At 47.0% G+C, this 72,089-nt stretch overlaps 1 long non-coding RNA gene across 1 annotated transcript; it reads left to right on the plus strand.

Annotated features, from left to right (window-relative positions):
• The first annotated feature begins 14,606 nt into the window (after nucleotides 1–14,606).
• Nucleotides 14,607–16,714, plus strand: LOC129133655 (uncharacterized). The gene is made up of 2 exons (XR_008536035.1): nucleotides 14,607–15,304; nucleotides 16,099–16,714. It is a non-coding gene; the product is annotated as an uncharacterized LOC129133655 (long non-coding RNA).
• Nucleotides 16,715–72,089: the final 55,375 nt, after the last annotated feature.

Consider the following 72,089-nt stretch of genomic DNA (forward strand, 5'->3'; position numbering starts at 1 on the left):
CCCTCTTTCCACCTGTAATGAACAATTTTGCCTTTCTTTACCGGCTTCTCTTTACTTATAGAAGTTTGCATAGGGTAATCCAATCTTGTCATAAACATTCTCATATAGTAGAAAGAAGTAGAAGGTACATCTAGATGGATAAAACCAACCTAGAAAAATAGAGGGTTTTTTTACAGACTTCTGTGAGAACATTAGGACACACTATATCTTTGAATTGACATATGCTGAATTGATTTAAATTTTAGCCCAGTCATTACTATTATTACAAGTGTATGGCCTTTAGTACAGAGCCGTTGAAATCATCAAGCCAAATATTTTGGCTAATTTTGTTTTATTTCTTGCTGCTGAGTGGGTGAGTGGCTGATTATTAGGAGGTGAGTGGATTGCCATTGTGAGTGAGTGAGGAGGTAGGGGTGGAGCTTCCTGTGTTGCCGCTTAGTGGCTGATTATAAGCAGATGAGTGGATTCCCTTTGTGGGTCAGTGAGGAGCTAAGGGTGTAGCTTCCTGTTGCTGCAGATTGGCTGATTATAGGAAGGTGAGTGAATTGCCATTCTGAGTCAGTGGGGAGCTAAGGGTGGAGCTTCTTGTGTTGCTGCTGAGTGGCTGATTATAGGATTGTGAGCTGGTGAGTGGATTTCCACTGTGAGGCAGAGAGAAGCTGGGGTGGAGATTTTGGTGTGTTTTCTTAGTGGCTGATCATAAGCAGGTAAGTGGATGGCCATTGTGAGCCAGTGAGGAACTAAGGGTGGAGCTTCCTGTGTTGCTGCTGAGTGTTTGATTATAAGCAGGTTTGTTTTTTGCCATTGTGCTTAAGTGGGGGGGTAGGGGTGGAGCTTCCTGTTTTGCTGCTGAGTGGCTGTTTATAAGAATTTGAGCAGGTGAGTGCATTGCCATTGTGAGTCAGTAAGGAGTTTGGGGTGGAGCTTCCTGTGTTGCTGCTGAGTGGCTGATTCGAAGCAGGTGAGTGAATTCCCATTGTGAGTCAGTGAGGAGCTGGGGGTGGAGCTTCCTGTGTTGCTGCTTAGTGGCTGATTATAAGCAGGTGAGTGATTTGCCATTATGAGTCAGTGAGGAGCTAGGGGTCCAGCTTCCTATGTTCCTGCTAAGGGGATTATCATAAGCAGGTGAGTGGATATCCATTGTTAGTCAGTGAGGAGGTAAGGGTGGAGCTTCCTGTGTTGCTGCTGTTGGGCTGATTATAAAACTGTCAGCTGGTCAGTGGATTGCCACTGTGAGGCAGAGAGGAGTGAGGTGTGGAGCTTCCTGTGTTTCTTTTTAGTGGCTGATCATAAGCAGGTGGGTGGATTGCCATTGTGGGTCTGTGTCGAGCTAGGGGTGGAGCTTCCTGTGTCTGCTGACTGGCTGATTATAAGATGTTGAGTGGCATGCCATTGTTAGTGAGGAGCTATGAGTGGAGCTTCCTGTGTTGCTGCTGAGTTGCTGATTATAAGATTGTGAGCAGGTGAGTGGATTGTCTTTGTGAGGTAGTGGGGAGCTGGGGGTGGAGCTTCCTGTGTTGCTGCTTAGTGGCTGGTTATAAGCAGGTGAGTGATTTGCCATTGTGTGTATGTGTCGAGCTAGGGATGGAGCATCCTGTGGTGCTGCTGAGTGGCTAATTATAAGCAGGTGAGTGGATTGCCATTTTGAGTCAGTGAGGAGCTAGGGATGGAGCATCCTGTGGTGCTGCTGAGTGGCTGATTATAAGCAGGTGAGTGATTTGCCATTGTGGGTAATTTAGTAGCTAGCGGTGGAGCTGCCTTTGTTCCTGCTGAGTGGCTGATTATAAGATTGTGAGCAGGTGAGCCGATTGCCATTGTGAGTCAGTGAGGAGCTAGGGGTGGAGCTTCCTGTGTCTGCTGACTGGCTGATCACAAGACGTTGAGTGGCTTGCCATTGTTAGTCAGTGAGGACCTAGGAGTGGAGCTTCCTGTATTGCTGCTGAGTGGCTGATGATAAGTAAGTGAGTGATTTACCATTGTGAGTCTGAGAGGAGCTTCCTGTTTCTGCTGAGTGGCTGATTATAAGCAAGTGAGTGGCTTCCCATTGTGAGTCAGTGAGGATCGAGGGGTGGAGCTTCCTCTGTTCCTGCTGAGTGGCTGATTATAAGATTGTGAGCAGGTGAGCCGATTGCCATTGTGAGTCAGTGAGGAGCTAGGGATGCAGCTTCCTGTGTCTGCTGACTGGCTGATCACAAGACGTTGAGTGGCTTGCCATTGTTAGTCAGTGAGGACCTAGGAGTGGAGCTTCCTGTATTGCTGCTGAGTGGCTGATTTTAAGCAGGTGAGTGATTTGCCATTTTGAGGCAGTGAGGAGCTAGGGGTGGAGCTTCCTGTGGTACTGCTGAGTGGTTGTTTATAAGATTGTGAGCAGGTAAGTGGATTTCCATTGGGAGGCAGAGAGGAGCTAGGGGTGGAGCTTCCTTTTTTGCTGTTTAGTTGCTGATCATAGGTAGGTGAGTGGATTGCCCTTGTGAGTCAGTGAGGAGCTCAGTGTAGAGCTTCCTGTGTTGCTGCTGAGTGGCTGATCATAAGGAGGTGAGTGATTTGCCATTGTGGGTACGGGAGGAGCTACAGGTGGAGCTACCTTTTTTCCGGATGAGTGGCTGATTATAAGATTATTTTCAGGTGAGTGGATTGCCATTGTGAGCCAGTGAGGAGCTAATGGTGGAACTTCCTGTGTTACTGCTTAGTGGCTGATTATAAGATTTTGAGTCAGTGAGGAACTAGGGGTAGAGCTTCCTGTGTTGCTGCTGAGTGGCTGATTATAAGATTTTGAGTCAGTGAGGAGCTAGGGGTGGAGCTTCCTGTGGTGCTGCTGTGTGGCTGATTATAAGATTATAAGCAGGTGAGCTGATTGCCATTGTGAGTCCTTGAGGAGCTATGGAATATAAATCCCAATATTTCCGGGTGGGATGTGCCTGGCCTCGTCTGACCCTTGCTGTTGGACCAAAGGTGCCAGCTGTGGTGTTTTACCTCAGAGACACATTTGGCCAGCTGGATTTTCAGCTAGCCACTCGGAACAAATCCAGGCATAGTAGAAACTCTATTTTCCTCTGGTGGAAAAGGTTTGGGTGACGGTGAAGCGAAACAGGATAGGATTCTATCGTAGAGTTTTAATCCAGAGTTTTATTCCAGGATGATAGATCTCTGAATTTTGTAACAGCTCCAAACAGAATTCTGACCGCCTTGTCCCGTCTCCTTTTAACCCTGGGGACAGGGGAGGGGAAAGCAGAGGTTGGCACACCTTGGTGTTTGGGATAGGTAAAACAGGAAATGGCATCACCCTGCAACATCTCCCCCTAGTTCTTTTTAAAAAGAGGACCACTGTGTTTGTGGTGCAGAATGCTTGCCAAACCATGGTTGGTAAATAGGTTCCTCCTCTACAGGAGGTTCAGTGCTTTCCACTGAGGCTTCCATGTCATTAATTGGAGCACCATGGGTTTCCAAATGGTGAACTTGCGGAAGGGGAGATGAGCTTTGAATGGCAGGTCAGGCCGACATCAGTCGGCCTGTCTTGTGGACATTGCAATCTGAACCTTTTCTAGAGCTTTCCGTGCCTCTGGGGTAATAGACCTAGGAGCACCTGGGTCTTCTCCCCCTTTCAATAAATTGAAAAGAGTGGCAAGGTCTTTGTTAGTCATACCAAGCCATTGCCTTTCCCAATTCAAAGACCCACACAACTTGTGGACATCGCAAGGGTCTTGATCTTTGGATTGATTTCTAGTTTTTGAGGAACAATGGTCCTATTTCCAATCTCTAAGCCCAAATATTTCCAAGGTGGCATCTTTTGAATTTTCTTGTGCTGGAGCTCGAACCCTGCAACCATCAATGCAACAATCGTTAGGTCAAGTGCATGTGTGAGTAAATTATCATTGGGGGCAACATGAGCATATCATCCATATAATGATAGATGATGGCCTTTTCTGCAGCTGCATGCACTGGGGAAAGCAGGGAAGAGACATACCACTGGCAGATTGCTGGCGAGACCTTAAGGCCCTGAGGAAGAACTGTCCAATGGTACCTTTTCATAGGGGCTTCCATGTTGATGGTGGGGACCAAGAATGTGAAACACGGTGCATCATCAGGGAGTAGGGGAATTTGGAAAAAACAATCTTTTATATCAATAACAGCTAATTTCCAGTCCTGGGGAAGCATTGTTGGGGATGGCATACCAGGTTGGGGAGAGCCCATATATTCAATGACATTATTAATTTGTCGGAGGTCGTGGAGGAGCCGCCATCTCTTTTTGTCAGCTTTCTGAATGACAAACACTGGAGAGTTCCACGGGGATGTGGTCTCCACAATGTGACCCTTTTTCAGTTGCTCTTCTACTAGCTCCTCAAGCGCCTTTATTTTTTGTTTACTGAGTGGCCACTGTTTCACCTCAACTGGTTTGTCTGTTTTCCACTTCAGTTTTTGGGTGTGGCGCTGTTGTTCAATGACCGCTGTACAAAAATCCTGTGGGGAGTCTGGAATATCAATTGTGACACCCCACTGGGCCAATAAATCTCTCCCTAACAAAGGTTCCGAATAATCTAACACAAATGGACGGACATTTGCCAATTGTCCGTTTGGTCCCTCGATTTGGATGATGCTTTTGGATTGTCTTGCCAATTGCAGGCCTCCTACAGCTTGAACGTGACCAGTAACGTTTTGCAAAGGCCAATGTGCTGGCCAGTCTTGTACTGGGATCACTGTGCAGTCTGTACCTGTGTCTACAAGCATCTCAATGCGTTTTGACTCCCCACCCCCACTGACATTACACCATAATTTGGGTTTGTCTTTCCCAATAACTTGGACCCGGGCGACTGTGGTCCCTTGTTTTTGGTGCCTTCAGGCAAAAACAGCACAGGGATAGCTTGTGCAACAATTTGACCTTTGGGAAGAAAGAGGGGCGGGTGGAAACAGTGTAGCCCGAGAACGAATTGCTCAGGTCTGATGTTGTCATTCCTGGAGCAATTTTGATCTCATGTGGTGTGTGTTTGGTGTCCCTAATGACAATGTACTTACAACAGATTCGGTGCCAAGTGCCCTTCTGTTCTGGATTGACAGAGACAAAATGCCAGTCAGTGTCTTTCAGGTGGAGTGATTCTGTCAGCTGCAACCTGTAAGGCTCATTGACAGAAGACGTGGTTAACATAGGTTCACCTAAATCTTAACAAAGATTATTTTGTTTCACTTTCAACAGTCAACCAGCAGATGTGGTCTTTGAAGCATCTGCTTCACTTACAGAAATAGTAATGTTACTGCGTGCTTGGTTTGTTTTGCTTCCCTTATTCCCTTGGCCTGCTCTTTTTATGTCTGCATGCCTGGCAGGCCGGCACTCCTCTTTCAGTTTTTTTGTTGTTGTTGACCCCCTGGGAGTGCTTGTAATTCTCCTCCTGTGCCATTTCTAAATTCATCAAATTGCTTTTTCAGGGGGTACTGGCTACTCCAATGTCCAAGGTTATTGCAAAGCAGGCATGGCTTTGTGGGGTCAACCATTGCTGGTCTTCGCTGCTGCCCAGTGTGCTGCTGTGCTGAGGGGATGGGCGCAGGGCCGGCAACGGCGACACGCTGTGGTGGTCTTGGTAGCAGCCTTGGTCTGGTGTCTTGAGCAACACTCATCAGAGGCACTTTGCTGTTACAGACTAGAAGCATATCTTTTAGTGTAGGCGGAGGTTCTAGAGGGAGACTCAAAATTGCTGCTCGACACTGTTCATTTGCATTTGTAAATGCCAGTTCTTCTAAAACCTCTTCCCTTGCATTCTCTTTTTTAACTTGTATTTCAATGGCTCTAGTTAACCTTTCTACAAATTTCAGAAAAGGCTCGAATGGTAGCTGCTTAATCTTACTGTAGGGCTCAAAAGGCCCCTCAGGCTGGAGGGAAAAGAATGCTTTTTCAGCTGCTTCCTTTACTTTCTCGAGTGTTTCTACAGGAATTGTGGTAGCTTGGATTGAGGGTGAAGACCACTGGCCTACACCGGAGAGATGTTCAATGGCAATTGGCATGCCATTAGCATCTTTTGCTGTGTTTGGATCAGCATGCAAGCCTGGGAGAGCCTCCTTTAACAGGTGTTTCCATGCTAATTCCCATAATTTGAATTCTGTAGAGGTCATGAGGCATGAGAAAAGCTGTTTTAAATCATGTGGGACTGTCGTGAACGGCGGACGAATTGCAGCACACAATATGCGTGGATGGCAAATCCCAAAGTTTATTGAAAACTCACACATATTTATATTGGTGTTAATGAAGCTTATACATATTGCAAAAGCTGAGCTCATTATTGGTTAAAGCACACTTAGATCAAACACACCTACTTCTATGCTCTAATGATTATTTTGTTTCTATGTTTGCATTCTTCTAGCTTCTCTACCTAGGATATCTACATTTTCTGGCAAGCGATTTTCTCCCCCGTCTTCCCGTTTCAGCGAAGGTCACTATGACCTTTGTCAGTGATTGGGCACTGGTTTCACAATCCCCAGCTTGTTTCCCGTATCCTTATCCAACGGTATCACATCGAAATGTCCTTTCTCAGCTAACCAATTATCCAAAAAGCTCTCTATATGGGACTACTACAGTCCTACTCAATTCAGAATTTAAAAGGCCATGGAAATATGGACTGTGTGGGCCATACTCCCAGTGAGATTTACTGACCTCTTTAAACAATTGTCGTCCAAAAGAGCTCCATTTAGCAGTTGGGGCTGCTCCTCCTTGTGCTGCAGGCTGATATGAAACAGGAGCAAATGACAAAGTGGGACCCTGTATTGGATCTGCAGCTTCCTGCCCTGTATCCTTTGAATTGGAAGCATTGAGATAACAGATACAGGTTTGGGGATGTGCAGTGGGCGTGCCCCGACCGTGGGAACCCGGGGAGGGGGCGGGGACGCAATGGGAACAGGGGGCAGGAACAGGGGGCTGGCAAGGGGCGGGGATACCATGGGAACAGGGGCCGGGTCACCTGGTGACGTCACATCAGCAGATGCCCCCTGGGAGGAGTAGAGGGGCGGAGCTGAGGGTACTGCAGGAAAGGGAGGGGGAGGGAAGGTGTCACGAGGAACAGGAGGAGAGGGGGATGGGGAAGGAATTTTGGGATGCTTAAGGGGATCTTGGGAAGAAGACGACCAGGTTTGGGACGGTGCCACGTGGCATCGTCCATCTTGTGTACCCCCTAGGGACTGGGGGCCATTTTGGGCGTCACTGCTCTCTGGAAAACTAACACGTGCTCTGGGTTTCAGAGCGGGGGACACAGGGTTTTGGGGAGTATTCCACGTGACCTGGCCAGGTCCTTGTGGACAAGGGAACTCAGGCATTTTAACGTACTCAAGGAGTCGACTTCCCAGCACATGAGCAGGATTTGGTCTCTTTAAAATACCAAGTTTTGGGGTAAGAGGTTTAGGGCTGGAAGGGGGAGAAACAGGGAGAGCAGAGGTACATGGCTTGATATTTGGCTTTTTCTCCAATTCCCTTTGTTTGAGCAAGGCTGTTCGAATTTGTAAACTCCAGAACACAAATTTAGCTGAAGATGTATTCCCAGACTGTCCCAAGGTTATCAATTCATGCCCTACTTTATCCCAAAATTGAATATTGTGGACTTCCTCAGGAGAAGTTTGTGGGAAGTGTAGAAAAAGCCACCTTATAAACTGTTTCAATTTTCCTTTAGAGAACTTTACATTTGCACTAACTAAAATTCCAACAATATGATAATACACTCCTTTTTGTGCTGTGCTTAACTTCTAGCCCATTTTAGATGTAAATGGCACAGAACAAAGTCCCGCCGACCAAATGCAAAGCCAAAATCAGCTACCAATTTCCAAAAAGACCACGGTTAAAAAGCGATAACGATCAGACGAAAGCTTTTACAATGCAGCTGTATATGCTGCTTTTAAAACTGCCGGGGCAGCAGCAGCAGGGAATCAGGACCCGCCCCGCCACGTGGAGAGACAAAGCCTCCCCCGCCCGAGAATGCAGCCTCCCCGCACCGAGAGAGCTGAGCATGCTGTGCTGCCGAGCCAGGGGGAGGGACAGGCAGAGCTGTCCCTCTCGTCCGAGCCGGTGCCGCCAATTCTAAAAACGGCAAAAAACACGCCGCAGAGTTAAAGCTTTACAGGGTATCGCTTTTGCTCCGCAGGGCTGTGCAGCCTAAATGCAAGAGCAAAAAAGAACAAGTCTCACGGCAGAGATGGAATTTGAGCTTCTACTCCCCCAAGGAGCAGAAATACTCACCGAAATCGAAGCTGTTGCTGGCAAAGTCAGGCAGGCTGGTCTCTTCACGTTAATAGGACCCCTTGGGCAGGAGGGGCTCCCCTATTCTCCCCTGGAAAATTCGCTCACCAGAAAGGAGCTGCACTTTCCAGAGGCGCCGAGCATTCCACAAAACTTCTTGTGGGATCAGTCCCAAAGTTTCTCTGGAGAGCTATGCATCCACAGCTCTACCAGTGGACGCTAAGCTGCCTTAAAGCTTTTCCAAGGTTCTGAGATTCCTTCTGGGGCTGCAGGTTCGTGCAGCCTCACGTTGGGCCCCAATATGGAATATAAATCCCAATATTTCTGGGTGGGACGTGCCTGGCCTCGTCTGACCCTTGCTGCTGGACCAAAGGCGGCGGCTGTGGTGTTTCACCTCAGAGACACCTTTGGCCAGCTGGATCCTGCAGCTAGGCACTCGGAACAAATCCAGGCATAGTAGGAACTCAGTTTACCTCTGGTGGAAAAGGTTCGGGCGACGGTGAAGAGAAACAGGAGAGGGTTCTATCGTAGAGTTTTAATCCAGAGTTTTATTCCAGGATGATGGACCTCTGACTCTTGTAACAGCTCCCAACAGAATCCCTACCGCATGGTCCCGTCCCCTTTTAAGCCCGGGGAGAGGGGGAGGGGAAAGCAGAGGTTGGCACACCTGGGGGGTTGGGATAGGTGAAACAGGAAATGGCATCACACTGCAACAAGGAGCTAAGGGTGGAGCTTCCTGTGTTGCTGCTTAGTGGCTGATTATAAGAAGCCTCTGGGGAGCGTGGCGCCCCGGAGCGCGGCGAACAGGAGCGGGCAAACAGGGTTGTGGTGAGTCTCTGGGGCGTATACAAGGCAGTTTGTGCAGCAGTTTGCGCAGGCAGGGGAAGCAGGCAGGGGAACCAGCTCTCTTTCTAGTAAGGAGTCCTCTGTGTTTTTTGAGGTCTTTCTGCTCCCTGGTTGTGTTTGAGGTGTCTGTTAGTAATGGTTTCTTCATGGTCAAAAACTGTGGCTGATACAAGTGTAAGTGACCAAGTCGAGCCCTCCAAAAAAGATGTTTCTGTTCAGACCCATCCGTGCCCAGAGTGTTTGAGGTTATCGGTGGCTTCAGGGAGTGTTGTGGAGGAGACCTGCCTGCGGTGTGAACAAGTGAATGACCTCCTTTCACTGGTGACTGAGCTTAGGGAGGAAGTTGAAAGGTTAAGGAGTATCAGGGAAAGTGAAAGGGAAATAGACTGGTGGAGCTCAGCCCTTCCATCTTTAAGGGAGGCCTCTGACCGAGAGACTGAGGACTTATATGCCTCCCGCTCTCAGGCAATAGAAGGGCACCCAGTTGATGAAGAGGAGTGGAAATGGGTCCCTATTTGGGGAGATAATAACAAAAACTCCTCCCCATCTCTATCATTCACCCAGGTACCACTTCAGAATAGGTATGAGGTCCTGGATCTAGAGACCCAACTAGATGATTTAGGAGAAAATTGTCTGCCCCGAGAACCCCCCCAATTATGATTCGTCTGTAAGATGGGTCACTACCTCTAACATCAAGAAGAAAAGAAGGGTAATCGTAGTAGGTGATTCCCTTCTGAAGGGAACTGAGGGCCCCATATGTCGACCAGACCCATCCTACAGGGAGGTCTGCTGCCTCCCTGGGGCCCGGGTACAAAATATCACTGAGAGACTTCCTGGGCTGATTCAGCCCTCTGATTATTACCCACTGCTGATACTCCAGGCTGGCAGTGATGAGATTGAAAAGAGGAGTGTCAAGGCAATTAGAAAGGACTTCAGGGTACTGGGTCAGGTAGTTGATAGAGCAGGAGCACAGGTAGTGTTCTGCTCAGACCCTTTGGTGGCGGAGGAAAATGAAGAAAGAAACAGGAGAATCCGCATCATCAAGTGGCTTAAGGGTTGGTGTCATCAGCAAAATTTTGGATTCTTTGATCATGGGGAAACTTGTACAGCATCTGCTCTGCTAGAACCAGATGGGGTACATCTCTCTGTTAAGGGCAAAAGCTTTTTAGCTCATGAACTGGCAGACCTCATTGAGAGGGCTTAAAACTAGGTTTGAAGGGGGAAGGGGAAGCAGCTGAGCTATCTGGAAGCAGGCCCAAGGGTTGCAAGGAGAAGTCAGGGGCGAAGTCAGTAGCCCAGCTGAGGTGCATGTATACCAGTGCACACAGCTTGGGCAACAAACAAGAAGAGCTGGAGGCCATGGTGCAACTGCAGAGCTATGATGTATTTTCCATCATGGAAACATGGTGGGATTGATAGTGGAGCCCTGGAAAATGTTAAAAATAGTCTTTGAAAATATTAGGCCATGTGTTTTCTCAGATCACTGCACCTGCATAAGCAGTATGATAAATGATATAATTGTTAGATGTGATGATTGTTTAGTAATTAAATATAATTATTATATAACCATAAGAAGAATCGTGAGAAACTATGCTGGAAATTTAAAGGGGGCTATGTTTAGCTGAAATCTGTGTATACAATAGAACAATATACGTTTAATAATTAACATGAAAGTTATATAACGATAGAGTATAAAACACGTTCACCTCGAATGTATGGTCGGAATCAGATTTGGGTGGAAATCACCCCGATTCCCAGACCTCTTCAATAAAAAGCACCGCATGTAATCGCTTAGGTGATTATGTGTTTTTGAACGCTAACATTTTGGCGACCCCAAATGGGACCCTGCGGGTGCTGCTGAAATGAGTTTCGCAACTCGACGACGCTCCAGCCGGCACCGAGAGATTCTTTGGGAGCTCGATCGGCCGCGACCGCTTCTGCCACTTGCAACGTCCCCAGGAGAAAGGTAAGGTGCTTTTTACTTTGGTTTGGGTGCCTTCCAACAAGACGCAGCGAAAGCTACGCTTGGTTGGGCTAAAGGAATTTCTGTTGGTACAAGCCTAGGCGCTGTTCCATAAGACAATCGCGAAAGTGTTGCGGGTTCGGCAATTTGTGGTATATTTGGAATGGAGAAACTAAAAGGGATTTTGGGTGGCAACACCTCTATCCCTCAAAGTTCTCCTTTGGGCTGCTTATTAGCACATTGGAAACAGGGTAATTTTGGGGAAGAATTATGTAAAGCTAAGTTGATTGATTATTGTAATACATGGTGGCCAGAATGTGCCTTGGAGAATGGTGAAAAATGGCCAAAATACGGTACTCTGCAATATAACACTATTTCGCAGTTAATGTCGTTTTGTAAACAAGAAGGAAAATGGGATGAGGTTCTGTATGTTGATTTGTTTTTCTATTTACGGGGAAAGCCAGAATGGCAGAATGAATGTGGATTAATGATGGTTAATACATCTGCAAGCAATAAGTGTGGGGTTTGTGAGGAACGTTGTTTAGAACACTTGGCATTAAAAGAAACTCTGAGCAGGGAAAATTATACAGATATTGATTTACAGGTAGCTCCAATAGGAACAAGAGAACCTAACCCTATCCCACCTGTTCCATCTGTCCCTATCCCACTGCCTGCTCCTACCCCACCTAGTCCTGAACCTGTCTCATCTAGTACACCTTTTCCTCTTTATCCTCCTCTTCCATCGTCACCTGATCTCTCTTCCTCGGAAGATGAGCATAACCTAACTGTGGCAGGAAGGAGAGAGAGAGAATCAACGACCGCGGTAGCCCACAGAACCAGGAGTCGGTCTAACCTTGCCCCAGTTATGGATAGAAAAGACATAGGCAGACAAAAACGGACTGTAATCGCCCCCTTACGGCAAGGTGTAGGAGTGGAAGGGCCAGTATTTGTAAAAGTGCCTTTTTCTCCTGCAGATTTAGTTATTTGGAAACAATCAGCCGGAACTTATAGAGAAAATCCTGATAAAATGGCACGAGTAGTAAAAATGGCTATAAAAACTCAAAATCCTGACTGGGATGACATACAAGTAATATTAGATACTTTGATGGATTCTACTGCGAAAGAGATGGTACTTAAGGCAGCCAAAGAGAGGGCAAGAGAAGATATCAGAAATGGGCTAGTAACAGGGAATTTAGATGTGAATTTCCCAACTGAGGATCCAAATTGGGACCCTAATTTATTAACTGATATAAGGAGACTACGGAAATGTCAAGAGTGGATCCAAATAGGAGTTTAGAATGCTGTGCCCAAAACTATAAATTGGTCTAAACTATATGAAGTTCGGCAGGAAAAGAAGGAATCTCCCGCTGCGATTTTGGAGAGGCTTAAGGAGGTAGCAAGAAAATATACAGATCTCCAAATGGACACAGAACAAGCAAAGGTTCAGTTTGCTCTCATATTTTTGGGCCAATCACAGGATGACATTCGTAGAAAATTGCAAAAATTAGAAGGGGAAGAACTAAGGAATTTGGATAAGCTACTTGAAGTTGCTTGGAAGGTATAAAACAATCGTGAAAGAGAAACTAGTAAAAGGCAGCAGCAGAATCTGTTGGCAGTAATACAAGGAAAATGGAACCCAAATTTCAGGGGTCGTAACAGGAATAATCAAAATAGGAGACCAGACACGCAAAGGTTAAGCCTAAATCAATGTGCATATTGCAAGCGGGAGGGGCACTGGAAGCGAGATTGTCCAAGCTTGAATAACCAGTTTCACCAGGACAATCAGTTCCAGCAGGTAACCAAGGAGATGGTCCTGGGGGAGTATACCAGCTGACTAGACATAGAACCAGTAGAACAAGTTAAGGAACCTATTATAAATATACAATTAGAACATAAAGAGGTCATATTTCTAATAGATACAGGAGCTACTTACTCAGTATTGAATGATTTGCAAGCACAAATTGGGGACAAGGAAACAACAGTAGTTGGCGCTACAGGGAAAGAGGAAAAACGGACATTCTTGCAACCCCTAGATTTGTGTTTTGGGAACAAAGTTATAACACACGAATTCCTATACGTACCTGAGTGTCCAATTCTGCTTTTAGGGAGAGATTTGCTAGCGAAACTTGATGTGGTAATAACCTTTGAAAATGGAGAGCTTATAATGAAAATACCTGAATCAAAGACGGGACAGATATTAATGATCAAAGAAAAACCTGTTCCCTCTATCCCTAGGGAGGTAGAAGATGCAGTGATTCCCTCTGTATGGGAGACAGATATACCAGGAAAATCTAAATTGGCACAACCAGTGCATGTAGAATTAAAGGAAGGGGCGCAGGCTGTACAAGTCAAACAGTATCCTATAAAACCAGAAGCATGGCAAGGAATAGTAAAGATTATTGAGAAATTCTTGAAATACCGAATTTTAGAAGAATGTGAATCAGAATTTAATACACCAATATTTCCAGTAAAGAAGCCAAATGGTGAGTATAGATTAGTGCAGGATTTGAGAGCAATAAATAAAAAAACAAAGGACATTTATCCAGTGGTAACAAATCCCTACACATTGCTAACATCCGTAAAAGAGATATACAAGTGGTTTACTGTAATTGATTTAAAAGATGCCTTTTTCTGCATCCCCCTTGACAAAGAAAGTAGGAAACTGTTTGCCTGTGAGTGGGAAAACCCAGGGAATGGGAGAAAGACCCAGCTCACCTGGACACAACTTCCACAAGGCTAAAAGAACTCCCCCACCCTATTCGGAAACCAACTGGCAAAGGAGCTGGAGATTTGGACCGAAAATGGGCAAGTACCAAGAGACCAATACCTGTTGTTGCAATATGTTGATGATATACTAATAGCTACAGAAGAAAAAGCAACCTGTATAAAGGTAACCATTGAGATTTTAAATTCACTGGGAATGGGAGGTTATAAAGTATCCAGAGGAAAGGCACAAATTGCCCAACAGACTGTGATTTACCTGGGATGTGAAATTTCACAAGGGCAATGAAAACTAGGTACTAACCGTATCCAAGCTATTTGTGCTATTCCAGAGCCCCAGAATTTACATGAGCTGCGAGTCTTCCTCAGGATGGCGGCGCCTGTGGATCATGGACTATGGACTGATTGCGAAACCCCTGTATGAAGCTCAGAAGACGCAGCCATTCACCTGGGGCAAACCGCAGAAAGAAGCCTTCCTAAATTAAAGGAAGTACTGACAACTGCTCCAGCATTAGGGTTACCTGATCTGTCTGAAGATTTTCAGCTGTTTGTACATGAAAGGCTGCGCCTAGCACTAGGAGTCCTGACCCAACGTCTGGGAAGCTGGAAAAGGCCGGTGGGCTACTTTTCCAAACAACTCGACAACATAAGTGCCGGGTGGCCTTCATGTCTGTGAGCAATTGGAGCCACTGTGATGCTGATACAAGAAGCCAGGAAGCTTACTATGGGAAGACACACAGATGTCTATGTACCACACATGGTAACCACTGTCTTAGAGCAGAAGGGGGGCCATTGGCTATCCCCAAGCAGGATGATGAATCTCCAGATAGTCCTGACAGAGCAGGATGATGTCACATTAAAAACAACTAACCTTTTGAATCCAGCTTTGTTCCTAGGTACCGCAACTGAAGAAGGCTATTAGAGCATGACTGTGTGGAGGTAATAGAATACACCTATTCAGCAAGAGAAGACTTGAAAGATGTCCCACTAGAGCAACTGGAGTGGGAGCTGTTTACAGATGGGAGCAGCTTCATGGAAAATGGAACCAGATGCGCTGGATATGCAGTTACAACAGTCAGTACAGTAGTGGAGGCAAAAGCATTACCACCAAATACATCTGCCCAGAAGGCAGAACTGGTTGCTTTAACCAGGGCACTAGAATTAAGTGAAGGGAAAAAGGTAAATATCTGGACTGACTCAAAATATGCTTTTGGAGTGGTGCATGTACACGGAGCACTGTGGAAAGAAAGAGGATTACTATCTTCTCGAGGTACTCACATTAAACATCAGGATGCAGTCCTGCAATTGATAAAAGCAGTACAAAAACCTGAACAAGTGGCAATTATACACTATAAAGCACACCAATCAGGAAACTCCAAAATCTGTGAGGGAAATCGAAAAGCAGACTGGACAGCCCGACAGGTTGCTCAAGAGGTGCAAACAACAACGGCATTGATACCTTTAAAGCTTAATGTATCCCAATTCAATTTGCCTCCAGAACCAAAATATTCAGTAGAAGATGAGAGACTGGCACGTTTGCTAAATGCACAAAAGAATTCGGAAGGATGGTATGTGACTGCACAAGGACAGATAGTGTTACCCCCCTTGATAATGAGAGAAGTTCTACAAATTAAACATAATGAATGTCACTGGGGAGCAGAGGCATTGGTAAAATTGCTAAAGCAAAGTTTAATTTCAGTACAGATGTTAACAATGGCAAAATCAGTATTGTCAAAATGTGATATCTGCTTAAAAAACAACCCAGTGGCTAGGCGACAAGCACAGCTAGGAAGAATTTGGATAGGAATAGAGCCAGGAGACTATTGTCAGGTAGATTTTGTAGAACTGCCAAGAACTTGAGGATACAAATACCTGTTAGTGGGGGTTGACACATTCTCTGGGTGGCCAGAAGCCCTTCCCTGTTGCAGGAACCAAGCAAAGGAAACAGTTAAGTGGTTTGTACAGGAGATTATTCCCAGGTTCGGGGTGCCCCTAGGGGTATCATCAGATAGGGGGCCCCATTTCATAGCTACAGTAGTAAGAGAGGTAAGTAGATTGCTGGGGATAACCTGGGTCCTCCACACACTGTGGAGACCCCAGTCGAGTGGACAGGTAGAGAGGATGAATCAGACACTAAAAAGGCAAATCAGTAAAATATGCCAAGAAGCCAAATTGCAGTGGCCCCAGGCTTTGCCAATAGCACTGTTGAGGATTCAGATAAAGCCTAGGAGTGGGATGTCAGTCAGTCCTTATGAGATATTGTATGGGAAACCATATGAATCTCCTGAGCCTAACCCTAATGTACACATCTCAGGAAAGCGGGAAGTGTATAATTATGTTCTGTCTCTTGGGAAAACTTTAGCTCGGCTCTGGAGCATCCTTGTGTGGAATAGACCACTGACTCTTGAGAACCCAGTTCATAACATACATCCAGGAGACGAGGTGTACATCAAGAACTGGAACGAAGAACCGCAGAAAGAAAAGTGGAGTGGACCCCATCAGGTACTACTGGCCACCTTTACAGCAGTCAAAGTAGCCGGCGTGGACCCCTGGATTCATTACACCTGTGTGAAGAAAATCCATCCTGAATCACAGACTGTGTAAACTGTGGAACCAACAAGGCTGCAGATAAGATGTGTTTAATCACTTTGAGAATGCTATCAGTAATTGTGCTAACGTTATGGTCATTAATGTCTTTGGGATGTGGAATGCAAAATGATCAACTCACTACTCTGTCACCCTGGGTTTTTAAGATTTTCTAAGCCTTCTGATGTTGACATTCTTGTAGTGAATTTTCTCACACACTTTCTGTAAATAACTCATTGTTTTGCATTCCTTTATGGAGGAGAAGAAAGTTGATGGACTGTTGGTTTAACCAGTGGCATTGGAGAGGTGCCACTGTCACCCTCCAATCCATTGTCACTTTTGGAAAACTATAAATGTTGGAGTCAGAAAATAAACGGCCCTTTTTCTCTCTTTCACCTGGAGAACGGTGTGAGCGTGTGTTCTTTTGTGTCCTATAGCGACATTTGGTGACCCTGACGTGTGTATTGCAGCAGATTGCGGTGAGGTTTCCCCCCCCCCTCTTTGGTGCTTTGCCTGCGGTTCTTGGGGTAATGGCGAGCGCTGTGGGTTTTGAGGAGGATCTCCTCCTTTTGGATCTTTGGAGGGGGGTCCTGGAGTGGAAACAGATTTTTTCCTGGGATGACTTCGAGAGATTGTTTCTGTGGGCCCGGGAGCGAGGGTTTCTTTCGGGTCCTGAGAGGGTGTTCTCCAGGGAGGAGTGGTCTCGTGTGGGGACCCGCCTCATGGAGGCCCTTTTTGACGATTGCACTCTAGATGTGGGACCGCTGCTGGTGCAGTGGAAGAGATGTGTGGAGCTTTGGGAGGGGTCTGGCTCTTGTACCCCTCGGAGTTCCCGGGGAAGCTCTTCTGCCTCGGACGTGGAGGAGGGGGAGTTTGAGTTTTTGTCCGATGTGGAGTCCCCCTCCCCGCCTCTGGACGGTGTGCTGGGGGGCGGAGCCCCGTGGGTTTCTGCGGGCTCTGTGGATTCGGCGGGCCATCCTCGTCCTGCTTCGCCCGGCGTGGGCGGTGGGCTGGGGGACGGGTTGCCTTTTCTTTGTGCCTTTCCGGTTCTTGAGGGCCAGCCTCCGCCTCGGCTTGAGTCTGGTTCGGTGACGACCTGGTGTCCGAATTGCGGTGTTTCCACGAAGTTCCCCCTGGCCACGGCGGGGGCGGGGTCGCCCACCTCCGAGCTGGGCTTATCGGCGGGGGGGGCGACTTCGCCCGTCCCTGGGCCTGCGCAGCCTGCTGGGCATGCGCAGTCGGTGGAAGCACCCGGGGGCGGGGCGTCATCCGCCCCTGGGCCGGCGCAGCCTGCTGAGCGTGCGCAGTCGGTGGACGCAGCCGGGGGCGGGGCGTCGGTCGGCGTTCTGTCCGGCCCTGCTCCGGTGGGCGGGCAGCCCATCCCTCTCTGCTCGGTGGGGGCGGTACCTGCTGGGCAGTCTTGTGGTTTGGGACGGACCCTCATAGGGGGCTTGCCGGGCTCCCTGGTGCCGTCCCGCAGCGACGCAGCTGCGCGGACTGTGTCTCTCTCGGCGTCCCGTCCCTCCCCTGTGTCGGGGGCCCGGGGCCCCGCACTGGTCTCGTCCCCGCCCACGCCGGATTTGCGGGCCGGGACGGTACCTGCGTCCGCCGGGGCGCCCCCTGCTGGAGCTGTAACACGACAGGGCGCTGGGGTGTTTACCTTTAGCGCACCTGTTGACACGGCCAGCGGGAGGCCGGTGGGTGCCTGGGGCCACGGCACTTCCTCGTCGAATTTGTGGACGCTTCCTGCCTGTCAGGTGACCGTGCGTCCCAGGCATCCCGAACGTTTTTGGCGAGAGGCGAAAACCAAGACTGACGAGATGAATGAGCCTGTTTCCTCGCGGCACCTGCAGGGTCGCGGGGCGGGCTCCTTTGGCTCTGCCGGTGCTGCGGGGGGCCCAGGGCCGAGTGGTGTTGGCCTGGCTCCCAGGCGATTTTCGTCTTTTGCCCCTGTTGGGCCTGAGGACCAGGGAGCGTCAGGTGCGGTGGCTTTGCCAGGGGATCCTCAGGTTTTCCCTGTGCTCAGGGGTGTTGCTCATAACACCCATGAACCCCTTTCATATAAGCTGGAGAAGGAGCTCCGTGAGGCAGTTGCTCAGCATGGTTTGGGGTCCGCTGAGGTTATGCGGACTCTCCGGAGGGTTGATTCAGATAGGCTGACGCCTTACGATCTCCGTCGTGTGGCACGTTCTCTTTTTGACCCTGTGCAATATGGTGTCTTTGAAACCAAGTGGGCTCGTTTGGCGGCCCACGCGGTGTTGCGGAATGCTACACTGGGTCCGCAGGACCCCAGGCGTGGGGTTGTCGCTGACATGCTGCTGGGAACAGGGCTTTATGAGAATGTTCAAGGGCAGGTTGGATTTGATCCCCTTGTGCTTGAACAGTGCCACTCGCTGGGCATGGCTGCGATTGTTCAGACCCTGGAAATGGCTGCTCCGAGGCCGCTGTTCCCGACCATTGTCCAGGGGGATGACGAGCCTTTCATGACGTTTGCGGAAAGGCTGATTGCATCCGTGGAGAGGCAGGTGCCTGATCCTGTGGCACGGAGCGTTACGATTACGAACCTTGTCAAGTGCAATTGCAATGCTGCTTGTAGGAAAGTCATAGTGGCTCTGCCTGGTGATCCTACTGTCTCTGAGATGGCGGAGGCCTGTGCGGACATCGTCCCCCTGGATTGGAAGTTGGCTTCCGTGGCTGCCGCTGTGCAGCCGGTTTGGGCGGCGCCGCAGGGCAAGTGGCCGCAGCGGGGGATTGCACAGGCTGGCAAGAAGCAGGGGAAGAAAGCGCAGAAGGTGAAGTTCCCCATGTTCTTGTGTGGTCAGTGTGGTAGGCCGAATCATATGTCTGATGTGTGCAAGGCGACTGTTCATGCTAATGGCCAAGGTTTGCCAGGCTCGGGAAACGGCAAGCGGAGCACGCAGGGGGGACGTGTGCGGACACAAGCTTCTCTCCAGACCCCGGTGCCGATGGAGGTCTCCTTTGCCGGCTTGCAGCCAGCACCCGTGGATCAGCAGGAGTGGATGTCTGCACCGCAGCAACAGTTGTGTTAGAGTCTTCTCAGATATGCAAGGTTCCCCTGGATGCCTTTGGTCCCTTGGGTGGGGGCATGAGTGCTCTCCTTATGGGGAGGTCTAGTGCCACCCTTCAGGGCATCATTGTGCACCTGGGGGCTCATCGATGCGGATTTTACGGGGCAGATTTGTGCCATGGTCTCCACACCCACCCCCCCGTCACGATCCCGAAAGGGACGCGGCTTGCTCAACTTGTGCCTTTCAAGTCCTCTGTTTGCAGGTCAGCTGATCAGTCGCGTGGAGCTGGCGGTTTTGGCTCCACTAGGCTGCCTCAAGTTCACTGGACTGCTGTCCTGACCAAGGACCATCCTGAGATGCTGTGCACCCTGTCTGTTCCTGGTGCAATGCCGCCAGAAGTCCGCGTTCGTGGGCTTCTCGACAGCGGTGCTGACGTCACGGTTCTCTCCCTTGTGACCTGGCCCTCAGAGTGGCCCTTGGATCCGGTGGGGACATCTGTCGCTGGCCTGGGAGGGACGGTGCAATGTTATGTGAGCCAACGGCCCGTGCTGGTCACGAACCCAGAGGGACAGGTGGCCTGGGTTAGGCCTCATGTTACTTCTACTCCTGCCAACCTTTGGGGGAGGGATGTTCTGTCTGCTTGGGGGGTGCGCATTGGGACGGATTTTTGATGGGGGCCACTGCAGTGAAGGGCGCAGAGTGTCCTATGCCTCCTATACGGTGGCTGGTTGACAAACCTGTATGGGAAAAGCAGTGGCCCCTCCCTCAAGAGAAGTTGAATGCCCTTCGGAATCTGGTGCAGGAGCAGTTGGACCAGGGTCATCTGGAGCCTTCCACCAGCCCCTGGAACACCCCTGTCTTCTGCATCAAAAAGAAGTCTGGGAAATGGAGGTTGTTGCAAGACCTCCGAAAGGTTAATGCCGTGATGGAAAGCATGGGAACATTGCAGGCGGGCATGCCATCACCTACCATGCTTCCTGCAGACTGGCCGGTCCTCATTGTGGATCTGAAGGATTGTTTCTTTACAATTCCTTTGCATCCTGATGACAGACCGAAGTTTGCCTTCTCAGTGCCAGCAATTAACGAGGCTGAGCCTGCACAGAGGTATCAATGGAGGACATTGCCTCAGGGCATGCGCAATTCTCCTGCCATATGCCAGTGGTATGTAGCCCGTGCCTTGTCTGGAGTTCGCAAGCAGTTTCCTGATGCACGTCTGTATCATTATATGGATGACATTTTGGTGGCCGCGTCCACCCAGGATGAGCTGCTGAGGATTCAGCCTTGGTTGCTTGATGCTTTGCATGCTCAGGGACTGCAGGTGGCTCCGGAGAAGGTCCAACAGCAACCACCTTGGAAGTATTTGGGGGTCAAAATTTTGGAACGGACGATCTGTCACCAGGAGGTGCAATTTGTGCATCCTGTGAGGACACTGAATGATGTTCAGAAATTGGTGGGTGTCATCACTTGGTTGCGTCCGTATTTGGGAGTAACTGATGCGCAGCTGTCTCCTCTGTATGATTTGTTGAAAGGAGACGCTGATCTAAAATCACCTCGCACACTGACCCCTGAGGCACATAAGGCATTGGAGGTGGTTCAGCGAGCTGTTTCAGCTTGCCAAGTTTATCGCATTGATCCCTCTGTTGATGTCACTGTGTTCATCACCACTCCAGATTCGTATCCCACGGGTATCATTGGCCAGTGGAGTGACAATTGGTCTGATTCATTGCACATTTTGGAATGGGTTTTCCTGCCCCATCAGCCGCAGAAGACGGCAACTGCGTTGTTTGAATTGATTGCTCGCTTGATAATCAAATGCCGGCAACGGTGTTTGCAATTGATGGGTGCGGATCCCGCAAAGATCATACTCCCGGTGCAACGGGAGGATTTTGACTGGAGCTTTGCAAACAGTGTGTCCCTGCAGAGTGCTCTGGAAAATTTTTCAGGGCAGATCACTTATCATCTGCCCAGCCATAGTCTACTGCATATGGCAAAATCCACAAAAATCTCTTTGCGGCCCAAAAATAGCCAGGAACCCGTGCAAGGACCCACTGTCTTCACTGATGGTTCAGGGAGGACTGGGAAGGCCATTGTTACCTGGAGGGACGGATCTGAGTGGCAGGTTCTGGAAGGCCACGAGGATGGGTCAGCCCAGTTGGTTGAACTGAGGGCTGCTGTCATGGCATTTGAAAGATTCTCCCAGGAGCCTTTCAACTTGGTCACAGATTCCGCCTATGTGGCTGATATCGCACAGCGGTTGGGTCATTCGGTCTTGAAGGAGGTCAGTAATCCTGCCTTGTTTCACTTACTGAAGACCTTGTGGTGTGCCATTCAGGCCCGGGTTCATCCATTCTATGTTCTGCATGTGAGGAGTCACACCACTTTGCCAGGCTTTATAGTGGAAGGTAACGTGAGGGCTGACAAGCTGGCTAACCCAGCGTGGGTAGCGCCTCAGCCTGATACACTCGCGCAGGCCAAGGCATCGCATGGGTTTTTCCACCAAAATGCACATACCCTGCAGAAGCAGTTTCAGCTGACGCCAACTGAGGCTCGTGACATTGTTGAGTCATGTGATGACTGCCATGCACTTGCTCCGCCTTTGCCGGCAGGGGTGAACCCCAGAGGCCTTAGGGCCTTGGAGCTTTGGCAGACCGATGTCACCCTGGTTGCCGAGTTTGGCCAGCTCAAGTATGTGCATGTCACTGTGGACACGTTCTCCTCTGCGATGTGGGCTTCGGCTCACACTGGGGAGAAGGCCCGCGATGTCCTTGCCCACCGGAGGCAGGCCTTTGCCGTTTTGGGCATACCTTCTGCGGTGAAAACCGACAATGGTCCTGCTTACGCATCGCAAAAGGTGCGGCAGTTCCTGCAGTTGTGGGGTGTTTCGCACAAGTTCGGGATCCCTCATTCCCCGACTGGTCAAGCTATTGTAGAACGCGCTCATGGTACTCTGAAGCGGGTTCTTCAAAAACAAAAACGGGGAATGCAGGGTGAAACCCCGCACAGTCGGTTGGCAAAAGCTTTGTACACAATCAATGATCTCACTGTGCCACAGAACTCAAATAACCCTGTCGTTTTGAATCACCATCTCTTGTTGCAGGCTGCGGACGAGGCACATCAGCCTCGAGCGAAGGTTCGGGTGCGGAATTTAGTCACCAAACAGTGGGAAGGTCCCTACGACCTTATCGCTTCGGGGCGCTGGTATGCTTGTGTATCCACAGATACTGGGGTACGCTGGGTACCTTCGAAATGTGTTCGCCCTGACCTGCGACCGCAGAGGCAGAATCCAGCCGATGAGCAAGACGGAGACCGTGACCAACCTGAAAGGGATCAAGCGGGCAGATCTTTGAGTGATGACTCAGATGCAGATGACGGGAGTGATCGCTCGGATGATTCGTCCGCAAGTGGACACTGAGCATTGTTCATGTTTTTCCTTTTTACATTGTTAATTTTCTTTTCTTTTTCTTTTTAAATGGAAAAAGGGTGAGATGTCACCCTGGGTTTTTAAGATTTTCTAAGCCTTCTGATGTTGATATTCTTGTAGTGAATTTTCTCACACACTTTCTGTAAATAACTCATTGTTTTGCATTCCTTTATGGAGGAGGAGAGAGTTGGTGGACTGTTGGTTTAACCAGTGGCATTGGAGAGGTGCCACTGTCACCCTCCAATCCATTGTCACTTTTGGAAAACTATAAATGTTGGAGTCAGAAAATAAACGGCCCTTTTTCTCTCTTTCACCTGGAGAACGGTGTGAGCGTGTGTTCTTTTGTGTCCTATAGCGACACTACTCTTCATTCTAGAATGAAGAGAGAGGTACAAACAGAAACACAGGTGATAAAGGTTTCTAATGCAGTTCGGGCTGAGAATGTAATGATTGGATTAGTCAAAGATTTTGCCAAAATGCAAAACACCAGTAGAATAACTGCCTGTCTGCCAATACCAAAGGCAGCGGGAGACCCAGTAAATTGGGGAATCATAACATCAAAACTACCTGAAATACAAAAGAACAAAACAATTACATGTAAACAGGTACCCGAATCGAGGCAAGTAATCAAGGAAACTTGGGAGAAAATAGGAACATGGATGAGACCCATGAGCCAGAAAGACTGTATTCTAAGTGATGGCATACTAGGAACCCCTATGGGAGAATCAGGAGGCATCACACAATGGCAATGCTATTTACCACACTATGCAAAGATTATAGAAAATGTTACAGTAACCACTGTGGTATGGAAGTGTGAGGCCAAAGATCAGAAAGATAAGAGAGAGCCTTGGGACAGTGCGTGGTCTGTGAGTATTCTTCAAAGATTCCAAGATATAGCAAACACCCCTTGGTGTATTAAGTGGGAAGGCCCCGAGAATGAAACAGATCCAGCAGTAACGAACACTGCCACTAGTAGCAGAATGAGGGCAGACAAAGTAAGTTGGTGGGCATGTAATAAAACTTATGACTGCACTTCTGATGATGCAGAGATAAAACAGATGCCACCCCTGGCAAAGGCCCTACAAATTGGTTGTGCTTGCAGAGAGATCAAACATAAACAAGGCAGAGTGAATTATAAAGCAGTTATAGGATGTACCAGAATTACAATCCGAGATCCAGGACAATTTGTATGGGCAGCAAGCCATGGTACCTGGACAACACATCTGCCTGTAGATGGGAAAGTAAAGGAAATTACTTTGGGCCTTCCAACCTTATGTCCAATTTGGAAAAAGTCCCTATTTAACGGAAAACATGAACTTCTGCAGATAAGAGCAAGACGGGAAGTTCTAGACAATGAAAATCCAGATGACACTTGCCAAGAACCCTCTAGTGGAGTGAAATTTGGGTGGGCCCTAGAGTCATTACTTGGTCCTATAGCAAACTATCAGAGTAGGGAGATGCTGTACAAACTTACAGGTCAGGTAGATAGACTGGCAAGAGTCACCCAGGAAGGATTTAAAGAATTAAATGTACAATTACAAGCCACCACAAAAATGACTTTACAAAATCGATTGGCCTTACATTTGTTACTCCTGAAAGAGCATGGAGTATGTGGATTTTTAAAGGGACAAGTTGATCATTGCTGCGTTCATATCCCAAATGTAACTGCAGATGTAGAATATGACATCAATCAGTTGAAACAAATAGAGCATGAAGCACAAGAAGAGCAAAAGGACTTGACTACGAGCTGGCTAGGAAAAATCTTTAAAGGGTTAGGATGGAATGTGAGTTCATGGATTAAATCTATCATTGAGAGTGTGATAATCCTACTTATTGTATTCCTAGCAATTTGGTTAGTTTACAGCATCTTAAAGGGAGAGATACAGAAGAAGACGTCCTGGAACCAGAAAATAATAAAGGCACTGACTCGAGATCCACGCCCACCATCTTCTGGTTCTCCAGTTCGTGATAGCATCCACATCAACCATGGATTTGAAGAACGTCAAGTATAAATTGAGAAATAAAAGGACTGTATCAAGTGAAAACATTTACACCTATAGTGAAGTGAAAATGCTTTCAAAGGGGGGAATGATAGTGGAGCCCTGGAAAATGTTAAAAATAGTCTTTGAAAATATTAGGCTTTGTGTTTTCTCAGATCACTGCACCTGCGTAAGCAGTATGATAAATGATATAATTGTTAGATGTGATGATTGTTTAGTAATTAAATGTAATTATTATATAACCATAAGAAGAATCGTGAGAAACTATGTTGGAAATTTAAAGGGGGCTATGTTTAGCTGAAATCTGTGTATACAATAGAACAATATAAGTTTGATATTTATCATGAAAGTTATATAACGATAGAGTATAAAACACGTTCACCTCGAATGTATGGTCGGAATCAGATTTGGGTGGAAATCACCCCGATTCCCAGACCTCTTCAATAAAAAGCACTGCATATAATCGCTTATGTGTTTATGTGTTTTTGAACGCTAACAGGATGACTCACATAGCTGGAGTACTGCACTGGATGGATACAAGCTCCTCAGAAGAGACAGGAAAGGAAGAAGAGGAGGAGGGGTGGCCCTTTATATTAAGCAGACTTTCGATGCCGTAGAAATGTGGTGTTTGGATGTCGCTTGGGGCAGAGTGATCATGAAATAATAGAGTTCTCAGTATTTGGTGTAGTCAGGAGGAGCACCAGTAAGACTCTTACATGGAACTTCCGGAGGGCAGACTTTGGCCTGTTTAGGAGACTTATTCAGAGTGTCCCTTGGGAAACAGCCCTTAAAAACAAAGGAGTTCAGGAAAGGTGGGCATGCCTCAAAACAGAGATCTTGAGGGCACAGGAACAGGCTGTCCCTGTGTGCCGAAAGATCAGTCAACGGGGTAGATGTCCAGCCTGGGTGGGCAAGGAGGTTTTGGAGGTACTTAGGAATAAAAAGAGGATGTATCAGCATTGGAAGGAGGGTCGAGTCTCTAAGGAAGTATTCAAGAAGGCTGCTGGAGCATGCAGAAAAAAAATTAGGGAGGCCAAAGCTCATTTTGAACTTAGAATGGCGACTTCTGTAACGGATAATAAAAAATATTTTTACAAATACCTTAATGCTAGAAGGAAGGGTAAGACCAGCCTTTGTTCTTTATCGGACAAGGGAGGGAACTTAGCATCTGCAGATGAGGAGAAGGCAGAAGTGCTTAATGCCTACTTTGCCTCAGTTTTTAGTGGGAAGATGACTTGCCCTCAAGACACCTGCCCGCCTGGAATGGTTGATGGTGTCAGGGAGCAGAATGGTCCCCCCATTATCCAAGAGGAGGCAGTCAAAGAACTACTGAAATGCTTGGATGTTCATAAATCTATGGGACCAGACGGGATCCACCCCAGGGTAATGAGAGAGCTGGCAAATGAGCTTGCAAAGCCACTCTCCATCATTTACCAACAGTCCTGGCTCACTGGTGAGGTTCCGGATGACTGGAAGCTGGCCAATGTGATAGCCATTCACAAAAAGGGTGCAAAGGAGGATCCTGGTAATTATAGACCAGTCAGCCTGACCTCAGTACCTGGCAAGATAATGGAACAGTTTATATTAAGTGCCATCACACAGAATTTACAGGATGGCCAGGGTATCAGAACCAGTCAGCATGGGTTTAGGAGGGGTAGGTCATGTTTGACCAACCTGGACACCTTTTATGACCAGGTAACCCGCCTAGTGGATGCAGGGAAGGCTGTAGATGTTGTTTATTTGGATTTCAGCAAGGACTTTGACACTGTCTCCCACAGCATACTCCTAGACAAGCTGGCAGCCTGTGGCTTGGACAGGAGCACTCTTTGCTGGGTTAGGAACCGGCTGTATGGCCGGGCCCAGAGAGTGGTGGTGAATGGTGCTGCATCCAGCTGGCGGCCAGTCACCAGTGGTGTCCCTCAGGGGTTTGTGCTAGGGCCAGTTCTGTTTAATATTTTTATTGATGACATGGATGAGGGTTTAGAGTCTTTCATTAGCAAATTTGCAGATGACACTAAGCTGGGAGCGTGTGTTGATCTGTTAGAGGGACAGAGGGTTTTGCAGAGGGACTTGGAATGGTTGGATGGATGGGCAGAATCTAATGGGATGAAGTTCAATAAGTCCAAGTGCCAAGTCCTGCACTTTGGCCACAATAACCCCCTGCAACATTATAGGCTGGGGACGGTGTGGCTGGACAGTGCTCAGGAGGAAAGGGACCTGGGGGTGCTGGTTGACAGTCGACTGAACATGAGCCAGCAGTGTGCCCTGGTGGCCAAGAAGGCCAATGGCATCCTTGCTAGTATCAGGAATAGTGTGGCCAGCAGGAGCAGGGAGGTCATTCTTCCCCTGTACTTGGCACTGGTGAGGCCACACCTTGAGTATTGCATCCAGTTCTGGGCCCCTCAGTTTAGGAGGGACGTTGAGATGCTTGAGCGTGTCCAAAGGAGAGCAACGAGGCTGGTGAGGGGCTTGGAACATAAGCCGTATGAAGAACGACTGAGGGAGCTGGGGTTGTTCAGCCTGGAGAAAAGGAGACTCAGAGGTGACCTTATCACTCTCTTCAACTTCCTGAAGGGTGACTGTGATGAGCTGGGGGTCGGTTTCTTTCTCCGGGCAACAACAGACAGAACAAAAGGACACAGTCTCAATCTGCGCCGAGGGAGATACAGGCTAGAATTAAGGAGGAAGTTTTTCACAGAAAGAGTGGTCAAATACTGGAATCATCTACCCAGGGAGGTGGTGGAGTCACCATCCCTTGATGTGTTTAAAAAAAGACTGGATGTGGCACTTGGTGCCATGATCTAGTTGAGGTGTTAGAACATGGGTTGGACTCGGTGATCTTAAAGGTCTCTTCCAACCTAGAAATTCTGTGATTCTGTGAATAGTCCAGAGCAAGAGCGTCCACGGTAGAGTTATGCTGCCATAATCAAAAGTGTTGTAAATTCTGGTACAGTTTTTGCTGGTAATACGTTTAGGAAAGAAAGGTTTTACATCTTTTTTGACTTTCAAATATAACCATTATTTGAAATAGTTAAAAGTTAGGGGTGTCATCCCATTCCCCCCCCCCCCCCCCCCCAAATACTTCTCTCTGGAATGTTGCTCAGGGATTACACATAAAAGCCCACCCTGTAAAATATGTTGCAGATACTCTGCAGTAAGCGCAGCTTAGCAGCTAGAGATGATAACGTGGGTTAGATGACATTCTTTCTGCAGTGATGGAAACTCTGTCTATGCAGACATTCTCAACAAAGGTTATGATGGCTTAGCTCCTGTCCTAAAGTTAATGTGCATTTTAAAACTTCCCAAGAAGGTGAATTCAAGCTCCTTCATTGCTCTGTGCTGGAGTCCCAAGAGAATTTCAGTGTGCTTCTTGTCATTTACAGCTGTCACTGCTTAGCTCTTTAACATGAGACTCCCTCATGACTGATGAAAGTTATCTAGTTAAGAGTGGGTCAAAGACATGGTCCTGCTCTAGAAGGAGATGAGAAGGTTTCTGCAGTCTTTGTCATCTCTACTGCTTGTGATTTCTATACAAAACCAGTGGGAAGTTTTCTGAAGGCAGTCCAGAAGCTGGCAATATGGACAGCTTACAACCAAACACTTGCTGCACTGCTACCATGGTGATGGTAGCAGAAAGGACTTAAAAAATTTAAAAGGGCAAACAAAGCAGTTGGAAGGAAAAGAACATTAACCATTATTCCATTCTTCTAATATATCCTTCCTTAAATCATCATTTTCATGCAGTTTCATGGCTTGCGTTGGTATCCCTCAAAAGGAATCTGAGACAGAGTAAGCTTTTTAATAGAGTAGATGTGACAAACGCAGGCCAAGTTGCCTTTTTTGACATCAAAAACCAGTTATGCTTGAGCTACCCTTTGCTTAAGGTACTTAGCTTACACTAGGAATTTTACTCATGATTGAGCAAATTTTATTCATGATTGAGTGAATTTTACTGTCATGATTGGCATTGAAACTTTTCAAGGAAAGCTCTGAATAGCAATGTTTGTGTAAAAATAGTATTTTATCTCCTGTATTTGTGTGAACCAGGTAAGCCTTTTGCTGTCACCAGTGTTGCTTAACCTTTCATATCATATCCCTCTTCATATCCATATTCTGCTTAAGGGTTATTAATCTACTTTAGAATTGGCACGTGGAATAAGACCACTTTTTCTTTTTGAAAGCTAATGTCATTTGACCTACTTACAGCAAATAATTCATTAATTGTAAGTCCCCAGCTAGCATCTTTTATGCATATTCTAACCTTCTAAAGAAGTAACAAAAGCACTCTCCAATACTTTACTTTCTTAAGCACACAAAATGCTTCCCTCCTTTGCAGTTGGCAACTCTAAAATGAACCACATGCCTGCAGTATTTTAACGTGCACCATATTTAGCCAAGTAATTCAAAACAAATAAAAAGCAGTCCCTTCAATTTGGAAATATTTTTAAATTGTTTTTGAATTGTATTTCTGACTTGGAGTCTTGCTGCGGTGCTGGATTTCTTCAGCCCGACTAGCTCCTGAAACCAACAGCGAAAGTGGGCCACCCCCAGAAAGCTGTCAAATCCAGGGTGCAGCTGTAGAGCACAGTTGCTCTACAGCACAGGTGGACTGCATTGGGGATAGGACTGTACCAAGGGCAGGGACAAGGAACAGAGAGAGGTCTTCTGTATGTTTTCCAAAGGAGTTTATTCCCTGGAGGGTCAGGGACAGAAAGACACTGACTCAAAGGCATACATCAACTTATAAATGGGGAATGGTCCAAGGGCAGGATACAATCTTTAACCAACCGGGAGAAACTGGGGGTGGACCACAAGGTGGGGAATACAATGTTTAAACCAATAGGGGACTACAGGGGAGGAGAATAACTTAAACAAACCAATGGGGTTTTGAAGGATATAAAATTGATAGGGAAGTTTCTAGAGAAAGGGGCAGGTTTGGGGAGGGATTGACATTCACTGGGAGGAGGAACAGGGAACAAAAGGGCAGGTCACTGGGGAGATGGACAACTAGGGCAAAACCAACAACACAGGGGGGAAAGGAATAATCCATTAAGAATAAAATATGCTACAACAGCACAAAACAGGAAGTATTATAAAACTGACTACTAGAACCGCATTACAATCAAAAACACACACTGCAACATAGTCTCTCACTGGTTTTGCTTTCAAACCAGAAGAGGTGCCAACCTAAAAATTTGCAAACTTAAAAGTTAACTGGCTGCAGTTTTGATTTCCCTCTTAAATATATCACCCAGGCGCTACCAGCTTCTCTAATTGGCTTAGCAGTATGTCTGTTCTTAGTGCCAAGCAGGGATTCACTTTGCCAGGCATGGAGGAAGCTTCTAGAAGCTTTTCACAAAAATTCACTTTTGTGGCTGGCTTCTACCCTCCCCACCAAAAACCAAGCCATGCAAAACCAACACCTTAACTAATCCGTAGTACTTAGTACGTGTCCAGAAATTTCTCTTAAATTATACTTTACATTTTTTACTAAATGCACTGAAAAGAAATGGATCAATAATATTGACCAAAATAGTTCCAGTTCAATAGAAATATTGGGTCATGCAACTCTGGTTTACATAACTATTTTTTTGAACAATATACAGAAGCTTTTTTCTTCTCTAAAGAAATGTTTCCTGATGGTTTGGATCAGAAGATCCAGTATTGCCATCCTGAGATTTTTGTTTGGAAGGCCATAAGCTGTGCTCAGTGTTTTGGGTATATTCTTTGTTGTGCCTTGCATATATTTTGGATAGAAAGCCAGTATAGATGGTGTCCTTGCTGCAGTAGCCATGCTAAATAAGACAGAGTGTCTGGCTGATGTATTGGGGCTGTAGACTATCCACCACTCGCCCAGGGCGGTGAGGATCTCTAAAGGAATATAATACTGGCTATGCTCTGGGAGTTTTACAGAGAGAATGATCCTCATAGCTCTAATGATTTATCTCCTGGAGCTCTGAGGAATATGTTGTAAAGAAGAAGGCTGCTGTCTTTTCCAACAATCTTTCATGCATTCAAGAGGATCGTTTAACTTCTTGTCTGAGAATAAAAGAAATATTAGTAATAATTAGTTCTTTTTCTCTGCCTGTGCATCACTGATTGAGTTTGGGTAGGTTATATTTTATTTCTTTTTTTTCTTTAAATATTACATCGTAAGGTGTTCCAAATTCCCAAATTCTGCTTCACTTTATTTTGTAGGCCAGACTGGTTCATCTTCTCTCTGCTGTATTATTGCAGACCATATCTGAATGGAATTTTTTTTCATTTGGAACATTATTATTAGATTTAAACTGTATTAACAGAACACTTTATTTATTATTATTTTACCAGTTTGCAAGGAAATATAGAATTTTGAAGACAGGTGACGTGACTCCACTTGTGATTTTCAATGGAAGAGAAGAATTACAATGTCCTACATTCACAGCATTGTTTACAGTAATATTGCAGCTAGTTTCCAGCAACTTAGGTCAGGTTCTGGAAGCAGGCCCCCATGATAGCATAGAAGTCTAAAAAGTTTCAGTTTGGTGGCTTTTCTTGAAAAATAGCTAATATGTCTCAATGTTGTGCTGAATCTTGTTGTACAGACACTTCTTTTGACATCTGAACTCCTTGCTGGACTTCTGTATCTCAGAATCAGCTACAGTAAACCTGTGTTTCCTTACAGAATTCCTTTAAGAATTTGGTTCTAATCTATAAAAGCAAGAAAAGGTTGCCATGTTAATACAAGATAAAGAATATGTTAAGAAAGCAGTTAATGGACTGCTTTTTTTTATACAAATCGGAGCAGAGATTTAGTTGTTTGATGGGGTTTTTTTTTGCTTCTCAATAGAATTTTAGAAGTGGTCAGGTAAGAAAGTGTGGATTTTTACAGGTTTGCCTTAAAAGAAGAATTACAGGGGAAACTGTTGAAAAGAATTAATCCAGAGCTCTATGCCTTTCATACAGAGTTTCAGAAGCGAAAAGCAAGAGGAGAGAGTGCAGACAAGATGATTGAATAGAATGAATTCAAAATAGCATTCTTTTCTCTCTGAATTACAGCTCTAAACCTCGGGGTATTAATAGGAAATACATCACAATCTCTAAGATTTAAAAATGGATGATGAAGTTTTATATCCAGTAAAGTGTAAGGCTTCACATTTTAATCTGATTTGCATTGTGGTGAAAGCCTGGAATCTTTTGCAATTTGCCAGATAACAAGGGATTTAGAACACTAAGTATGCAAGTAATCTTTTGGACCCTTCATCTCCCTTCTTATGACAATGAATACATTTATTATGCTCCTATTTTTATTCCATCAGGGGATTTGATCATAAAAATGTCTAGTCATTCTTTTCTTGTTTTCAACCACTCAAAGAGCATTAATCAAAACTATTCAGAAGTTCTTGATCTGCAACAGTGACAAGCGCTATACTGGTAGGAGTCAATGGACATCAGCAGATACCCTATGACAGCACATGGCAGGCTTTTCTGGCAGGACTGATGTTTGAGGGGCTTGAATTCTGTGAAATATAACATTCGAGGGATGGGAAAAATGGAAACAGATTCTGAACTTTCAACCCAACACATGAACAAGTAATAAGGCAGGTAATTTTCTGTGGAAATTTCTTTAGCCCCAGTGTTGTGGATGATGATTACTCTTCCTACCTCCTTTGGCCAGCTACCAGCGCAGACACGTTACTCCGCTTATGGACAGAAAACCAGAAGTGATTTTTGAACAAAACACCTATCAGGACCTTAGAGTGTTTTTTGCTCCAAAATGTTCAAGGCAGATAGGGAAACAATTCCATTTTCGAGAGTTTGTTGAGAAGACAAGGATGAAAGTTAAAAACCATGGGTTCTGTTTCTATGTTACTGATTGTGCTTATTATCTTAGTCATGTAATATATATATATATATATATTGTGGGGTTTTTTCTTTTTTTTTTTAATGCATCCTTGAAATAAAAGCATAACACAGAAATGTACTGTACAGTTAAAATACTTTTGAGATGCCTCATGCTGAAAAACTTGTAGCTACTGCTAAGGCCCATTGGCCAATTCCTGCTTCATTTCTGAGAAGCTATAAAACTCCCATCTGTATTTTAGTTCTAATGATCTGTTGTTATGTTGGAGATGCAAATTAAGAACAACCATTTTTGAATCTGTAGGGATGTATTCACCATTTTGTAGCTGCCTTTTCATTTTCTGAGCCATTAATGAAAAAAGGAGAAGTATCTACACTGTTTTCAACCTGTAGACCATCCACTACTGTCCACATGCTCAGATTCAAAGCCAAACAATCCTGTCTGGCCTCATTGGGAGGAATTATTTGCATTCAAAATACTAGACTAGTATTTGATTTCCACCAGCAGAGTCCATTGGGCAGCTTCTATCATCTGCATTTCAATATTTAATCCTCCTCTATGTTTACTGTGCAAAGATCTTTCAGAATGATGGCGTGCCCACTGTCTCACCAGCTGTGAAGTTTGCACCAAGTCTCCCATGGAGAGGAGCTGAAGAAAAGGCAAGTCAGGGCAGTGATTTCTGTTGCTCACTTGCAATACCCACAAATCGATGCTATTTAGCCTAATTTAAGGCTGAAAAACAAAATACCTTCAAAGGATTAAAAAAAATCGTCATTCAATACTGCAGTTCAGTATTCAGGACTAGAGCACATCCCACAGGCTGAGAGAATTAGGACTGTTTAGCCTGGTGAAGAGAAGGTTGCATGGAAACCTCACAACACCTTCCTGTATCTGAAGGGAAGCAGGAGAAGGACTCTTCATTAGGAACTATGGAGACAGGACAATGGGCAATGGCTTCAAAGTGAAAGAAGGCAGGTTGAAATTAGATACTAGGAAGAAATTCTTCCCTGTGAGGGTGGTGAGGCACTGGCACAGCTTGCCCAGAGAAGTTATGGACACCCCAACCTGGTGTTCAAGGCCAGGCTGGATGGGGCTCTGAGCAACCTGGGCAAGTAAAAGGTGTCCCTGCCCATGTCAGAGGGTTGGAACTAGATGGCCTTTAAGGTCTTTTTCAACCCCGGCCATTCTATGATCCTGTGATTCTGCTGTGGTAGCATTCAGGATGGAGCGTGTTCTGCATGTTGGCCATTTCCAATACACCATTGGTTCCAGGTGCCATACACTAGCTTGCTACCTGAAAATTCTGTCAGAATGAAGAACATACACACATATGTATATATATATATATATATAATACACATAATAAATGAAAAAATGAGTGTACACATTTGTCCACTAGGTTTTTGATGAGATTGTTGTGAAGTTTCTTTTGGTTTTCTCGTTTGCTCATGAGGCCGACGGTCCTTGTGTCAGTTGCCTCAAAGGCAGCATTTGCCTCCTCCTCCCTCCTCCCTCCTTCAATTTCTTTCCATCAACAATTTAATGTCGTTTTCCCTTTCATACCTGAAAATCCCTGCATGCTTCTGGGTTTTCTCCCTTTTCATACAGATCTTCTTCCACTCTTGACAATCCATACTTTTCATAACATAAGGGCATGTTTGTAGGCATAAAAGATTTTGATTCTTTATTATATCTATGGGAATTTAGTTAACAGCTTCATGCCTTTTCATAGAAAGAGTAGGGAATTGATAGCTTGTTCCCTGAAGTACATTAGGAAGAGAATGAAACATTAATCATGTGGAGTGGAAAAGGTTGCTATCTATTTTCTTCCAAGAACTACCCCAAAAGATGCAGGGGGTGATGAAGCCTGGCTAGATGAGTTTCCCTTCTAATGGAAGGAAACAACCATGCCAATAAGGGCTCTGTGCTGAGGTCTCAGAAGAAGAGAGAAGAATATGTGTTTGTAAAGTGCAATGTCTGTTAGGCACTTCCCTCTTCAAAGCGGCGTGTTCCATGCCAAGCATACAACAAAGAAAAAAAAGATGAGTGTGACTCTGCATTCAAATCCTGCAATGTTCCAGAAGTGCATTTCTCTCTTCTATAGGACTGACTTGTATGAAGATACACAGTGAAGTGTGGCAAATATCTACTTTTCATTTATATGTTTACCCTTTGTCTAATAAGAACCTTAACTATAAAAATAATGGTTGCTTTCCTCACTCAGACATCTACACTGTCACTATAGGACACAAAAGAACACAAGCTCACACCGCTGTTCTCAAGATGAAGAAAAAGGGAAGTTTATTTTCTGACTCCAACATTTATAGTTTTCCAAGAGTAACAGCGGATTGGAGGGTGACAGTGCCACCTCTCCAATGACACTGGACAAACCAACAGTCCATCAATTTTCTCCTTCTCCATAAAGGAATGCAAAACAATGAGTTATTTACAGAAAGTGTGTGAGAAAGTTCACTACAAGAATATCAACATCAGAAGGCTTAGAAAATCTTAAAAACCAGGATGGCATCTCACCCTTTTCCGTTTAAGAAAAGAAAAAGATAAAAGAAAATGAACAATGTGAAAAAGATAACATGAACAATGTTCAGTGTCCATTTGCGGAGGAATCATCAGAGTGATCACTCTCATCATCTGCATCCAAGTCATCACTCAATGATTCACCCGCTTGATGCCTTTCAGATTGGTCATGGCTTCCATCTTGCTCATCAGCTGGATTCTGCCTCTGCGGTCGCAGGTCAGGGCGAACACATTTCGAAGGTACCCAGCGTACCCCAGTATCTGTGGATACACAAGCATACCAGCGCCCCGAAGCGATAAGGTCGTAGGGACCTTCCCACTGTTTGGTGACTAAATTCCGCACCCGAACCTTCGCTCGAGGCTGATGTGCCTCGTCCGCAGCCTGCAACGAGAGATGGTGATTCAAAATGACAGGGTTATTTGAGTTCTGTGGCACAGTGAGATCATTGATTGTGTACAAAGCTTTTGCCAACCGACTGTGCGGGGTTTCACCCTGCATTCCCCGTTTTTGTTTTTGAAGAACCCGCTTCAGAGTACCATGAGCGCGTTCTACAATAGCTTGACCAGTCGGGGAATGAGGGATCCCGAACTTGTGCGAAACACCCCACAACTGCAGGAACTGCCGCACCTTTTGCGATGCGTAAGCAGGACCATTGTCGGTTTTCACCGCAGAAGGTATGCCCAAAACGGCAAAGGCCTGCCTCCGGTGGGCAAGGACATCGCGGGCCTTCTCCCCAGTGTGAGCCGAAGCCCACATCGCAGAGGAGAACGTGTCCACAGTGACATGCACATACTTGAGCTGGCCAAACTCGGCAACCAGGGTGACATCGGTCTGCCAAAGCTCCAAGGCCCTAAGGCCTCTGGGGTTCACCCCTGCCGGCAAAGGCGGAGCAAGTGCATGGCAGTCATCACATGACTCAACAATGTCACGAGCCTCAGTTGGCGTCAGCTGAAACTGCTTCTGCAGGGTATGTGCATTTTGGTGGAAAAACCCATGCGATGCCTTGGCCTGCGCGAGTGTATCAGGCTGAGGCGCTACCCACGCTGGGTTAGCCAGCTTGTCAGCCCTCACGTTACCTTCCACTATAAAGCCTGGCAAAGTGGTGTGACTCCTCACATGCAGAACATAGAATGGATGAACCCGGGCCTGAATGGCACACCACAAGGTCTTCAGTAAGTGAAACAAGGCAGGATTACTGACCTCCTTCAAAAATGAATGACCCAACCGCTGTGCGATATCGGCCACATAGGCGGAATCCGTGACCAAGTTGAAAGGCTCCTGGGAAAATTTCTCAAATGCCATGACAGTAGCCCTCAGTTCAACCAACTGGGCCGACCCATCCTCATGACCTTCCAGAACCTGCCACTCAGATCTGTCCCTCCAGGTAACAATGGCCTTCCCAGTCCTCCCTGAACCATCAGTGAAGACAGTGGGTCCTTGCACGGGTTCCTGGCTATTTTTGGGCCGCAAAGAGATTTTTGTGGATTTTGCCATATGCAGTAGACTATGGCTGGGCAGATGATAAGTGATCTGCCCTGAAAAATTTTCCAGAGCACTCTGCAGGGACACACTGTTTGCAAAGCTCCAGTCAAAATCCTCCCGTTGCACCGGGAGTATGATCTTTGCGGGATCTGCACCCATCAATTGCAAACACCGTTGCTGGCATTTGATTATCAAGCGAGCAATCAATTCAAACAATGCAGTTGTCGTCTTCTGCGGCTGATGGGGCAGGAAAACCCATTCCAGGATGTGCAAGGAATCAGACCAATTGTCACTCCATTGGCCAATGATACCCGTGGGATACGAATCTGGAGTGGTGATGAACACAGTGACATCAACGGAGGGATCAATGCGATAAACTTGGCAAGCCAAAACAGCTTGCTGAACCACCTCCAATGCCTTACGCGCCTCAGGGGTCAGTGTGTGAGGTGACTTTAGATCAGTCTCCTTTCAACAAATCATACAGAGGAGACAGCTGTGCGTTGGTTACTCCCAAATACGGACGTAACCAAGTGATGACACCGACCAATTTCTGAGCATCATTCAGTGTCTTCACAGAATGCACAAATTGCACCTCCTGGTGACGGATCGTCCGTTCCAGAATTTTGACCCCCAAGTACTTCCAAGGTGGTTGTTGTTGAACCTTTTCTGGAGCCACCTGCAGTCCATGAGCATGCAAAGCATCGAGCAACCGAGGCTGAATCCTCAGCAGCTCATCCTGGGTGGACGCGGCCACCAAAATGTCATCCATATAATGATACAGACGTGCATCAGGAAACTGCTTGCGAACTCCAGACAAGGCATGGGCCACATACCACTGGCATATGGCAGGAGAATTGCGCATGCCCTGAGGCAACGTCCTCCATTGATACCTCTGTGCAGGCTCAGCCTCGTTAATTGCTGGCACTGAGAAGGCAAACTTCGGTCTGTCATCGGGATGCAAAGGAATTGTAAAGAAACAATCCTTCAGATCCACAATGAGGACTGGCCAGTCTGCAGGAAGCATGGTAGGCAATGGCATGCCCGCCTGCAATGTTCCCATGCTTTCCATCATGGCATTAACCTTTCGGAGGTCTTGCAACAACCTCCATTTCCCAGATTTCTTTTTGATGCAGAAGGCAGGAGTGTTCCAGGGACTGGTAGAAGGCTCCAGATGACCCTGGTCCAACTGCTCCTGCACCAGATTCCGAAGGGCGACCAATTTATCTTGAGGGAGGGGCCACTGCTTCTCCCAGACAGGTTTGTCCACCAGCCACCGTATAGGAGGCATAGGACACTCTGCGCCCTTCACTGCAGTGGCCCCCATCAAAAATCCGTCCCGATGCACAGCCCCCAGAAAGACAGAACATCCCTCCCCCAGAGGTTGGCAGGAGTAGAAGTAACATGAGGCCTGACCCAGGCCGTCTGTCCCTCGGGGTCCGCTGGCTCATGTAGCATCGCGCCATCCCTCCCAGGCCTGCGACAGACATCTCCACCCAATCCAAGGGCCACTCCGGAGGCCAGGTGGCAAGGGAGAGAACTGTGACGTCAGCACCACTGTCAAGAAGCCTGTGGAGGTGGATCTCCGACGGCGTCGCACCAGGAACAGACAGGGTACACAGCATCTCAGGATGGTCCTTGGTCAGGACAGCAGTCCAGTGAACTTGAGGCGGCCTAGTGGAGCCAAAACCGCCAGCTCCATGCGACCGGTCAGCTGTCCTGCGAACAGAGAACACTTAAAAGGCACAAGTTGAGCAAGTCGCGTCCCTTTCGGGATCGTGACGGGGGGGGTGGGGGGGGGGGTGGGGGGGGGGTGGGTGTGGAGACCATGGCACAAATCTGCCCCGTAAAATCCACATCGATGAGCCCCAGGTGCACAATGATGCCCTGAAGGGTGGCACTAGATCTCCCCATAAGGAGAGCACTCATGCTGCCACCCAAGGAACCAAAGGCATCCAGGGGAACCTTGTGTATTTCAGAAGATTCCTAGACAACTGTTGCTGCGGTGCAGACATCCACACCTGCTGATCTGCGGGTGCTGGTTGCAAGCCGGCAAAGGAGACCTCCATCGGCTATGGGGTCTGGAGAGAAGCTTGTGTCTGGGCACGCCCCTCCTTCGCACTCCGCTTGCCGTTTCCCGAGCCCGGTAAAGCCTGGCCATTAACATGAACAGTCGCCTTGCAAACATTGGACATGTGATTCGGCCTACCACACCGACTGCACAAGAACATGGGAAATCTGACCTTCTGTGTTTCTTCCCCCTCTTCTTGCCAGCCTGCGCAGTCCCCTGCTGTGGCCGCCCACCCTGCGGCGCCGCCCAAACTGGCTGCACAGCAGCAGCCACGGAAGCCAACTTCTGACCCGGGGGGACGATGTCCGCAGAGGCCTCCGCCATCTGGGAGACAGTAGGAAAACCAGGCAGAGCCACTATGACCCTCCTACAAGCAGCATTGCAATTACACCTGACAATGTTTGCAATTGTAACCCTCCTTACCAGAGGATCAGGTACCTGCCTCTCCACAGATGCAGTCAGCCTTGCTGCAAATGCCATGAAAGGCTCATCTTTCCCCTGGACAATGGTCACAAATGGCTGCTTCGGAGCAGCCATTTCCAGGGTCTGAACAATCGCTGCCATGCCCAGCGTGTGGCACTGGTCAAGCACAAGGGGATCGAATCCAATCTGCCCCTGAACATTTTCCTAAAGCCCTGTTACCAATAGCATGTCAGCGACAACCCCACACCTGGAGTCCTGCGGAGCCAGTGCAGTATTCTGCACCACCGCGTGGGCCACCAAACGAGCCCACTTGGTCTCAAAAACATCAAACTGCACAGGGTCAAAGAGAGCGCCACACGACGGAGATCATGAGGCGTCAGCACGTCTGAAGCAACCCTCTGGAGAGTCTGCATAACCTCAGCAGCCCCCAAACCGTGCTGAGCAACTGCATCACGGACTTTCCAGCTTATATGAAAGGGGTTCATGGGTGTTATGAGCAACACCCCTGAGCACAGGGAAAGCCTGGGAACCCCCTGACAAAGCCACCACACCTGCTGTGTCCCGGTCCTTGGGCCCCACAGGGACAAGAGGAGATGATTGACTGGGAGCCAGGTCAACACCACTCACCCCTGTGCCCCCTGCAGCACCGGCAGAGCCAGAGGAGCCCACTCCACGACCCTGCGGATGCCGCGAGGAGGCAGGCTCATTCATCTCGTCGGACTTAGTTTTGGCTTCTCGCCAGAAACGCTCGGGTTTCCTCGGACGCACGGTCACCTGACACGAGGGAAGCGTCCACAAATTCGACGAGGAGGCGCCACGGCCCCGGGCACCCACCGGCCTCCCGCCGGCCGTGTCAGCAGTCGCGCTAAAGGAAAACACCTCAGCGCCCTGTCGCGCCGCAGTCCCGGCAGGGGGCGCCTTGGCGTACGCAGGTGCGGGCACAGCCCGCAAATCCGGTGCGGACTGGGACGAGACCGGCGCGGGGCCCCCGTCCCCCGACACGGGGGAGGGGCGGGGCACCGAGAGAGGCGCTGCCCGCGGAGCCGCGTCACTGCGGGACGGCACAAGGGAGCCCGGCACACCCCCTATGAGCGTCCGTCCTGAGCCGCAAGACTCCACAGCGGGCACCGCCCCCACCAAGCGGAGAGGGGCCGGACAGAACACCGACCGACACCCCGCCCCTGGCTGCTTCCACCGACTGCGCATGCCCAGTAGGCAAAGCACCAAAGAGGGGGGACAACACGACCTCACGGAGAATCCGGACTCTGCGTCTCAGCCTAGGCTGCAGTCACTTTGGCGGTCACCAGATGTCGCTATAGGACACAAAAGAACACAAGCTCACACCGCTGTTCTCAAGATGAAGAAAAAGGGAAGTTTATTTTCTGACTCCAACATTTATAGTTTTCCAAGAGTAACAGTGGATTGGAGGGTGACAGTGCCACCTCTCCAATGACACTGGACAAACCAACAGTCCATCAACTTTCTCCTTCTCCATAAAGGAATGCAAAACAATGAGTTATTTACAGAAAGTGTGTGAGAAAGTTCACTACAAGAATGTCAACATCAGAAGGCTTAGAAAATCTTAAAAACCAAGGTGACAACACTCCTGTGGTTTTAATCCAACTGAAGCTACCCATCATTGACAACTAGTTTGCTATTAGGTCTCTGATTACATAGATGCTTCTCATGCCAGTAACAAACCCATTGCAGTATCAGCTTCTAGACAACACCCTACCCATGCAAAGTCTTCCCTCTTCAACCATTCTACACTTGTTTCATTCGTGGAAAGATTCATACATAAAGCAAAAAATTGCTGTGTTATTGAAATGTGCCCTGTCAATACCTTTTCCTTCTCTCCAAGGAGCTATAAATTTGTGGGAAAGGCAAAGTTATTCCAAAAAGGGAATGAATTGCCCCGATGTAGGCTAATATTCTAATAAGAGGCCACACTGCATAATTACAACTGTTGTGCAGATTTTCCTTTCTTTATGTGTCTCTGCCTTACTGTCCAAACATTTGACTGAGGAACACTTTTTCTTCTTGGTTTTGGTTGGGGGTTGCTGTTACATTAGAAAGTTCCATGGCTACAAGCATATTCTCACCTGACTGTGTACGAGCTCTTTCTCGACTTCTGCAATGAGGTACACTGTACACAACATCCCGGTACTCTGCTACTTCATTCTGTGATCTACACAGAACTGAAGCTCAGTGAAGGCATTCAGCTTTGCTACTTTTCAGCATCTGTGCTGCACGAATGCACTGTGACATCCCTCCAGATCTTTTGTCCTTGCGAGGCTGTAATGTGCGCATGGGTACTTCAAGGTAAGAAGGAGCAGGCAGAGAGCACTGTGAACTGACAGCAGTTTGTAGGTTGTATAGGAAAGAGGACTGACCCTTGAATGTGATGCAAATACAAATTTCTACCAGTTTCAGGGGCACGCTCTAGCCAAGCTTGTTGTCCTGGCACATTTTCTCTCTGTGAAATGCTTTCCAGTATGATTCAGATGATGAGAGACACAGAATATGGGGCTATGTAGTGCTGAGAATCTAAGTGCCTGACCCGAGCGTCTTTTGGCAGAAGCAGTGCGCTAGAGCCCTTGGCTGCTGCCACAATGATCTGTGTGAGAAATAGATGCCTAATCCCCTCTGAGAGAGTAAAAACAGGACTGGTTACAAGAGTCAAAGAACAAAGCCACAGAGCCCTGGGCTGGTGGCTGCAGCGTACCGGCTGTAAAAGGAGCATGACTGTTACTGGCCTACCAACCAAACTCACAGTGGTAGTGGTAAGGAATGAAGTTCAGCGAGAGCTATTTGTGCTGCTACCTATGCCTCTTCCAACCCTTCTGTAGAAACAACTGTGCCTACCTTTAGGTTCCGAGATCCAGAGAACACAATGGTAGATGCAGCGGAGAAGGGAAGGACAGAGTGCACTCGTGAGTTTTATGTGGCTTACGTGGGGCAGGCGGAAGGTGCAGCCCAAGGCTTGCTTTTATTTCTAGAGCCTGTTTCTATGCAAACAGCTGCTGGACGTTTGCAACAAAAATGTGAGAATGAAAAAGTTACATCAGGTTTATCTGGAAAAGAAGATACAGAGCATGGTGCGCAGTTTAAAAGCTGTTAAGAAAAGGAGGTACTTTGGGAACATCTGTCTTGACACTTCCACCTGTGTGACCTCAAGCTGCTTGGACACAGCCACAATGCAAGAATGTGAAAATATTTGCGCTGCGAATGTCAGTTTGCACAGGAAAGAGGGTAGGTTGGCAAATGCCTTCTGTCCTGGCACATCTGTCAGTCAGAAGTGCAGCTGAAAACGCTTTGCTGTAATGATAGTCTCTGCCACTTTGAGAGAATGTGCTGATGATATATATATATATATATATAGTTGAGAAAGAACGTGCAAATCACTAGTGTGTTTCATTTAGTTGACAGACTGCAAAGGGACTGTTATGGCCAGCACTGCCTTTTTGTTGTAGGACTTTTCCTTTGAGAGCAGCTGCTGGACATTTTGAAGTGGTTTGGGATCTTCAGGAGTTAGAGTGCAAGATGGTACATTGATCTTGAGGGAAAGTGCACATCTCCAGGGAGCTGGATGGAGTTCAGTGGATGCAAGTTACATGTTGAGCAGCTGATGGCCCAGAAAACGTTCTAAAATGAAGAGGCTGTGCTGCAATCGCCTTTTTTTTTTGAAGCTTATAAACTGTGCAGCCAACAATGAAATGATTCCTCTCCCTTCTCTGCTACATGCAGGATCCCATTCTGTCAGTGCCCAAGAGCCAGGATCCACAGCAGAGCTCTTGCCCCCACACTGCTCCCACACGAATGGGACTGGGCTAGAAAAGTGCTTGTCTTTTTCCTAGGCACTGTCAGCGCTCATCTAAATAACCACACCACAGCACTGTCAACTCACAAAACAAGGACATGCACCAAGTCCAGCTCGAAACCACCCCAAGAACACAGCCAAGTCAGAAACATCCCTGCTCTCCAATCAACTGTGTCGGGACAAAAAGATTTCACCAATCTTCTCCTTCCAAGTGGATACTCTTCTTTGTACCACACTCAAAGGCCAACACCAGCTCTTATGCCCTAACAAACTTTTTCACTCTCATAGAGTCTGGTAACAAACTTGAAAATATCGGCCAAAAACAGAGCTCGCAAAACTGTCGGTGGAGAAAGCTCTTTGCTGCCTGCAATTTCAATTGCACCCATCAAACTGCAAATACACACCCTGCTATTGCCGCTTTCCTTCTCAGCTCTAGGTACCACCGTAAGCCTTCAATCTCTCAGAGTCAGGATCCAAATGGGATGGCACCAGGGACTGCTCACACACTAAAGCTACAAGGGACAAAAACCTGTCCTGCAGAGGCCTGGCCTCTGCATTCCCACTGACAGTTCAACAACTCTAACCCAGAGAACTGCCTATTGGGAAAAGCCTTTCAATTCACTGAGACCACCCAAAGTGCCCATCCAAACTTTGCCAAAGAGAGGAGGAACTAGAAGCCCATCTCAAAAGAAATGGCATCCCCTCCTCCAAAATCCAAAACATCCAGGGCCTGATCCTATACAAAGGTGTCAGAACACTGCTATTGGGCATTACCTGTGTGGGGCACTAGATACACTGCAGACCAAGACCCAGCACAGCTCTTTACCTTGTCCAAAAGAAGTGTGCTGGCAGAATTTCAAGAAGGCTGCCTCGAAGAAGTGGAAAACACATGCCAAATGGCTTTTTTCAGGAGGGATACTGCCTTCCAAAGATGGATACCAACTCCATGATTGTACAAATTGAGTCATTGCTTCCAAACCAAATATGCCAGGATAGAAAGTTGCTGCTGTCCTTAAGCTGCACGACACAGCTTCTTATCTACACCTCCAACACTGGGGCTAAGTTCTTTCCTTCCCATGAGAAAGCATTGCTGTTCTCCTTCAGGAACTTACCAAGCAAAAGTTGCATACCACGTCCGGTACTGACTCTGTCCAACAATGGCTCCTACACAGAAGGGGCCAGGAGAGAAATGTCTTGCTGGACTATACCTCCCCACCATACCTTATCAGCTGCCCTACCAACATTGCCACCATATCTTTTACTTCCCAAGCAAGGAAAGGCACTCCAAGTCACTTGGCTTTGCCTTGCCTCCAGTATCATGCCTAGTTTTCCTAGCCTAGCCTACCTTAGTTTTGCTTGCTTGCCTATGTCTGCCTTGCCTAGCCCTACAAATAACTTCCTGGCTTTGCTTTGCCTTGTCTACCACTCTTTGCCTTGCCTTCCATGCAGGTAAGGCAATGCAAAGCAAGTGTAGGCAATTGTAGGCAAGTCAAGGGAAAGGTTGGCAAGGCTGAAGCTGAGAGGGGAAAGCAAATGGAGTGGTAGGTGAGAGAAGTCCCAGAAGTTAGAGGCAAGGCTGGGCATAGGAAGTAATGGTAACAGGAAGGGCTAGGCAAGGCAAAGCCCTGAAGGAAAACTGCAGGCAGGTCAAATGTGGGGCATGGGCAAGCAAGGGAATGCAAAGCAATGGAGGATCAGCAGGGCAAGGCAAGGAAACTTGGGTTGCCAAAGCAAGGCAAGTGGCAGGTCCATTCAAAGATTGCTGGTACACAAAAGCGGCCCGGACAGACCGCTCTGTCCAGCCTTGATCTTGCATGGGCCATCTCTATTCTGCACCTAAGACACTTGGGTTGCCTGCTTTCCTTTGTATGCAAAAGAACTGTCCTTATGGTCCTGAAGCCCAAGGGTGAAAGATGAATTCTGTGTCCAAAATTCAAGACATGTAAGGATAGATGTCAGAAGAAAGCTGTCAGGACAGATAGGTGTGCTTGCACGAGACCTCCTCCAGGCTTCCTCTCACAGGGTCCTGAAACACTGGGGCCTTGAGAAAAAAAAAGCCAGTGAAAGCCTGGCGAATCCTAGGAGAAGCAGGCAGGGCAATGCAAGTTGAAGAAATTCCACAAAAAGAGAGGTGTTGAATTCCAGGTGGGGGACTGGTGAGCAAGGTAATGCAAGGCAAGGAAGGGGTTCAAGGGCAAGGCAAGACAAGTGGTGGCTTGTCAAGGCAACACAAAGGAGAGGGAGGCAAGGCAATAAGAGGCTTAGAAGGAGAAGGAAATGAAAGATTGGAGCTGGACAAATGGGAAGGAAAAGGATAGGTGAGCAAGTCAATGCAAGGCACTGGATTGGTATGAAGGGAAAGGGAAGGACATGCATGGGTCAGGAAGGCAAAGGAAAAGAAAGGAATGGCCAGGAATGACAAGGAAATGCAAGGTTGGGTAGGAAAGGCAAGGCAATGTGGGGGAGGGATAGGCAACACAATGGGTATCTTAACAGGAAATGTCCATGCACAGCAAGGCCAAGAGAAAAGTGGTAGAGAGGTCAAGGTGGGAAATAGGTGAGTGCAGCTGAGAAAGAAAGAAAGAAAGAAAGAAAGAAAGAAAGAAAGAAAGAAAGAAAGAAAGAAAGAAAGAAAGAAAGAAAGAAAGAGAAAGAAAGAAAGAAAGAAAGAAAGAAAGAAAGAAAGAAAGAAAGAAAGAAAGAAAGAAAGAAAGAAAGAAAGAAAGAAAGAAAGAAAGAAAGAAAGAAAGAAAGAAAGAAAGAAAGAAAGAAAGTGCATAGCTCTCTCATGTGTGTGTGTGTGTGTGTGTGTGTGTCTGGTGTCTCTGTGTGTGTGTGTGAAGTTTGCAGGATGTAAAGCAAAGAAAGCTGTCTCTTGATTGTGGAGTGAATGGATGTTTTCGAACGTAAGTGGCAAGGTCCAAGCAACCTTTTCATCCTGAGACATCTGTGTGTGTGTGTGTGTGTGTGTGTGAGACATAGCCAGAAACTTCTCAGTTTAGATTCAGACTGCAAGCAGGACATAGAATGTGACTGTGTGAATAGCTGAGCAGGAAAGCACATCACATGAGCATGTTTCAACAGAAGCGGTTTGTGCGAGAAGGAGATGGACGCATGGGACTCCAGCAATATGACAATGCACTCAGCTGAGAAGCAAATGAAATGCCTCAGTGCATGCTCTGAAAATAAAAGGCTGCAAGGAAAAGGCAAGGGGACCAGTCAGTGAAAGCTTTCTGTCCTGGCACACTGAGCTGTTTGAAGGTGAACCGCTGTTTGGTTTCACTAAGGACTCGGCGACACGGAGAGGATGTGCTTGTCCATGTAGCTGAGAAGGAAAGTGAGAATCACCGGTACGTTTGGCAGAGTTTGTAGGCTGCGAGGAGAAGGTGACAGCCAGGCCTGGCTTTTGGCTGTGGCACTTGTTGCAAGGAAGAAGCTGCTGGATGGTTTAAGCTTTTGGGGATCTGCGAGAGTGAAAGGAACAGAGCTGGTGTTTCAGCACCTGAAATTACCATTGTGAATATGTGCAAGAATCACCCTTTTATGACGCAAACATTTGAAATACGGTAGCAGCTTCATCTTCTTGTTGTTGCAGTCCTTGGAAGTTTTGCTATTTACTGAAACAGGAAACAGATCAAACACGAGAAGCTTAACAATCCAAGCTCACTGCCATTGTGCAAATAGCACTTGATTAATTCAAGGTAACATTGTAACATACAGAATGGCTCTATTCAAGAAAATGGATGTGTCGTCCTTCACGGGGGCAGAAAACCTTTCTACCACGTGAACTCTGGGAGTAATCCATCATGCCTCAGTGTGCTGTGGCTGGTCAGAGAGCTACACGATGGGTCTCTTTGCCTATGGCACTCTCAGGGCTCAAAGCTGCACATAAACTCCCCTCCTTACAGACACGCTAGTAAAGCCCACCGAAAATGCAGTTCTCCAGACAGCTTACTGAAACCAGCTAGGAGTTCCCAGCATCATGCTGGGCACTTCTGTCCACAGATGGCTTTGCTTTTAATGAATCCAGAACAGAGTTGAATTTTTCTAGTCTTTAGTTCTACTAAGGTATTTTATGTAACATGGCGAGAAAAAATTTGTTTCAACAATGATAAGTAACAGAGGGGATAATGTACCTTTTGCTGCTATCTTCTTTTGCTGCTCCATTTTGCTTGCTTTGCTATTGCTTTCTGTCAAAGAGATGCCAGCAAAATCCCTCATCAAGTCCTGCTGTGAAGACAGACTGCCAGAAAGGTAGAGAAACTTTGAAGCTTTACAAGACCCTTGTAGCACGTGTCTTGGTCAATTTGTATGCAGATCCTTTCTTCCAGCAGGACTTTTTTGCACCGTTAGCGCACATTGAACTGAATCCAGTACAAAAGCAGTGAATAGAGGAACTGTTCTCTTTTAATTTGAATGGTGATAAAAGCATTTCAGAGCAGCAGGAAGATTTTCTATGTAGCTAGCAAATCATAAAAAGATCCATATTTACAGGTTGGGTTCCTTTCAAAATTTACAAGAATTCCAGACAAAAACCATAGTTTAGTAAACTGCAAATCTAAATCACAGTATCTAGAAAGGTGACATGAAAAAGAGCAAGAAGAAGAAAACCAAAAAGAAAACCAAAGGAAGCCAAAAATAAGGCACAACCTCTCCTCCTTTTCTGCTTACTACAGTACCTTAGAAGTACATTTGAGTGTCCTAACAGTCACGCAAGTAGAAAACTGTGCCAAGAACAATTGTGGAAAACTGTGGAAAACCATGCTATCCAAACAGAAACTTATGGTTTGCTTTCACAACGATTAAATCTGCATGCAATATGTAGGGTTAGGGTATGTTTTGTATATTCAAAAACAATTTAAAAATATTTCCAAATTGAAGGGACTAGTTTTTATTTTTTTAAATTACTTGGATAAATATGGCTCACTATAAAATACTGCAGACATGTCGTTCATTTTAGAGTTGCCAACTGCAAAGGAGGGAAGCATATTGTGTGCTTAAAAATGTAAACTATTGGAGTAATACGGCCTCCTGCTGGGTTCAGGGTGTCTCCAGCAGGCCGCACGGGTCTGGATAGCTCAGTCCTCTACACGACAGGCTGCCCGAGTACCCAAGCAGTTCTCAGCCACTGGCAACCTTAGCAAGCTTAAGTGATATCAGCTTTTTAGTGATTATCAGCTCATTGTGATTTCAGCTCTTAGCTTGCTAGGTGCCACAGGCAGGCAGACGCAGGGTGAGAGAGGAGAAGGCTGTTTAGAGTTCCACAGCGATGTCTTTATTGGGTCATCTCAGAAGGGTTCCAGTGACAGCTCTTCTACCAGAACCAGGCTAAAACAGCCCTTTATATAGGTTACAGGGGGATCAGAAATTGTCCAATAGCAGAGGTTAAAGGAAAGTGACCTATAGTCTTACAGAGAGATAAGCAGGGGTCCAAAGGCAGAAAAGGGTCTTTCTAGCCCATTCACCATGACTTGGCATTTCCTATCCTTAGGCTTCTGCTTGCCATGGGGCCCTGGCAGGCCCTGTGCTTGCTACAACTCCACTTTCTGTTTTTAGAAAAAAGGCGTTCACTATAGTTCTTTTGAAACAGTGAACAAGGCATGAGAACATAGCTAACCCAATGACAATTACAAGGAAAATCCACAACATTCCCTTAACCAAAGATGCAACCCATCCTGTTAATCCCCATTGACCAAAAAGTCATTGACCCAGTCTGGGGTTTTTTCTACTTTCAAGTCCTTTACAAGTTCCTTCAGTTTCTGGATGTTTGCGTGGATGGATTCCGAGCGTGAAGAGAGGTTGAAGCAGCACATCCCTTCGAAGTCTACACAGCCGTGTCCATGGGCAAGCAGCAGGAAGTCGATTGCTGCTCGATTTTGGAGCGAAGCCTGTCTTGTGGTTTCTTCTTCCTTTAAGAGATCACTCAAGGCTGCAGATGTAGCGTTAGCTTGTTTACTGAGCCAGCACTTGAGGTGATTTATTTCACCGAGGGCTTTAGCTGAAGCTACCCATGGTAAGAACAGGGAGACAGCAATCTTTTTTGGTTGTTCCAATCGTATAATTAGGGATCACAATTTTCATCAAATTCAGTGTAGGATCCTTTGTGGCGTTTTAATTCACTTTCTTTTTTCCAATTATGTAACAGGGTGATGTTTGGAGTAAGGGTAGAAAGTTTTCCAAGGGTACAGGGACCTCCCTGGAGTCGGGAGGGGATCCCTGCCCATACTCTGTCACCACAGATGAGAAATGTTCCCTTGGGTAATACTTTGGGGTGGAGAGAGGACACAGAAATCACACGAGCAGTGTAATTACACCAGTCGGGATCGTTATAAGCTTTGTTAATTGGTGACATATCTTTTCGGTATGTGTTTTTGGTCTGGTCAATTTCTGGCCAATTATTTTTCGGACTTCTAAAGTAAAATTTGACACAGTATGTGGCCTTGGAGGACCCCAACAGATCTAATTCTTGGGGTTCCTCTAGAGCATTGAGCAACATTTTTGTCCACTCGTTCCAAGTATCAGCCACATTGGGTCTCTTACCTGTGGTGCGGAGGAGCTCTGAGTTATAGATGGGCCAATCATCTGCTACAAAGGGAATTCCTACTAGACATGTGGAAAGTGGGTTATCAATGCTTCCCATGGATAGGCACATGCTGTCCTGTTTTAATGTCTTTGCTAAGGTTATACAAACATTATGGCTGGGCTGTGGGCTAATCCAGCCAAAGGCATGTGGTACGGTGAAGAACATCCAGGCATCAGTGAGGACAGCACCAACATAGATAATTTTCATCTTTGGACAGGGATGGGGTTTCTGATAGGGAATATAAGCAAAATTTGTTATCCTTATGGTGGGAGGAGAGGGTTTTCTCCCTTGTTCCTTTCCTCTGTTCCTTCCCCTCCCCCCCCCCTTTTTTTTCTCTTTAAGTTAAGGGAGGGGGAGTGGGTATAAGGGTAGGGGATTTTGGTAAGAGTTAAGAAAAGGGGATAATAGGGGTTTTTAGGGTAAAAAAGGGGTAACAACATATAATTCAGAGAACAGTTTTGTGTTCAGCCTATCACTGGCTTATAGTTTGATGGTTTGATGCAGCAGAATGTTATTCAGCTTTCTATTTTGTCTGCTGTCACGTGGTAGGATAGTCTGTTCTTCTGCTTGTGGGTATTCAGTGACGTCTTCGTCTCCAGGCAGAGCTGGTTTGGTTTTGAGGTGGTCTTGTGTTTGACTCAGGAGAGTTCTTGTCACCGTTTGTAGGAGTAGTGTTTGCAGTGCCTAGGTATGGTTTTATGTTTTTTCCTGGATACCATCTTGGACCAGATGGTAGTAGCACGCATGCATATCCTCTACCCCAGGTAATCAACTGGTGAGGCCCAGAAATTTGGTGTGTTTCAGGGTCCTTCACGAGCACAGGTGTTTTCTCAGTGAGCTTTGCTTGGGTGGTATTTGCAAAGTGGCGAAGTATTGGTGGGTCAGGCTCTGATGCTGTACAGTTCAGGAAGTTGATGACATAGAGAGCCTTTCAAAGTCTTTCAACTGGAGATGTGATTCTCGTGTCTCTGTTCTGCTGATCGAGGACTCTTTTGAGGGTTTGATGTGTCCTTTCCACGATGGATTGTCCTGTGGGGTTTACAGGTATGCCGCTCTTGTGTGCTATACCCCATTCATTGAAGAACTCCTTTAACTTTTGGGAGGTATAGGCAGGTCTATTATCTGTTTTAATCTCCTTTGGTGCTCCCAGGGTAGCAAAGGCGAGGAGAAAGTGTTTTATTGTGTGTTATGTAGTTTCTCCTGGATGTGATGATGCAAATACTGCTCTTGAAAACGTGTCAACCGATACATGCATGTATTTTGATCTTCCAAAAGGTGCGAAGTGAGTTACATCTGTCTGCCACAGCTGGCAGCTGTTTAGACCTCAGGGATTGACTCCCATCCCCACAGATGATATCTGGTAGTTTTGACAGTTCGGGCATGTAGCAACAATAGCTTTTGTCTGATCTTTTGAAAGCTTGAACATTCTGATAAGGGTGGGTACATTTTGATGAAAAAACGCGTGTGACAACTTTGCCTGGGCAAAGATCTTAGGAACATTGGCAGTTTGTACTGCCATGGCCAATGCATCTGCTTTCCTGTTCCCTTCTGTGATGATACCTGGGAGGTCTGTGTGTGACCTCACATGCATTATATGGTAAGGTTGCTTTCTGTGGGGGATTAAGTGTATTTAGAAATCAATTGGTATAACTTTGGATTGGAAATCTCTTTGAGAAGAGCATGTTCTGCTCTCATAGCTATACCAGCAACATAAGCTGAATCTGTGATCAGATTAAAGGGTTCGTCTTTGAATTTCTCAAAGGCTCTGACAACAGCTGCTAACTCTGTGATCTGTGGAGATCCCTTTACTATTTGGATGTCAGATTCCCATTTTTGTGTCTGAGGGTCCCTCCAGGTCATTACAGATTTGTGGGATGACCCTGAGCCATCTGTAAAGATGGTTAGAGCTTTGAGAGGTGTTCTACTTTGGACTAATTTTGGGGTCAGATGAAAGGTTACATCATGATTTAAAAGTTAGTGTTTTGGGATCTTAACTGAAATTTGGCCTGTATAGCTATCTAGGGCAAACTGGAGATTTTCATTGGTCTGGAGCAAATGCTCCAGGTCCCCAGTGGTCAGTGGCAAGTATATGCATGGGAACTCACACCCTGCAAGAGAGCGGAGGCGAGTTCTACCCTTTTTTATTAGATGTGCCATGATTTCCTGGAAGGTGGTAATTGTCTTTGAAGGCTGGCTGTTTGTAAAGATCCATTCCAGTATCAGCAAAGGGTCTCGAAGCTGAATGTCCCATTGGAAAATCAGTCCATAGAATCGAGGTGCTTTTCCCGGGATGATGAACAGAAAAGGCAGGCTGGGCTCAAAGCAATGGGCTTGGTGAGAAGACAGGGCTTCCTGGACCTTGGTGATGGCATCTTGGGCTTCTGCTGTGAGAGTGCATGGAGAGTCCGGGTCCTTGTTGTCACGAAGAAGTTTGAACAGGGGAGCAAGGTCCTCTGTTGTAATTCCTAGCAGTGGACATACCCAGTTGATGGATCCGCACAGACTGTGTAAGTCTCTCAGGGTTTTTGGGTCATCTCTCATGGTGAGCTGCTGGGATATGATGGTCCTTTCCCGGATCTTGACTCCAAGGTAAGTCCATGGGTTGGTGTACTGTAATTTGTCCTCGCGGATCTCAAATCTGGCCTTTTCTATGATTTTGATGGTCTTTTTAACTGCTTTGTCTAAGTAAGCTTTTTCTGATGCACAGACCAGGATATCATCCATATAGTGGTGGATGATAGCATCTCGGAATAAGTTCTGAACAGGAGACAGGATGTGAGCCATGTACCACTGGCATATAGTGGGACTGTTTTTTAGTCCTTGTGGAAGAAAATGCCAATGATATCTTTTGATTGGGGCCTCTTTGTTAAGAGAGGGAATGGAGAAAGCAAACCGTGGAGAGTCCTGGGGGTGCAGTGGAATGCTGAATGCTGAAGAAACAGTCTTTAATATCTATGATGGCAAGTTTCCAGTCTCTAGGCAGCATCGATGGGGAGGGCAGGCCAGGCTGGAAGGGGCCCATGTCCTGGATGACCTCATTGATTTTGCGAAGGTTGTGGAGGAGCCTCCACCTGTCCGTTCCAGGCATTGGCAGTACGAAGACTGGAGAGTTCCAAGGGCTGGTGGTCTTGACGATGTGGCCTTTGGCAAGCTGTTCTTCCATGAGGGCTTGTAGTGCACACAGCTTGACTTTAGAGAGGGGCCACTGTTCAATCCAGATTGGGCCATGGCATTTCCAGGTGAGCCAAGGGGTATCTGGCTGTGCGTGCTCCTCAGTGGCCCCGATTAGAAATCGTGAGTGGGAATACATAGGGAAGCCCCCCACTGGGATAGAACATCCCTGCCCTAAAGGGTGATGGGAGCCCTTAACACAAATGGACGGATGGTTGCCAGCTTGTCTTCAGGCCCTTCACTGAGGATTTGGTTCTTGCTTCACATGGATACCGTAGCTCCACCAATCCCAGAATTCATGCCTGTAACAGGTTGTAGATTCCAGCGTGCTGGCCATTCGGAGCGAGTGATGATGGTCACGTCGGCACCAGTGTCCAGCATCCCTGGTAGGCGGATCTTCTCCCTTCTGCAGATAAGACCGCATTCAATGGTAGGCTTGCTTGGTTCCACAACTTTTGCCCACATTGCTGTAGGGTTGAGAGGAATCTGTTCCCTGTGATTCTTTGGGAGTAGAAAGGATTGTGCGATTGGAGTTCCCTTTGAAAGGAAAAATGGTAAGTCCATGCAGTACACCTGGACAAGAATCTCTTGTCCCGGGCGCACTGTTTGCACTTCTGGAACAATGAAAATTTCCTTTGGTCTATGGAGAGAGTCACCTATAATTAAGATGTCCAAAGGACCACCTTTTGGCCCATATTTGCCTGTGGGAACACGATAAACATTCTCATTGTTAAAGTCAATAGAGCAGTTACCAGCTGGCGGCGGGTTCCCATCTGGGTTGCGCTGTGTGTTGGATCCTCTTCTTGTGGTCCAAAATCTCCTGGGATGGTGCGGGGCTGGGTCTGGATGTCCTTTGATTTGTTGTCATAGCGTGCGGCTCCAGCACACTCCGCAAAGCATTTCCCGAATGCAGTTGGTAGTGTTGCTGATTCTGGGCTCTTTGATTACGGGGGTTTCTGGTAGGTGACCTGTCTAGACAGTCCTTTATAAAATGTCCAAAATCTCCACAGTGAAAGCAACAGGCCTTGTCTTTAGAAGCCATTACTGCATATGCCCCAGAAACTCCTTCAGCAATACCCTTAGCAACTGCTTGGGCCACTGTATTTTCAGTGGACAAATGACACATACAGCTTTCCAGCATTTGCTCTATGGTAGGTTCTGTATCCAAGGGTAGAGACCTCAGAATTGTTTTGCATTGTTCGTTTGAGTTACTCATGGCAAGCTTGCACAACAGTTCTTTTCTTGCCTCTGTGCTCTCTATCTGTTTTTCCAGAGCATCTTTAATTCTGTCCACAAATTTGATAAAGCTTTCATCTAGTCCTTTTTTAATATTAGAAAAGTGCATGGTGGGGAGTGAATCGTCAGGGGTGAGAAGTAAGGAGTTTTTTGCTGCCAGTGCCACATCTTGTAGTGCCTCCTTGGACAAGGTATCAGCTTGGTCAGAGGGTTTCCGTAAATCCCCTTCCCCAGCCAGCTGTTCGACCGTAAAATTTGTCTTATCAGCATTTGTAGAATATGAGTCTGATAATGTTCTAAATGGTCTTTTCCAATGCCTTTCCCATAACATATATTCTGCTGGGGAAAGGAGGCAATTTGCAATATTTTTAATATCGTGGGGGAGTAAAACATGTGCCGACAACATAGCTTCCAGGAAATTTCTAAAAATACGTGAACTTCTGCCATGTTCTTTGGCTATATTTCTTAATTGTACGAGTTCCTTATTTGAATTAGGTTCCCACGTCTTTCTAGCAGTGGCCCCTCCTCTTCTTCCCTTTTTATAATCTACTGGGAAGGCATTGATTTTCTGCGCCATCTGCCAATCCCCAGCCTTAGTCGCTTCTATCTTAATTAGAGCCCATGGATCAATGTCCTCTGTATCAGAATCAGAGTCACTGTGGCTGCTGTTGTCCTCAGAGGAGGAGTGAGAGGGAGCAGGCCGTGCCCTATGCTTTTTACGGCGTGTTGAAGCAAGATTTTTCAGGGGCTTTGGGGGCTGTGAGGAGGCACATGGCAGAGCTTGGCCAGAGGGAGGCAGCAGTGGGGCTGAAATAGTAGCACAGCATGCACAGGATTGAGGGAGGGAGGTGGTACCGTGGGGGGTCTCTGAGGTTCCATTCAGGTGGCATTGAGGGTGGGTGAGTGGCTGGAAAGCCTGGGGGTGGGGGCAAGGGAGGAGTGGGGGAGCAAGGGCAGTGAGACCGGTCTGGTCTGCCGTGGCTACAGGGTGGTGTGCTGGGGCTGGGGTGTGCCGGAACACAGGGGGACCTCCTGTTTTGGCAGGCAGGCTTGAAGGGGTGGGGATACCCCCTGGGACGGGAGGGGCAGCAGCAGGGGTTGGGGCTGGGATCTGGGGGCCGGCGGCAGGGGTAGGAAGGACTGCAGCGGAGATTGGGGGCTCGGGGGAAGCCACGGCGGAGGCAGGCAGAGCCACAGCGGGTGCGGGCGCAGCGGGGGGGGGCGGCAGCGGGGGCGGGGGAAGAGGCGATAGGGGTGGGGGGAGAAGCAGGAGGGGTGAGGGGGCCTGAGCCGGTGGAAGAAGGCACAGTTGTACTTGTAGATAAGAGACAGAATGCCACGGAATTCGTGTTTGCCGCGTTCGGGGGGCGGGGGGGGAGTTGGGGGAAGGGAGGACGGCGTGGACGCCGCAGGCACGGGGGCGGGGGATAACGCGAGCTGGGCAGGGAGAGAGGCAGGGTCTGGAGCAGTGGCGGCACTGGGACCGAGGGGACCCGGGACCAGAGGGCTGAATTCCAGAGGATTTTTATCAGTGCGATTAGCATTTGAAGGGACGTTGTCTGTCTCTGCTGTAAAAGGCTGCAGGGAATGTGAGCTATCTCTGTTAGCTTTTTCTACAGTCTTAGTTATAATGTGAAACAGAGGAATATACTGAGTCACAGAGAAATCTTGGTTAGTTTGCTAAGTATATTGTGGTCCCAGCTTTGTCCCAAAACAAGTCTTTAATAATAATGTCTGTGTTAGTATCTGGAAACTGAGAAAGAAGCCATTTTATAAATTTTTTCAGGTTAGTTTTTGACAGTTTACCTTTAGAGAAAGAGAAGTTGTTAGAAGATAGGATTCCTAAGATTAGTAAACATAAATCTCTCTCGTTCTGGAATCGTGTCAATGTACTAAGTTTCGATCCCATGTTTTCCCGTTCCCTACCAGCAGACAAAACGAGAAAATAAGAAAAAAATTAAAAAAAAAAATGACCCAAGGAAAAATGCGCACAATAAAGGCTGTTTTAAAACTTACACTTCTTCAGCCGTGTGTGGGTCAGAGGTCTGCTGGAGGTGGTCTGCCTTGTCAGTCTCCTCGAACAATTCCTTCAGATGTCAGCTGTGAGGGTCGACTGACCCCCCCCTGCAGAGAAGACCTGCTATAATGAAGGCTTCTCCTTGAGGGTCACGGCAGTCCGTAGACAGTAAAAATTTCCAAGAAATTCTGCTCTGAGTTATTTCTGTTCAGTTCGCCAGTAATTCGGCCTCCTGCTGGGTTCAGGGTGTCTCCAGCAGGCCGCACGGGTCTGGATAGCTCAGTCCTCTACACGACAGGCTGCCCGAGTACCCAAGCAGTTCTCAGCCACTGGCAACCTTAGCAAGCTTAAGTGATATCAGCTTTTTAGTGATTATCAGCTCATTGTGATTTCAGCTCTTAGCTTGCTAGGTGCCACAGGCAGGCAGACGCAGGGTGAGAGAGGAGAAGGCTGTTTAGAGTTCCACAGCGATGTCTTTATTGGGTCATCTCAGAAGGGTTCCAGTGACAGCTCTTCTACCAGAACCAGGCTAAAACAGCCCTTTATATAGGTTACAGGGGGATCAGAAATTGTCCAATAGCAGAGGTTAAAGGAAAGTGACCTATAGTCTTACAGAGAGATAAGCAGGGGTCCAAAGGCAGAAAAGGGTCTTTCTAGCCCATTCACCATGACTTGGCATTTCCTATCCTTAGGCTTCTGCTTGCCATGGGGCCCTGGCAGGCCCTGTGCCTGCTACATTGGAGAGTGCTTTTGTTACTTGTTTAGAAGGTTAGAATATGCACAAAAGATGCTAGCTGGGGACTTGCAATTAATGAATTATTTGCTGTAAGTAGGTCAAATGACATTAGCTTTCAAAAAGAAAAAGTAGTCTTATTCCACGTGCCAATTCTAAAGTAGATTAATAACCCTTAAGCACAGTATGGGTATGAAGAGGAATATGACATGAAAGGTTAAGCAACACTGGTTGAAGCGGTCCAGCTGGAGAAAAATTGTCCTTCTCGGACATCCCGGCTAGCTATCCAGCACCGCTAGCAGCAGGGGGGCACTATCCCGATCTTCGTGGTTCGGGACAGCACCTAAGGCAAACACTCTGTGCTATGACAGCAGCGCTACCTTGTGGTAGGATGTGGCTTGGCTACAGTCAGCAGAAATAAGAGAGCGCTCTCCAGCTGTGGTGAATCCAGGTTTATTGGGTCCCAGGGAAAACCGACAACCAAAGAGAGCGAGGGAGGGGTTGCAACAGCTTATAAGGAGGGAGGGACACAGGGGAGGAGTCAGTCCTTGGATGAATAAGGTTTCAGAGGGGAGTGGGATACAAAAGATTGACTTAGGGAAAACCCCAGTGGGGATAACTTGAGGGTGGGGCCCCAGCTCCTGAGCCAATTGCTCGATGCTCTAGCTGGAAGTTTCTAGAGAGTTCCTGAGAGGAGGGTGGGAGCACCGAGTCACAGACAGGGCACCGGGGAGGGATTTGAGAAAGGGTACATTAATCTCCAAGGCAACTGGGGAGGAGTTGGGATAGCTGGCAGCATAAAGAAGGGAAGGGAGAACCAGGGCAGAACCATTGCATGATAGGGGGAACAGAACAGTCCAACTTATACAGACAGAACACAACAACTGGTGACAGCACAAGGCTTACCTGGTTCACACAAATACAGGAGATAAAATACTATTTTTACACAAACATTGCTATTCAGAGCTTTCCTTGAAAAGTTTCAATGCCAATCATGACTGTAAAATTCTGAGTGACAGTAAAATTTACTCAATCATGATTAAAATTCTTAGTGTGAGCTAAGTACCTTAAGCAAAGAGTAGCTCAAGCATAACTCATATTTGATGTCAAAAAAGGCAACTTGGCCTGTGTTTAGTCATGTCTACTCCATTAAAAAGTTTACTCTGTCTCAGATTCCTTTTCAGGGATACCAACTCAAGCTGTGAAACTGCATGAAAATGATGATTTAAAGAAAGGTATATTAGAAGAATGGAATAATGGTTAATGTTCTTTTCCTTCCAACTGCTTTGTTTGCCCTTTTAAATTTTTAAGTCCTTTCTGGTATCACGATGGTGTTAGCGTTCAAAAACACATAATCACAGAAGCGATTATATGCGGTGCTTTTATTGAAGAGGTCTGGGAATCGGGGTGATTTCCACCCAAATCTGATTCCGACCATACATTCGAGGTGAACATGTTTTATACTCTATCATTACATAACTTTCATGATAATTATCAAACTTATATTGTTCTATTGTATACACAGATTTCAGCTAAACATAGCCCCCTTTAAATTTCCAACATAGTTTCTCACAATTCTTCTTATGGTTTTATAATAATTATATTTAACTACTAAACAATCATCACATCTAACAATTATATCATTTATCATACTGCTTACGCAGGTGCAGTGATCTGAGAAAATACAAGGCCTAATATTTTCAAAGACTATTTTTAACATTTTCCAGGGCTCCACTATCAATGGTAGCACTGCAGCAAGTGTTCGGTTTTATGCTGTCCGTATTGCCAGCCTCTGGACTGCCTTCAGAAAACTTCCCACTGGTTTTGTATGGAAATCACAAGCAGTAGAGATGACAAAGACTGCAGAAACCTTCTCATCTCCTAGAACAGGACCATGTATTTGACACCCTCTTAACTAGACAACGTTCATCAATCACAAGGGAGTCTTATGTTCAAGAGCTAAGCAATGACAGCTGTAAATGACAAAAAGCACACTGAAATTCTCTTTGGACTCCAGCACAGAGCAATGAAGGAGCTTGAATTCACCTTCTTGGGAAGTTTTAAAATGCACAATATCTTTAGGGCAGGAGCTAAGCCATCATAACTGTGATGGTGTTCACAGGGGTCTTAGGATGAGGGAAGAGATGAGGATCTGTCTCCATGTTTCAGAAGGCTTGATTTATTATTTTATGATATATATTATATTAAAACTATACTAAAAGGATAGAAGAAAGGATTTCATCAGAAGGCTGGCTAAGAATAGAAAAAGAAGGAATGAATAGCAAAGGCTTGTGTCTCTGACAGAGAGTCCGAGCCAGCTGACTGTGATTGGCCATTAATTAGAAACAACAACATGAGACCAATCACAGATCCACTTGTTGCATTCCACAGCAGCAGATAATCATTGTTTACATTTTGTTCCTGAGGCTTCTCAGCTTCTCAGGAGAAAAAATCCTAAGGAAAGGATTTTCCAGAAAATGTGTCTGTGACATCTCACCCTTTTTATTTTCATTAAATTAAAAAGAAAAATGTTTGTAATTTTGTCTGCTGGGCCCATGCAGAGGATAGAACAAATACTTGACAGGTTATCTGTTGCCAATCAAAACCTCCATCAAGTGCTGATGTGGAATGATTGGAATGATCAGGGAAATTCTTCACCCGTAGAACATAAAATTCTCTCATATCACTAAAACAATCTTACAATATAAGAAAATGCAAAAAACAATGCAATCCATCAATAGATATCAAAAATCCATTGACAGTCATCAAACAATTTTGAGAAAATTTCTGGAATGTCTTGGCCACAGCCCTTTATTGAACCACTTGGGCTGAAGCTAAATTTGGCTTTTCAATGCCGTTGAGCTGCCAGTTCTTTCAACTCTTTTTTTAAATTTTTTTTTTCTTCCCAGAAAGAGCAGCAGCAGAGAGGAGCCTCTGGGGCCCTGCAGGGGCCCTGGCCCTAGTGGAAGGATCAGGAATCCCAGACCCAGCCCACAGAACGGTGGCCCAGGTCCTGACAGGGGAAGCAAAGCCCCCCAAACCCAACAGCCAGCCAGGCGGTGGCCCTGGCCCAGGGAACCGAGCCAAACGTCCCAGATCCGGCCCGCGAGGCGGGCTGTTTTCTCACAAACTGGCACCCTGCTGCCAATGCCTGGACAGCACGAGTGACCAAACGATTCCTCCCTTTAGCACCACCAGTGCACACCGACAATTGGGAAACAGAAGCTTCCCCGAGTATCATCACCTCAGGTCCAGGGATGTTTTTTCCCCACAGCAAGCAAGCGATGGTCGCTTTCTGCTGTTTCCCTTGCCCCTGCAATGCAAATGCAAAAGGTGTTCCTCCTTTCTGCCCCTTGGCACCACCCCACCCCCTCTGGGCTGGGGACTGTTATAAAATTGACTCAAAACGAGTAATTTCCAATCAAAGAATTTATTAATTATTGAAGCAGTTATACTACGTAAGCAAAGGCTCAGCGCTGGGCGACAGGGGAGTCTCCGCTCCACCTACTGCCGCCCCAACTAGTTTCTGATTCAGTCCTTTTATCCTCTCCATCCTTCAGGAGTCCATGTTATCTCGGAGTTCTCTGCGCCTGCGCTGGTTGTTGCTAGAGGGTCATCCTTCTGTCTCCTGGTGGTCGGTGATAGAAGGCTGCGGAGTCTTCCTCAGCTGCGTCTTCTTCACCCTATGTCCTTATTTGGTGACTTCTCCGTGGAAAATTACCAAAATCTTATGATTAACACAATATGTGCCCTATCAAACTTAAGCAAGCAAATGTCCTGCCTTGCAAACTGTGCCCTATCAAGCTTAAGCAAGCAAATATCCTGCCTTGCAGACTGTTTATCTGCCCCTGCCCCTTCCCCAGCTTTTCCCTGGTCGTTATCTCTGTGAGTTATCTGCTTGTACCATTTGTCAGTGGGAAAGGTTTCCCTGCTGGGTGTTAATCTGCCCCTACCCTTTCCCCAGCCTTTCCCTGGTCGTTATTTCTGTGAGTTATCTGTTTGTACCATTTGCTGGGTGGGACTATGTGTGGGCTCCTGCAACCCCTTCCCTGGTATCCTTGTAGCTCATATCTCATGAAGTAGTACAGAAATAGTCAGCAGACAACTCTTGTAACACACTGGTCTCTTTTTCGTGACGAACAAAATGTAGTCCCTTGTCGTAACGGCGGGAGAGATGCGACACACCATATGCGATGAATAGCAAATCTCGAAGTTTATTGAAAGCTTACACATTTTTATATTAGTGTTAATGAAGCTTATGCATATTGCAAAATCTGAGCTCATTATTGGTTAAAGCACACTTAGATCAAACACACCTACTTCTATCTCTTAACAATTATTTTGCTTCTATGTGTACATTCTTCTAATTTCTCTACCTTGGGATAACTACATTTTCTGGCAAGCAATTTTCTCCCCCGTCTTCCCGTTTTAGAGAAGGTCACTGTGACCTTCGTCAGTAATTGGGCACCGGTTGCTCAGTTCCCAGCTTGTTTCTCTTACCCTTATCCATCGGTATCACATCGGAATGTCCTTTCTCAGCTAACCAATTATCCAAAAAGCTCTCTACATCTCCCCTGTTTTTCTGTCGAACAAGCATAGTTTGATTAAATGCAGTAGTTATCATCTTTCTCACCATATTCTGTAAGCATATACAAAAACAAGGCAAGACTAATACTAACAGCAAAACTACAATAGCTACTACAATGCTAACCTTAATAAGTGAACGTAACCATGATCCTAAGTTTAAAGATTTGAGCCATCCATCAATACCAAGGCCTGATTCCACCTGTAAGTTCCCAGTTAACCTCCGTAACTCAGAGAGCTGTGAGTGTACAGATCGTGCATGATCAGAGAGATTCATGCAACACATGCCCTCAAATTCATCACAACCATGGCCTTGTGCAAGTAAGAGAAAATCAATCGCAGCTCTATTTTGAAGCGTTGCATGGCGAATAGAATCTACATCAAGCAAAAGACTGGAAATTGCTAAGGAAGTTGCATTTGTTTGTTTAGCAAGCCAACATCCTAACTTATTTAAAATAGCATGAGCACCTGCTGCTGATACCCCTGGAGTTAAGAAAGATGCTGCAACTATGGCCGCTGGGGACCAAAACTTTACATCATCCCGGCAGTCGGCTGCAAAAGCATGAGCCATTCGCCTGCTTCTACGATGGCGACGACTCATGTTCAGTATCATGGACATGTTAGGTGTAAGTAGAGACAGCCGTCCAAGTGTACATGGTCCCCCGTGTAGCATTGATGGGATACCGGCCCAAGCACGGTCTCCACATATCAGGAAATATCCTGCTGGCAATTGAATAGGGTCATTTGATGAGACTGACACTCTCTTTGTTGTATAACTGCACCAGGCCGATGCATTTCGGTAGACAGCCATGCTGGAAGTTACAACATTAGAATGGTTCTTGACTGACAGCAGGCTTCTATGTTTAAAGTGAATGCATGCATCTGCCATCACTGAACCTAACAATTCTAACTCTTGGGGTTCCTGTGGTGCCAGAGGAAAGCGGGAAATCCATTGATCCCAATTGTCCACACTCACCCTAGCATTGCTGACCTTACAAGTTGGCACATGTAAAGGGCACGGCCAGGGATCTGCTGGCAATCCAACCAAGCAAGTTGTGAAAGGATTGCCAGGAGAAGACAACGACAGGCAAATAGTCTCCTGTTTAGTTAGGTTTGCCAGGGTGACCCATATGTTAGTTTTGGGCTGAGGTGGGGCCCATGCCGGATGGTCTACACTGTCCCCAAAAGAAGCAAAAATTAATAAAGCGACAACATAAAGTTTCCATCCCATCCTGATTTCCTCAGGCACCCTTTTGGGCCACTCGGCCATCAAGCCTGTCACAAACTCTTAAGAACGTCTCTTTCTCCTTAGCTTCAGCCCCTTTAAGCTTTTCAGACAATCCTCCCACACTTGATTGGGATCCTGACCCACCAAAATAGGACCTATCACGTTCGCTTGTGCCAGAGGAATATTTCTACCACACTTAGTCTGCAAGATACAGGACCGAGATATCCCCAGAATACGTCTGACTAAATGTTGTATTTCCCACCTAAACCATGCGAGGATCTTCTGTTCTGGGGACTCATACAATTGTAACCCCTGGAAACCGGGCAGCCCTGTGAACGATGTAAGATCCCTCTGCCAAGAGTTAAACCGCCAATAGAACTTACAGTGTTCACACCACAACTCAGGTAAACGAGTTTGGTGCACCCACTTAGTCTCCTGACAACCTCCACAAAAAAGCAGTACCCATGCAGTACAGCGTCTATCTTGACACTTAATAAACAAGCTAAATTTCTTGTCTATCTTGACACTTAATAAACAAGCTAAATTTCTAGGCCCTTTAAATTCCAACTCAGAAAGCATCGAATACAAGCTTAATATGTTATCCAGAGACTTGCACCGATCAATTGCTCGATCGATGGCAGCATCACAGTGTCCTTTCAGTTTGAGAAGTATCGGTCGAAGGATGATCAGCAGCTTCGTCCCCACCCGCTGACGATCCCCTTCGCTCAGCTGGTCGAGATGTTCCATCAAGCACAGCTGCTCGGGTCCATTTAGCAGGTACCCACAAAGGTCCTGTAGGAGTAGAAACACAAAGATATCTGCGGCCCCAATATAACACCTTAGCAGGACTTTGCCATTGTCCTGACTTGGGATCCCTGTATCTCACCCACACATCTTTCTTTACACCATCTGCTTCACGTACATAGTGACGAATCACAGCAGGAACCTTGTTTTCCCCAAAAACACACAGGTGATTCAAAACAAACAAGCACTTTAACAATCTCTCTTGTGGCTCTCTGGTATCCTTATATTTACTCAGATATCTTTTTAAGGTACCATTTGCTCTCTCAACAATCGCTTGTCCTGTAGGAGAATTGGGGATGCCGGTTATGTGCTCTATTCCCCACATTTGCAGAAATTGCTTTATTCTTTTGCTACTGTAAGCAGGCCCATTGTCTGTCTTGATACGCTGTGGTACTCCCATTACTGCAAAACAACTGCTGAGATGTCTCTCTACCTGCCCTGCTTTCTCACCAGTCTGGGCTGTGGCCCATATAAAATGACTGTAAGTGTCTATGGTAACATGTACATACTTCAACCTCCCAAACTCTGCCACATGTGTGACATCCATTTGCCAGGTCTCATTTGTGCTCAGCCCTCTTGAGTTAACTCCCAGACCTAAACCACAGCCTCCATTATGATGACTGCATATAGGACAGGCTTTGACTATTGCCCGTGCCTCCTCCATAGATATTTGAAATTCTCTATGAAGGCCTTTTGCATTCTGGTGGAACATGGAGTGTGCCTCTCTGGCTATGGTTTGTTTGGGAATCGGAGTTGCTTGTGTGACTGAGACTAACTTATCTGCTCGCATGTTACCTTCTCCCAGACCAATATCCCATTTGTGACTTCTGATATGGATAACACAAAAGGAATGCTTTCTTAGCCTAATTGCTCTCTGCAGTTGCATAAACAGCTCGTGTAACCTCCTCTTTTGAACCTCTTTTATGGAGGCATCCTCTATTCTCTCACACACTCCTGCAACATACAAAGAATCTGTTACAATGTTAAGAGGTCCAGAGAAATGCATCATGGCCCATACAACAGCCAAAAGCTCCATCGTTTGTAAAGTGTCCACCTCAGTAGCTCGGAGTATATGATGATGCCATTGTCCCTTTTCTCGCCAGGTCACTGCAGCAGTTTTAGATTTTCTTCCTGCATCAGTGTAGGCAGTTGTAGCATCCGATAAGGGCTTCAGTGATCTTTTTGGGCATTGAATCCAACCCCATTGTCCTACCCAATTCAATGGTACATTGGGAATATCATCAGTGGCAGTCACACTACCGGCTCCCAACAGGGCCTCTTGTAACTCCATACTGTTTGCCAGATACCAGGTCAATGTATCCTTTTTCATTGGTATCTGTATCTGCTCAGGTTCCTTTCCCATAATCTGTATTGTCCGTTCACGACCCTTTTTAAGGAGATCAGCTAGACTTTCAATTTTCTGAAGAAGGGTTTTCTGTTGTTGAAGTGGAGGAGATATCCATTCCAAGGCCCATGTCTCCCCCGTTTTTCTGTTATGCTGAGTAAGTGCACCCAGTAAAAATTTTTGCCCACACCAAACCGTCAGCTGTATAGGAAGGTCGAGATCACGTCTCTGAACACTGCCTTGTGTAACACAGTCCAATATCTGCTGCAGTGTCTCAGCCTGTTCAGGGGCTATACGAACAGGCTGTGCCGGATCAGTCCCCTTCAGTAAAGGTCGAAGCTCGTCCAAGAGGTCATTAGGGATACCAACAATGGGGCGTAGCCACTGTAGATCCCCCAGTAATTTCTGAACATCATGCAATGTATGTAATTTGATGTTTAATTGCAATTTCTGAGGGGTAACAATTTGATCAGTAAGTGTCCACCCCAAATATTTCCACGGTGCAGACAACTGAATTTTTTCAGGAGCTACAGTCAGTCCATGGAGCTTCAGAGCATCATGTATTGCCTGAATTTGTTGACGCGCAAAAGGTTCTGGTTGTGCAAATAGAATGTCATCCATATAATGATAAATAATTGTGTCAGGCCAGGCATGTCGCAAGGGCTGTAGAGCTGCATCGACATAAAGTTGACACAAGGTGGCGCTATTCCGCATTCCCTGGGGAAGAGAAACCCATTCGAATCTCTTGTCCGGCTCTGCTCTGTTTAAAGACGGCAAAGTGAATGCAAACCTCCGAGTGTCTCGAGGATGCAGAGCAATAGTAAAAAAGCAGTCCTTCAGATCAATAATCAGAAGTGGCCAGTCCCTTGGTAGCATAGCCGGGTTAGGTAAACCAGGCTGTAGGGCCCCCATTGGCTCCATCTGTTCATTCACAGCTCGCAAATCATGTATCAAGCAATACTTTCCCGACTTCTTCTTAATCACAAAGATGGGCGTGTTCCATGGACTTGTTGACAGCTGTAAATGTCCATGTTTATATTGTTCGTATACCAGCATGTGAACCTGCTCGAGACTTTCCCTTTTTAAAGGCCACTGCTTAACCCATACCGGTGTGTTCGTGGTCCAGGTCAATGGGATTGGGAAAGTCCATGCAATGGCCCTTAGCCTAAAGGGTGCTCATTTGTCAAAACCACACCCATCTGAGCCAGAATGTCCCGACCGATAAGGCACTGCACTGTAGGAGGCAAAGGTACAACCGACAAAATACCTCGTACCGTTTTATCCTCAACCGTCACAGATAGCATGGGTGTCTTCCTTGCAAATGTCAGGCCTCCAACTCCGGTTACTGGCATAGTAGTTGACTGCAATGGCCAATTGTGGGGCCAAAAATCCGGACTCACAATGCTGGAGTCTGCGCCAGTGTCTAACAGTCCTTCCAAGGTTCGCCTTTCGCCCTGATAGTCCAAAATGACAGTGCGCTTTGGCCGTTCATTTAAGTTCATTGTCAAAAGGGCAAGGCCCCCCGTGGATCCGAATCCATGCTCTCCTCTGGACTGTGCCTGGCGAGGGGGTACAGTCTTAGCCAACTGCTGCAAAGGAATTAATTGAGCTATCCTTTGTCCCTTTTCGATCCTCATCGGTGGAAAAAGAGTATGCACCATAATAGAAATCTCTCCTGTGTAATCAGCATCTATTACTCCAGGTAAAACAAATAATCCCATCATCGTAGCCGAGGAAGCCCTAAAAGCAGAGCTCCCATAGGTAATCCATCAATAATGAGTGGCCCTTTTACCCCAGTTGGAACCTTCTCCGGGCGGGTAGTCATCAAAGTCACGGCTGCTGCTGCTTCGAGGTCTAGTCCAAGGCTCCCGGCAGTTGCGGGCTGGGGGCAGGTTGAGTCGAAGTTGTGACAGCTGCTATTTGTGTCTGGGCGTGGCGGCTGGCGGGCGCGCTGGCTCTGCCGTTTCCCGAGCGGCGTCTGCAGATTCCGGTATTGTGGGTGTCCAGGCGGCAACGGCTACACCAAACACTGACGGCGGGACAGTCCCGTCGCGTATGTCCCGTTCCTCCACATCGGTAGCACCTGCATCGGCTAGTGGATGGAGCTCGTGGAGCATTTACTGCATCTGCTTGGAGCGGGGCGAGGGCCGCCAGTACTTGGTTTTGAGAGGACTCTGCCTGCCTCTGCAACCCGACCCCTAACTCTTTAATAGCATCTACTAACATTGCCTGTGATCCCAGCGGGACATTAGCTAATCGCTCTAAAGCTTCCTCTATAGACCAATTAGCCCCCAGGGTATTTATCACATTCTTGGTAAGCTGATTGCCGTTTTGAAGTGCGCATTGTTTGAGCATGGACCCTTTCATGAATTCAGGGACTCCTGCTCGTTCAATAGCGCTGGCTACCCTGTCTATAAAAGCTCCGAAAGATTCTTCCGTACCCTGCTTCATTCCCATGTAAGAAGGAATTCCTCCCGGATCCTTAATTCTATCGATAGCTAAACGTGCCAACCGCATAGCCTCCCTGCACTTTTCGGGCCCAATCAATGCTTGTGCCTCCGTTCTAAGAAACGGCCCGAACCCCATTAACTCCTCCAGGGTCACCCCATATAACGGGTCTCCTGGTTGCCGTACCACTGCGACATATTGCTGACAAATCGCCTGCCAATGGGCATTAAATAAAAGCTGTTGGTGTTGAGTAAAAATGAGCCGCGTTACCGTCCTGCAATCTGCAGGCAGCAAAACCTGAGTACTCCAGATGTAATCCAGCATTTGTTTTGTGGGCTCTCTAGTTACTCCAAATTGACTAACCGTGGATCGTAACTGCGATAACAGTTTCCAGTCCAGGGCAGTTATCGTGGCCTGAAACCCTCCCCCCGGCTGGGGAGAATAGATCACCGGGCAGGCCATTTCCATAGCAGCCGATCTTGCCTCCTCATCCCCCGTGTCCATAAATTCTTTAGCTACCGCCGCCCATGCCTCCCTTCGCTGCTGAGCAACGGCCCTTGCAAGGTCACCGTCCGACCCGGGGACGGTCGAACCGCTAAGCGGAGGAGGTGTAGGGCTTAACACCGGGACAGGCGGCGTGGACGGCACGGCTGGAGGACACGCAGGGGGGGGGCTGCTGCCCGAAAGAGAAACTGGTAGCGGCGGGGAGCCGTTGTCTGGAGCGGGGGCTGGGGTTGGCGGGGAGCCGCCGCTTATTGCAGATGCCGGTGCCGGCGGCAGACCGCCACCTGAGGCAGGAACCGAAATCAGTGAGGGGGTGCCCGTCAAAACAGGCGCCGAAGCTGGCGGGGCCGTGCTGCTTAAAGGAGGCACCGATGGGGGTGGGGAACTGCTGTTTAAGGTAGAAGGCGATGCCGGCGGCAGATTGACTGTGGACGTAACAGGAGGCAGCGGGGAACCAAACCAGTCCCCATAACTCCTGTTCCTTTCATGAGCTGCACTGGCCTGCCGGGCAGCTCTTTCCTCCGCCTGGTATTTCAGCAATTCATCATGAACGACTCGCCATAACTTCCCCCACTTTTTCGCGGTCTTATCGTCATCTATGACTGCGTGCCACAGCTTATCCCCGAATATACGCCACTCCGACAATTCATGCACTGTATGTGGATTACGAAAAAGCCCCTGTGCACACCCATAAGCTAACAACCCAGGAAGTTCTTTCTGTAAATCTATCCCTCTAATCTGACGCCCTCGTAAAAAGTCAGTAAATAAATCATATGCTGCTTGCCTGTCTTTATCCATTTTAACGACGATTGCGCGCTTCTTGCGGCTCTATTCAGGTCTGGCAGCACGTAGCAGCCGGGCACTCCTCTGAGCTCACCCGGGGCACTTGACACCTTCCTTTTTCAGCGGTGTTTTTTGCCGTCCCCAGCCGCGAAAGGACCTGCACTTGACTTTTACGCCTCCGACCGTGGCTAGTCCCGAAGGAACACGTCCGGGGTCACCTTTTGTCGTAACGGCGGGAGAGATGCGACACACCATATGCGATGAATAGCAAATCTCGAAGTTTATTGAAAGCTTACACATTTTTATATTAGTGTTAATGAAGCTTATGCATATTGCAAAATCTGAGCTCATTATTGGTTAAAGCACACTTAGATCAAACACACCTACTTCTATCTCTTAACAATTATTTTGCTTCTATGTGTACATTCTTCTAATTTCTCTACCTTGGGATAACTACATTTTCTGGCAAGCAATTTTCTCCCCCGTCTTCCCGTTTTAGAGAAGGTCACTGTGACCTTCGTCAGTAATTGGGCACCGGTTGCTCAGTTCCCAGCTTGTTTCTCTTACCCTTATCCATCGGTATCACATCGGAATGTCCTTTCTCAGCTAACCAATTATCCAAAAAGCTCTCTACAGTCCCTCATCTCAATGACCAGAGGCAGAACTCCCGGGACCCACCTCCCCCTTGCCGCTGGGGCGCGCGAGGGCGGGCAGGCATTCCAACCCCCGACGGGAAACCCCCGACCAAACGCGAACTGGCCCGCGAAAAACACTGAGTTTGAAAGCAGGCAGCCGGGCTGCGCCCGCAATCAGCTGTTGAGCCACGCCTCCTCCACGGAGGGACAGGCTGGCCACTGGAGCCGCAGCCCCAGCTGCTGCCCCAGGGGCAGACAGCTCAGGACGGTCCGAACTCAGACATGCTGCCGGTTCCAGGGGAGCCTCTGACGCAGACGCTGACACGGAGGACAGGGTCCCCGAAGGCAGCAGAACGGCCGAGGGGGCCGGTGGGGGCAGCAGGGGTGCGAGAGGTGCGCTGGGAAGTGCCAATATTGTCTCACTCAGCTCCGGGAGCGGCAGCGCAGACGCGAGCTCTGTCCCTGCGGGAAGGGATGGCAGGGGTGGCACAGGGTCGGCCCTCGCTGGCGCCGCCAGCACTGCTGTGAATGCAACTGCCGGCTGCGATGCAGAGGGAGCGGGCACAGGGGCGGCAGCAGCTTCTGCCCCTGGCTCTGGGATAGGCCGTGCAGGCGCAGTCACTGAAACAGCCAGAGCCGCGGGCGGGGCCGCCCCGGGGAGGTGGCCGCGCCCGTGGGGCTGGTTGGGGCGGCCCTGCGGGCCCAGGAGGCGGCTGTGTGGGGACCGGTGCCGCCTGCAGCGCTGGCTGGGGCAGCAGAGCCAACTCAGATCCCCCCTGAGGGCAACGAGGGGAGGAAAAAGCAGCTCCGTTTGAGCATGTCGCAAAGACGCAGAAAAAAACTTTTCCTCGGTTGTGGGCAAAGCCTCGCCCCCCCTGCGATTCAGGGGGGCTGGGAAGCAGCAGTTCATGTTCCTGGTCAGGTTCTTCTCCTGCTGGGTCCAGCAGGAATGGAGCTTGACCTCTGCAGTCAGAAACCCACTGAAATGAAGATGCTTTCCATTTCAAAACTGGAAAGAGAGTTCTGAATGATGGAAAAATGCAAGGAAATCCAAAACCCTGATAAAGAGCGTCCTCAAAAATTGATTCCATGCATTCCCATATGTATGAATTCAGGGAATACAAAACATCTGTAAAAAATCCATAGAATTTTGTCCATCTGAAAAACTCATAGAAATGTCTCTTCACCATAGGAACTCTGTCCTCGTGACCCCATTTTTTCCAGAGGGCAATAATTTTCTCTTCTGAGGGGGAGAACGGAACTTTCGCCTCCATAGGCACCCTCTGCCACATCCCAGCCCACATTGTGCGAAGGGCAGCATTTTCAGGAAGGCAAGAGTTAACATTACCTTGTGACAGTGTCCTCCAGGCTTCAGCAGGCTGCTCTGTGCTGTGAAGGTTTCCGGACATCTTGTCTGGGAGACTTTTCAAAAGGTTCCTCTGTGGTCAGCCTTGGCTGTAAACTCTGTCCAAATTCAGGATCTTCAGTTCTTCAGCTCCTGGCTAGAATCCACTTCTGTGGTCACTTGTGTAGTGACCATCAATGGCACACACTCGGGGTTTACCCAGTGTAGCAATGCTCCTCTGGGGTCTCACCAAATGAGGAATTCTTCTTCAGTCACTTGGGGTAACCAGTTGTGATGGTGTTCACAGGGGTCTTAGGATGAGGGAAGAGATGAGGATCTGTCTCCATGTTTCAGAAGGCTTGATTTATTATTTTATGATATATATTATATTAAAACTATACTAAAAGGATAGAAGAAAGGATTTCATCAGAAGGCTGGCTAAGAATAGAAAAAGAAGGAATGAATAGCAAAGGCTTGTGTCTCTGACAGAGAGTCCGAGCCAGCTGACTGTGATTGGCCATTAATTAGAAACAACAACATGAGACCAATCACAGATCCACTTGTTGCATTCCACAGCAGCAGATAATCATTGTTTACATTTTGTTCCTGAGGCTTCTCAGCTTCTCAGGAGAAAAAATCCTAAGGAAAGGATTTTCCAGAAAATGTGTCTGTGACACATAACGTTTGTTGAGTATGTCTGAGTAGAGAGAGTTTCTATCATTGCAGAAGGAACGTCATTTAACCCACATTATCATCTCTAGCTGCTAAGCTGCATTTACTGCAGAGTATCCGCAACATATTTTACAGTGTGGGCTTTTATGTGTAATCCCTGAGTAACATTTCAGAAAAAAGTATTTTGTGGGGGGGGGAAACCCCCCAACTCTTAACTATTTCAAATAATGGTTACATTTGAAAGCAAAAAAAATCTAAAACCTTTCGTTTCTAGACGTATTTCCAGCACAAACTGTACCAGAATTTACAACACTTTTGATTATGACAGCATAACTCTACCATGGACACTCTTGCTCTGGAATATTCCTTAAGAAACAAAGTCCATGCTAGAAATAAAACAAAATTAGACAAAATATTGGGCTGGATGATTTCAAAGGATATGTACTAAAGGCCAAACACTTGTAATAATAGTAATGAGGGGACTAAAAGTTAAATCAATACAGCATAACACAGTTCAAAGATATCTTGTGTCCTAATGTTCTCATGGAAGACTGTAAAAACCCTCTAATTTTGTGGGTTTGTTTTATCCTTTTAGATGCACCTTCTACTTATATCCATGGTATGAGAATGCTTATGACAAGATTGGATGACCTCATGCAACCTTCTGTAAGTAAAGAAAGAGAAGCCAGAAAAGAAAGGCAAAATTGTTAATTGCAGGTGGAAAGAAGGAGGCCAACAAAATAAAAAAAAAAGATAAATAATAATTAAAACCCCCCTTTTTTCTGTGAAAAGTAAAGGCACAGACAAGAAAGAACAACTGCAAAATTCTCAATAGAAAAACACAGTTTATCTGGCTCAAGTATTTTGTGGTACATTTCTTGCTGTTTTCTCATGCCAAACATCTTAACCATTGAAGGTGTCCCTTTTCTCTTTCTGGAATACAGCTAGGAAGATGGCTGTGTCATTGCTGACAAGCTGCTATTCTCAGAGGTGTCCAGCTGAAAGTCCTATATCAACTGATTTGCTCTGTCACTTTAATATGGCATGACTTCACCAC

Source organism: Agelaius phoeniceus, chromosome W, assembly GCF_051311805.1.
Source record: "Agelaius phoeniceus isolate bAgePho1 chromosome W, bAgePho1.hap1, whole genome shotgun sequence".
Classification (NCBI taxonomy): domain Eukaryota; kingdom Metazoa; phylum Chordata; class Aves; order Passeriformes; family Icteridae; genus Agelaius; species Agelaius phoeniceus.